The sequence below is a fragment of the Chlorocebus sabaeus genome, chromosome 19 (assembly GCF_047675955.1).
Source record: "Chlorocebus sabaeus isolate Y175 chromosome 19, mChlSab1.0.hap1, whole genome shotgun sequence".
NCBI classification, from domain to species: domain Eukaryota; kingdom Metazoa; phylum Chordata; class Mammalia; order Primates; family Cercopithecidae; genus Chlorocebus; species Chlorocebus sabaeus.
In genome coordinates, this window is record NC_132922.1 from 4,861,620 (window position 1) to 4,930,774 (window position 69,155).

The 69,155-nt window shown below is 59.7% G+C and overlaps 1 protein-coding gene across 2 annotated transcripts; it reads left to right on the top strand.

The window, feature by feature from the left end:
• Positions 1–3,781: 3,781 nt before the first annotated feature.
• WNT7B (Wnt family member 7B) lies at positions 3,782–59,632 on the top strand. 2 transcript variants are annotated; one of them, XM_073006608.1, is made up of 4 exons: positions 3,782–3,916; positions 30,379–30,605; positions 49,025–49,296; positions 56,760–59,632. In XM_073006608.1, exons 1-4 carry the CDS (start codon positions 3,846–3,848, stop codon positions 57,237–57,239), a joined length of 1,050 nt encoding a protein of 349 aa, XP_072862709.1. In that variant the 5' UTR covers positions 3,782–3,845; the 3' UTR covers positions 57,240–59,632. The 2 variants fall into 2 exon arrangements, with proteins under 2 accessions (XP_072862709.1, XP_072862708.1); XM_073006607.1 differs by lacking the exon at positions 3,782–3,916 and adding an exon at positions 8,034–8,442.
• The last annotated feature ends 9,523 nt before the right edge of the window (positions 59,633–69,155 follow it).

Genomic DNA, 69,155 nt, shown 5'->3' on the forward strand with positions numbered 1-69,155 from the left:
TGTTGTGTTTGGTGTTGTGTGTGTTGTGTGTGTGTGCTCTGTGTGTAGTGTGCGGTGTGTTGTGTGTTGTGTTTGTGTGATCTGTGTGGAGTGTGTTGTGTTTGTGTGGTTTCTGGTGTGTGCTATGTGTGTGGTATGTGTGGTGCTTCTGTGGTGTGTGTGTTGTGTGGTGTATGTTTCTGTGTTGTGTGTGTTATGTGTGTTGTGTGTGTTGCATGTGGTGTGTGTGGTGTGTGTTGTTTGTGTGTGGTGTGTGATCTGTGTGTTGTGTGTGCTGTGTTTCTGTGTTATGTGTGTTGTTGTGTGTTGTGTGGTGTATGCTTCTGTTATGTGTGTTGTGTGTTGTGTTTGTGTGTGTTGTATGTGTGTTGTGTATGTGTCGTGTGTGTTGTGTGTGGGGTATGTTTGTGTATTGTGTTTGTTGTGTGTGCGTGTGTGTGGTGTGTTGTGTGTGTTTGTGTTGTGTATGTGTGGTGTATCTGTATGGTGTGTGTTGTGTGTTGTTTTTTGTGTGTTGTGTGTAGTGTGTGATGTGTGTGGTGTGTGTGGTGTGGTGTGTGTTGTTTGTGTGTGGCGTGTGTGGTGTATGTTGTGTTTGTGTGTGGTGTATGTTTGTATTATGTGTGTGTTGTTTGTGGTTTGTGTTGTGTGTTTGTGTGGTGTGTGTGTGCTTGTGTGTGGTGTGTGGGGTGTGTGTTTGTGTGTGGTGTATGTGGTGTGTGGGGTGTGTGCATGTGTGTTAGGTGTGTGGTGTGTTTGTGTGTTGTGTGATGTGTGTGGTGTGTGTGCATGTGTGTGGTTGTGTGTGGTGTGTTTGTGTGTGGTGTGTGTTGTGTTTCTGTGTGCTGTATGCTTGTGTGTTGTGTGATGTGTTTGTGTATGGTGTGTGTGGTGTGTATGGGCATGTGTGTGGTGTGTGTGGTGTGTGTTTTTGTGTGTTGTGTGTTTTGTGTTGTGTGTGCGCGTGTATGTGTTATGTGTGTTGTGTGTTTTTGTGTGGTGTGGTGTGTGTTGTGTGTGCGTGTGTGTGTTGTGTGTGTTGTGTGTTGTGTGTTGTGTGCGTGCGTGTGTGTTGTGTGTGTTGTGTGTTGTGTGCGTGCGTGTGTGTGTTGTGTGTGCTATTGTGCGTGTGCGTGTGTTGTGTGTGGTGTATGTTGTGTTTGTGTGTGGTGTATGTTTGTGTGTTGTGTATGTGGTGTGGAGTATGTGTGCTGTGCGTGCGTGGGCTGTGAGCACCTCCCACCCCACATTTCCCCAACCTTGGAGTCATTCAAAGACCCTCGGAGACCACCCGGAGAAACCGGACCCGGTGGTGGGAGCGACTTGCCGGAGTCGCGAGCAGCCGGGACCCCGCTCAGTCTCCTCGCGGCCGGCAGGGGGCAGCACCACGCCGCGGTCCCTCTGCGCTCCGAGGCGCAGCTCCGCCTCCCGCTCTCCCTCCCGGGGAAACCGAGGCACTGAGACGCAGCCGAGGCGGCGAACGAACCCGGGCATCCTGCCCGCCCACCGTCACCCCCTCCTCTCCCGGATGAACCCCGCCCGGCCGGTCCCAGAGCCGTCCCCACCTCGGGCTGGAAGCAGATCCGGTGGGGGTCGGCGCGGCCCGGTCGGGGGTCGAGCGCCCAGACCCGCAGCAGGGAGGCCGCCGGTGCAGTTCTTGTGGTTCCAGCTCCGCCACAGCCCGACAGCTCCTGGCGATCCGCCCCATTAACGGACGCCGAGACCGAGGCTGGCGGCAGTGGGGACAGGAGTCCCGGGCTCCGGGAGGGGATGGGGTTCCTGCCCGCCTCGTGGCCGGGGGCCCGGCGTGGCTCCGCCGCCCGCCACCTCCAGCCCCTGCGCGCCTGCGTCCGAGAGCCCTCAGTGCCGCCGCCGGGTGGCAGCATCCGCCCGCGCCCGAGCTGCGCCCGCGCCGGTCACTGGCTGCGAGAGCCAGGCCAGACTCTCCTGCTCCCCGCGTCCAGCTTCCAGGCCGTGAAATGGGGGTGGCTGCCCTACAGTGGGGCTCCGGGGAGCAGGGGTCACCCAGCGGGTGGAGCTGCTATTGCCATTTCACTTATTCCTGTGCCTCGGTTCCCCTGTCTGTGCTGATCGCCAATGTACGCCCTTTATCTGGGAACCCTCCCCATCGGTGCACGGGGCTCCGCGGCACCGGGGGCCTCAGATCCGGGGGCCCAGGAATGACCTGCATCGGGGTCGTGGCAAAGGTTCAGGGATTTGGAGGGATTAAGAAGGGATCAGAGGCAGGGCGTCTGGCGGGACTGCGGGAGGGGCAGGGGAGGCAGGCTCTGAGCTGGAGGTCCCTACCCAGGCTTGGCCAGGTGGGAGAGGGCAGCCGGATGCACACACAGACTCTCCCCCTTGGTGGCCTCTGTCCCTGCTGGTCCTCGGGGACTGAGCTCTTCCCTGTCCCGTCTGCCTGCAGCACCGGGAGCCATCCAGGGCAAAGAAATCACAGAGCAGGCGGGGAGCCTGGCCTGGACAGCGATCTGGTCGTGGGTCTGGGTCCTGCCCCCTGAGGGAAGACCAGGCTTGGCGCAGCACGGTCTGCGGGACTCTGGCGCTCGTTCGCCCCGGGCTGAATCAGGCTAGATGGGCTCTGGGTGTGCGAGGCACCGAGTCAATGTGACTTCGGGCTCTCCTCAGGGAATCTGAACACAGCTGGGCGCTGCAGAGGAGGCCACGAAAACCGTGGCTCAGGGGCAGGGACTCTGGGGGCCAGTAGCCTCCCCCAGTGCCCGGGAAGCCCCTCAGCCTCCTTCCACAGGCCTCCATCACGGTGCTTGGCCAATGGGTTCTGCAGGAGGTCACGCATGCCATCTCCCGGCATGTGGCCAGGCTAGCCTGTCTGTCATCGTTCAGGTCCCAAAGCTGGACTAGCGCAGGTGGCAGCAGTGCTGGGACCTGAGGTTGTGGGAATCTCCCATTGAGGTTTGCTGGAGTGGCAGCGTTGCCTGGACTAAGAGTATGGCCCCAGAGTATCCCATTGATGTGGATAATTTTTGGGGGTCTGGAAAGTGCACTCGGAGAGGCAATGGGAGTGGGTGGTCTCTCCCTCCCTCACCGGAAACTGGAAGCCAAGTGGCCACTGCGACCTGTACCGGTCGTTTCCCGCCCCTACCTGTACCCCCGCCCCTACCCCCGCGTGCGCGGAGGAGCGCAGGTGTCTCTTCAGAGCCGCACCCTCCCCACACCCCCACCACCCGTCACCCAAGCCCGCTTTCCCCGCCCAGTCCCCGGAGGGCAATCGGAAGGGAGCTGGCCTGGGGAGGGGGGGCCCAGGGGGTAGATGCGTTTGTGTGTCACGGGGGAGGGAGGAGAAAAGGGAGGGGAGAGCCAGGGAGCGAGGGAGAGAGAGCGCTGCGAGCGAGGAGGGCGGGCGGGAGGCGGATCCTCCTACCTGGGGCGCGCTCGCTCGCTCGCGGCTCGCTTGCCGGGGCCGCGAGTCACCTGGGGAGGCCGACAAGTGCGGACACATTGGCCGCCGCTGCGCTCGGCGAGGCGCGCACGGCCTCAGGCGGCTGCACCCAGTGGAGACTGCACCCGCCCGCCAGCCGCGCCCGGGCCCCCGGCCCGCGCTTGCAGAGGCCCACGGTCGCTCAACCGGGCTTCGAGGTCGCGGCCCCCAGCCTGGGTCATTTCCCCGGGTGCACGCGGCGGCGGCGGCATCCCGGGCTCACCATGGTGGCAGCGCGCGCCGAGTGCCCGCGCGTCGCCGGCCGCCCGAGCCGCAGCGCCGGCTGAGCGCGCTCTGCCCGCAGCCCCTTGGCCCCTGCCCGGCCCTGCCGGGCCCGCGCGTCCCCTCCGGCCGCCGCTGTCTATGGCGCAGCCCCCCTCCCTGGATCATGCACAGAAACTTTCGCAAGTGGATTTTCTATGTGTTTCTCTGCTTTGGCGTCCTGTACGTGAAGCTCGGGTGAGTATCCCGTGGGCGGGGGCGGCAGCCGGGGGCCAAGACAGCACGCAGGGGCTGCCTCCAGGGCGTCCCCACGGGGACGTGGGGACGGGAGGGGGCCGCGGCAGTTCTCTGGGCTCCGGGGCTGGCCCGTGTGTCAGACTCTCGCCCCACGCCAGCAGAGACGCAGCCCAGCCCCCTGAGCTCCCGAGGGGCGCTGAGCCCAGAGCGGGAGGAGAGAGAGCGGGGCGCGCGGGCGGCCCGGCCGGGCTCGCGGGTAGCGGCGAGCGTGCCCGGCGCGTACTTTCACCTGTTTGGGCTCCAGGCCCCGGGGGTGGGACGCGCCTTCCCTCCCCCGGGCTGCGCTGGGCGCCGAGCCCGGGCCGAGCGCTCGCCGCCTGGAGGGTGCGCCGGGGCGGGGTCGGGGGGCATCCGGCGCCCGGGGAGGCCCGGGGGGGCGGGGGGGGCGCGCACCCGGCCGCGAGCGCGCAGGCCGGGGCACCCGCCGCGGCCCTTAGTCTCTATCCATCACCCAGACGTGTTGAAATTACCTTGACAACTCGTCCGGCTGGCTCGGGATGGGCCGTGGGGCCTGCCGGGCCGCCTCGGCCTCGGTCCGGGGCCCGCGCCCCGCCCGCCCGGGGCCCTGGGCCCTGGGCCCGGCCCCCTCTCGCCGCGCTCCCCCTGGCGCGGCCCGGCGGGCGGGCGCCCGGCGAGCCGCGATAGCTGCTCTCTGCGGTAGCTGCTCCGAGTCGTATTTCCACATTCCTGAACCCAGCCGAGTCCTTACCTGTTGAGCCGCGATCTCCTTTAGACAGAATCTGTCTCGGCCTCGCTCGAAGTGGGGGTGGAGAAACGGCATGACGGAGAGGGGGTGCGGTGCACCTCGCCAGGGGCGCCCACCGCCAGTTGCCTGCCCCGCGCTCCTCGCACCTGCGGGGACCCGCGCCCCGCCGCACCCTGCGCGCCTACTGTGCGCCGCCCGCTGCCCCGAGGCAAGCCCCGTCCAGGCCACCGGCAAGGCGGTGAACAGACCCGCGGGAAGGGCAGGTCCCGGTACCACTGCGGGGAGACGCGGGCTACCAGGCGGAGAGGTGGAAGAAGGCGCTGGAAATCGTCTCTCCATCACCCTCCATCCCATCTCTACTCCGCCATTTCACAGGTGGAGAAACTGAGGCCCAAGGCCTGCAGAGACTAAAGCCAGTGGCCTCAGAGGCAGGAATGGAAGCCCCCGTCCTAGCCTGAGCCCTGCAGGTCTGGGCGGGCGTGCCTGCGGCTGCCGGTAGCCGGTAGCCCCAGTTATCATAGGTCTGTGGGTAGGCTGTGTCCCAGGGTGTTTGTTTATGGAGGTGAGGGGTGCGGGGCATTGAGCCTGCTGGGCTGGGGGTGGAGTGGGCAGGCTGCTCTTTTCCTGCATCTCCAGCAGTCCTGCAATGACTCCCGCTGGGCCCCTCAAAGTGATGGCAACCCTTAATGAGGCTTTGTCCCTGCAGCCTGATTCTCAGCGCTGGGGCCTTTCCCCTCCTGGCACCCCTAGGGTTAGGCGCTTTTACTCTCTCGGCTTCAAGGATTAGGAAACTGGGCACAGGACCTAAGTCACTGTCCTCAGGATTCAGTGACAGAGCTGGAACTGCAGTTGGTTGTGGCCCCCGCCCCTCCCCCCCCCCCCTGCAGGCCGCTTTTCCTACTGTCCATTCTTCTGAATCAGTCATCAGAAAGCAGCCCTTCCTCCCACGAGTGAGCCGGTGGGAAGAGCTCTAGGAACCCCCTTAGGCAGCAGCAGGAGCCGAGGGTCCACCCCAGCCCCGCTCCCGGGGCTGCTTCCAGGGCTTGAGGTTTGTGTGCCCTTCCCAAGCCTCCTGGTCCCTTCTGTAAACAGGGATTGCAGCTCTGGCCATCCTGAACAGGATGGTGGCCAGTGTCTGAGAGAGGTCTGAGTGAGCAAGAGCCCGCCGGGCCTCCCTGTAGCCCAGCCTGAGCCCCAGGCACCTGTGTCAGCCTCCCTCTGGGGGTGGGGTAAGAGCCAGGCAGTGGCTGAGCTTCCTTCTGTGTGGCCCTGGCTCTGCCCTCAGGTCCCACCCAGGACCCCTGGAGGGGAAACTCCTCCCCCTGGTGTGCCAATCTAAAACACACACTCCTCACCTCCAGGATTTCCACAATGTGACCTCCCAACACCCTGTGGAATGGTAAGCAGGAAAGCCAGAGGTCTACCCTGGGATCTGCTAAGGGAAGGAGAGCCAATCCCTCCCTTGAGTCTCAGCCCCTGCTCCCAGGATTGGAGAGAAGGGCCCGTTTTCTTGGCGAGCCATCTTGGCTACACGCAGTGGTCGAAGGGGGAAGCTGGGCCCAGGTGTATCCTGAGGGGTTAAATGACCTGGAAGCCCATTACATTAAGGAGGAGGTTTGGGAGTCTGGGACCAATGGGCTGTCTGTTCTGTCCTCTTGTCACTCCTAGCCTGTGGCCTTGAGTGAGCCCTTTAACCTCAGCCTCCCTTTCTTCATCCAAGATATAGGGTCACAACACCCCCTTCACTTCATGCTGCCTGTGTTAGTCCTGGGGGCCTTTGCCCTGCGGGTGGTGGAGATATGTGTCCCAATGAACACCTGTAGACACCAGGAGAATCTTTCTTATTGTTAATGACTATGATGTCACCTGGACTGACACCCTGGGGACTTCTCCAGATGGTGTATTCCAGGGCGTCTGCATCTCAGGAGTTGGGATTTTCAGGGTCATAAAGTTCTGACCAAAGATCAGAGGTTGTATATACATGGGGGGGATATTCCAGGATCACTTCCCTGCATGCTGCCTGTGTTTCATTACACAGGGGGCCACCTGGGCACGTGCAGCCATCACACACATGTGCCCCTAAGCCTGGTGCAACTCACAGGTACAACCTCTGGAGGAATCCAGTACCAGCAGGAACCAGAACTCAGCCCTCACAATCCCCTTAGGGGTCACGGCCCTAAGAACAGATGCACCTGGGATTTGGAGCAATTTGAAAACCTGATGGCTTCAGGGAGTCACGGTTCCTCACCCAGGGCCCTTTTTGGACTGAGCGGCCTTCAGCTCCAGCCCTGGAGGAGGCCAAAGCAGAACTCAGAGGAGCCCATCTGAAGTCTGGACACCCTCTGCTCACTGGAACTGGAGTCACTGCAGTTCTAGGACAAGCCCTGTTGCAAGCCTATCCCTGATTTTGGGGCCAGAAGCAGAGGGGCCTGAGAGCCCTGTACTGGGAGGGATGAAGGTGGAGGAAGTGGCTGCTTTCTCCTGGGTGATGAGCCTCCACACCAGGTCTAGAAGTTAGAAAATCCTCTTCCTCAGGACAACGGGCCAGACCACCCAACCCTCCCTTGTCTTGCCATCTTCCTGCTTTGCACTGTGATTCAGATGTAGAGGGATGGTCAAGTGGAACCAGGATTGGCTAACAACAGGAGGTGGGACACTAGACCTGTGTTTCCGGGCTTAAAAATAAATAAATAAATAAAACGAACTCTAAGAGGGAGAACATCCTTGTCGGTCTACTTCTCCCCAAACCCATCCCTGCCAACCGGGATGGGGAAGCCAGAGTGGGGACGCCTCTGTGTGAGGAGAGCAGCACCTGCCGGCGATGCCTTCCCACTGGCGGCCTCTCCAAAGAGGTGCCCAGGCAGGGTCCTGCAGTCTCAGCATCAGCTCAAGGCTGGGCTTGGTTAACCATGGCAGTGTCTGTGTGCGACCCACAGCCAGCCTCACTAGACCCAGGGCACACGGGGGCAGAGGCTCAGGACACTCAGTGCATCTGTGCACACACACCTGTCCTCACAGACTGCCCATGCTCCTGCAGGCACACACAGGCACATGCAGGTACATGCATGCACACACGCGCATACGTTGCTGAGCACAGCCCCCAAGCACAGGCCTCCGCGCAGTTCCCCCGCGGAGCCGCCCCCAGGTGCACCTTCCGGAGCCAGGCCAGAGCTGTGTGGCTTCCTAAAGATGGGGGTGCGGGTGTCCCAGCCAAGGCAACTTGGGCAAGCCCTGGAGGCGGCTCCCACCGCACGCTCCGGTCAGCCTCCCCTTTAAAAAAACCCGCCGGGGGAGGAGGCGGATGTAGGGACGGCCCGTCCAATGGCAGCTGCGCGCCTCGGGAGACTTGGAGACGTGAGCCAGTGCGAGCGACAGAGCCGGTTCGCACCGACAGACGGACGGAGGTCCAGACCGCAGCCAAGGCGCGCCCGCTGCCCCCGGCGGGGTCCCCGCCCCGCACTCCAGCCCCAGCTCCCACCGCTGCCCCAGATCCAGCGCCATGCGCGGCCCTGGCGGCGGGGCACGGGCGACAACTGCGCCCGGGTCCACGAGACCCAGCCCCTAGCGCCTGGCGCCGCCGCCCTGCATCGGGGAGCTCCGCAGGGACCCCGGCCTCAGCTGGCCCAGGCGCCCTGCCTGTGGAGCCTGCCCAGCCCCGCCAGGCGCGCCGGCCCACCATGCTCCTACTGTCGCCGCGCAGCGCGCTCGTCTCCGTCTATTGCCCGCAGATCTTTCTCCTCCTGTCCAGCGGCAGCTACCTGTGAGTGCCGCGGGCGGCGTGCGGGGTGGGCGGGTGGGCTCCCCTCGGGCCTCCAGCGCCGGAACAGGGCGGGCAGGGAACGCGGCAGCGAGGCCCCTGGGCGGGGCACGGGTGACCATCGCGCGCGGGAGCCGGGGGACTTTAGGTCGCCTCGCTAGTGTAAGCTGCCGAGGTGGAGCACTTGGCGGCCAGCGACGTCAGTGAGAAGTCCTGGCTCTGGGGTCAAAGAAAGGATGGCCTGAGAGCGGCTCGACTGCCGGAGTAGGGCAGGCTGTGCACGCCCAGCGCGAGGGCTCGCGGGCACGCAGGCGGCGCCGAGATTCCCTGCGAGTCCCAGCAGAGTCCTGGACCAGTGGAGGACCCCTCCCCATATTAGCCCACGCGGCGCGCAAGACCATGCCACACTTGGGATAGCCGCACGCACACACCCGCTCCCTCGTGCAAACACCGGCACGCACGTGCACGCCGCTCTCCACCGGACAGCGCCCGGACTGCACCCCGAAGTCGCTGCGGCTTCTCGCGCCTTCCTGCCGCACTGGGTGACCTGATCCCTGCCCCTGCCGAGTCCTCACCTAGGGGCGAGGTGGACGCGCATTGCGCGCTGGCGGCCGCGTTCGCCCAGGTGTCTCGGTCGAGGGAGAGCACGGAGCGTGGGTCCTCCTGTGTGCGTCCAGCAGGGCAGAGCCCACTGGGCTCTGAGAAGCTCCGGGCAGGGCCGAGTCCAGCCCAGTGAGCCCGGGGGGGCGCAGTGGTGGCTTCGCTCGATTCCTAATGGGACTCATATGCTCTGGCCTCTGACTCAAAAAGAAGTTTGATTTATGGAACCGCCGTTTGGGGGAATTTAAGCTGGATGCTACTGATTAAACCTCAGCGCCTGCTCTCCCTCCCCTTCTCTTCCCTTCCCCCTCCCCCTCCTTTACACGCGGGCCACGTCCGGGGTCGCCTGACGCGGCCAGAGGGGGCAGCCGCTGCCTTCCCGCTCCCTGCGCCACCCCCTCCCCCCATGCGGTCGCAGTCCTAATACAGCGCCGCGCCCCCACCCCCATTTAATAAACACGCAGCCAATTTCTCCTCTTGCTCCTAGGAAATTACTATCCTACCAGTTTTCCTTCTATAAATAGTCGCGCATCTTGAAACAAAAGTTCGCAACCGCAGCCAGATGCTGCGAGGCCCGCGGTTTCCCGGGCTGTGGGACATAATTACAAGGTCCGGGCACAGAGAGCGCTCCAGGCCCGGCGGGCAGCCCCGGCTGCGGAGGCATCGCCTGAGGGGGGCGGGGTAGCAGGGCGCATGCGGGTGGGGACCGCCTGAGCAGTGGGGACCCAGGCTATCAAAGTGCCAGGGTCCCTGGGTCCTGCTTCTGGTGTCCTTCCCAGGAACTGCATCAACCAGGGGGCCTTGGAATTTCAGCCTCTGGCGGTTGGAGGCCAGGAAGCCTCCCCCTCCTCAGAATCCTGGCATTTCAGCCTTAAGCCTTGCTAGAGAATTGGCAGCTCTGGTGCTTGGGAAATCATTTTTGGAGCCGGCTGGCTGAGGTTCGGTGTTCATGGAGAGGTGTCCGGGGTGGGAAACCAGGAGTCCTGTGGAGGCGGGGCGAGGGAAGGGGGGGATTGGAGGGTTGGGGTAAGGGTCGGAGAGAGGGAGGTGCACAGGGGCTCCAGAAGCCTGGTGGGAGTTGATGCCAAGGCAGCAGTGAGGGGACTCTGGGGCAAGGTGGTGCCCAGTGTACCTCTGCAGACCCCAGGTTTATCTCAGGGCTGTCCTCCTCATCTGGGCCTGCAATGACTACAGCCGCCAGGCTTGTTCCTGGAGTGTGCACTGCCAGCTGTGTTGGCAGAAATTCTCCTAAGGAAACAGCTTTTCCAGACATCCCTGGGCCAGTGCTGGGGTCTGGCCTGGGTCGTGGGGGACAGGAAGGCAGGCTGCATCCCTGACTTGCCCTCAGCAGCTCCTGCGCCACAGGGAGGAAAATGCTGACGCCAGCCTTCCCCAAGCAGAGAGGAACCCAGACATGTTCCAGGAGCGAGGGGGGCGGGTCTCAGGTTTCCCCTGCCCCGTTTGTTTGGTGGGCACAAGGCTGACCATAGGTGGGAGTAGGGCCTGCGCAGTTCAGTTTGAATGAAAGCATGCAAAGGGAGAAGACCTTGGTTTCGGTGTTTCCGACCCAATGGCTGTACTTGGGGGAGGCAGCCAGCACGCAAGTCCTTGGAGAGCTGTGAGAGGTGGGGGTCAGTGTCAGCCCACCCTCAGCACTGCAGGCACACTTGGTGGCGTTGACCTTTGGATCTGAGGATGCCTGGGCTAGGAGGGTTGCTGGGTGGAGGCTTCATTCTGCTCCAGAGAACTTTCAGGAACTTTCCAGATCCCATTGCTGGGATCCCAGACACTGGCCGACAGCTGATCCTCCTCCTTTCATCTGGGCTGCTCCCCTAGCTCCCTGTCCTGGGCTGTGGTCTGTGCACACCAAATCCCAGACGCATGCCTGGGCCCCTGCCACTGATCAGGTTGGACGGGTGTGTTGGCCTGGAAGCGCCCTGCGCCCCTGCTACAATGCTGACTTGCAGCGGTGCTAGGCGGCTCTGGCCAGCCCTCGCCTTCTCTGTGCAGACCTCTGTTGTCAGTGCAGGAGCTCCCAGGGCCAGCGGGGATCAGTCAGGGCCCAAGGGAGGGCAGGTGGGGGACCGCAGGCCAAGAGGAAGGCTTGTGGTGCTGGGTCAGCTGGAACGGGGGCCTGGCTGAGGCCTTGACCAGGACCAGGCTCAGCTTCTGTCCCTGGCAGGTCTCTTCCGGTCTCAGCCTTCCTCTCCCAGATGTGGGGGTTGGCTCTGATGACCCCCCCAGGTCTTCCGGTAGGAGCCTCTCATGGTGACCGCCCGCTCTGGGGAGCCAAGTGAGTCATGGGTGACGGGGCGGTTACTCACCGACCACCTGGCTGTGGTAGAGTGGGGGGGCGCTTACCGCTGCCCTGCCAGGCCAGGCCTCTTCCTGGCTTTGTCAGCGGTGCCAGCCACAGTCCCAGAAGTGCTGTGGCCATGACCCTCGGGGGGGAGGAGATGAACCAGGCCCACTCCCATGGTACCATGGCCTGTGTGGGGACAGGACGCGCCCCTTGGCTCAGGCGTGTTAAGGTTGCCCTTGGGGGAAGGGCAACTCCCAGCCTGGAGGGTCTGCGTCTATCCAGGTCTGGGAGGGGCTCTGCTGTGTGCCCTGAGCGGGTCCATGGACCTCTCTGGGCCTCAGTCTCCTCACGGGTCACTTGGGATGGTGATCCCTCCCCCAAGGCTCAGACCAGGCCATGTGTAGTTGGAACTTGAAAGTGTAGAACGTTCCATAGAGGGAGTACATGTGGAATTCGAGCTGGGAAATCTGATGAGATCTCAACTGGGGACCCTCCACTGGAGTGGACAAGTGGAGCCCCCCTAATCACAGGAAACTCCCCAGAACTCATCATCATGTGGACGAGACCCACCAACCATTGGCTAAAGGGGAGAATGTGCATTGTGGACCGTCTGTCTGCGGAGGGAGGACAGGAGTTCCTGGGATGGCACTGGGTGCCACAGTTGTGTGCAGAGGCCTGTAGGATAATGTGCCATTTTCTAACATGGTTTCCCTTGAGTCTTTGTGAAGCCAAGGGGCATGATAGTGACTCAGATCTGGGTCCTCATCCTGACTCCACAAGGCCCTCACTGCCTGGCTGTGTCCCGAGGCCCAGCTCTTCCCTCTCCAGTGCAGATGATGGGAGCACAAACCTCACTGGATGGCTGTGGGAAGCTCTAGCTTGATGTCTGGTGCGGTCAGTGCATGGGAGACTGGCCATTCTCAGATATCAGGAATAGAGAGGTTGGCCACAGGCAGCACAGAGGGAGGCCCAGTGGCTGTGTTCATTCAGGAAGGAGTGATGGACCCCCTAGGACATCTCAGAGGGCTTCCCAGAGGAGATGACTCTCAGACAGGGTTTTGAAGGTTGGATAGGAGTTGGCCAGACGAAACAGGCACATGAAAGAGACCCCTAGACGAGGGAACAATACTGTCAAACACATTCACCAGGGGTTCCACTCCAGGGAGCCTCAGAGCATCTTGCTGAGGTGGATCAATGGGATGCCAGGATCCAGAGAAGAGGCTGTTTCCCAAGGTCACCTTGGAGCCCAGGGGTTCAGCCTTCCTAGTTCCAGCTCCTCATGTGGTGCCAGCACTGCTTCTGAAGGGAAGTTCTGCCTATGCAGTCCCACAGGGAGAGGAATCAGGGTCTCCCAGGGCCTCAGGCTCCAGCCAGTGGTTGGAGGTGCTGATGGGAGGTGAGGTGATGATCATGAAGTTGGTGATTTTTGAGGCACCAACAGCACATTATTGTTCCCTCATTTACACACTTCCATGAGCTCCTCTGGGGACAATGGCCAAGCAAGTCACACTCCCGCCCCTTCCCCTCCCACCCACCTGGAGCCTTGAGTCACCCTGGCAGGGCAGGTGGATGCCTGTGGGGAACCCAGGGACCCTGCTTGGGTGTGGACCAAGGCTCTGTTCTCAGAGCACCCTGACAGACTGGGGTGTGGCGGTGTTGGATGAGGTAGAGGGCTCAGTTGTGGGCGTCCAGGCCATCAGCCCAGGGCCAGGGTACGGAGCCCCTGGAACTGAGAGCCACATGCAGCAGAAGCTCGAGCCCTCACTGCTCACACGGCTCCCTGTCATCCCGGGCAGATGGAGTGGCTGTAGCAGGCTCCTAAGGCTGCTGCCCTACACGGCCCTGGGTCCAGCTCAGATGGGGCTCAGCTCCCCTCCCAAAGGGACAGGAGGCCGGGCGCCCTCCCTTGTCAGATGAAACCCCGGCCCAGGGCTCCTTCAGCCTGATGAAAGGGTCATTGTGTGGTGCGGGCCGCCCGCTGGCCAAGGACAAAACCACCATTTGTCCTCCGTCCCTGGCGCGGGGCTGGGGGCCTCACCTCAGGCTGGCCGGCAGGGTGGGGGTGGGTACAGGTGCGTTCCCTCCTCCCTTCCTTGTCTTCCCACTCAGGCCGCCTGGGGCCCCTCCCCCATCCCTGCCCCTCCCCCAGGGCGTTCTCATCCTCTGAAGGTCCTCTGAGGCTTGGGTCAGTTCCGCTGTTGGCAGAGAGGCAGTGAGTTCTCCAGCCCCAGAGGCATACAAGCGGATACAGTAGGAGTGAGGGCCGGGGATGCTGGGGAGGGTCCCTGCCTGGCAGAGAAGCCGCACTCACAGTTTCTCTGTGCAAGCAGCCAGTGGAGTGGTTGGCCTTTCCACTGAGGCCATCCCACAGTCTCAGTGGTAGAGTGGCAGGTGAGGCTTGGCACAGGGCCATCAACACTTCCTCCATCCCCAGGCTGGAGCAGGTGGCAGCTGAGGTGCTGGGGCTGCCACGAGGCTGGGTCTGAGGCTGTGTGCAGACGACACTAATGTCCTGCTCCCCCAAGCGGCCTTTGCAGATTTAGTATGTGAAGCCTGCAGGTGCCCGGAGCTGGGCCTGGGAGGAAGTCACCCACCTGCAGAGGAGCTCACTGGGTGTCAGCAGTAACGGAGAAGAGCCTGAGTGAGCATGCCCTGGAGTCCCACCCCATGACCCCTATGGGCCTCCATCACTTTCTGGAACCCTCCTGCACTGTGATCCCTGCTCCAAGCCTTCCGCACCCAGTTGGAGCTTTGAATGGACCAGGCCCCCTGGAGGGAGGGAGCCCGGCCACAAGGACTGGTGGTGTCTCAGCTGGCCTCCACGCAGTGGGTATTGCTGTGGCCAGGGTGAGGAGGTGTCCAGAGCTGAGACTTAGGCCTGTGCAGTCCCAAGCGGTGAGACAGATGGCAAAGCCCCTTCCAATGGGAAGTCCTCCAGAATGCACTGCCTGCCCTGCAGACCCCCACTTACGGAACACAGGATGAAGCATTCCCACTTCTGGAGGACTTGGGTTCCCCGAGAAGGCCTTCCCTGGTGGGACTGACGTGTGCACAGTGCCCAGGGTCTGCTTGGGGATCCGTGTCCCCCTCGGGCTCCCAGAGAAGGGGAGCTAGGAGAGGCCTGTCTGCCGTGCTAGGTGGTGGAGTGAGGAAGACAAGGTCAGGGTGCAGAGTCACTTGCCCAGGTCAAGCAGCTGAGCCCAGATTTGAGCCTGGGGCCTCCTGACTGTTGGGTCCATGCCACTTGTCACGGTGTCTTACCAAGGCGAGTTTTCAGCCTTGGGTGAGCCCTGTTGCCTGTCCCATTTCCTGCCTGTCCTCTCCAGGCAGAAACCAATGGCTCCAGTTGCTTAGAACTGTGTATTGACCAGGAGTCCCCGGGGCCCCAAGCGAGGGTCTCAAGGTTGCAGGGGCTGCCTCCAAGGTTAGCTTTGGGACCAGAGGTGCAGCTCTCCTGTGGGTACGGGAAGCCCAGAGACCTTCTGTTCTGGGCCTTGTCCTGCTTCGGTCCCTGAGCCGGGAGCTCTGAGACCAGCCTGGCCAGCGTTGTTGGGTCAGCGTGAGTGTGGTCCCAGATGCCCAGGCCCTGTAGCTGGCTCAGCTATGGGCTTGCGGCAACCTTGAGGCATCTCTCCACTTCTCTGGGTCTCAGTTTCCCCATCTGGGTAGTAGGTCTGGATGCTTCCCCAGATCCTCCTTCTACCTCCTCCCCTTCCTGCTGGCCCCACCACCACCCTGAACTTTCCCTTCATGCCCATAGAGTGATGGCAGCCCCCGTGGGTGGGTGATCAGGGCTGGCCGGGTGTGCAGGTGTGACTGGAAAGGAAAGCCCCTGCCTCCCTCCCTTCCAGCATCGTTTACGCAAAGCCCTGTGGGACCCACAGCAGGAGCTCTAAGCTACTGGTCGAGGGCGGTCCGGGGAAGACATCTCAAGGAAGGCAGCCTCTGACCTTGGCCCTGAAGGACCTGCTGGAGGGAAGGAAGGTGGGTTCCTGGGAAAGGGACAGACATGGGCAAAGGCCTGGAGTTGTGAAGAGGATGTGGCGACTGGGCATCAGAAGTGGGGAGCAGCAGGTTAGAGTGGGCTGGGGCAGGGGAAGATGAGGTGGGGGCGGTGCCAGAGGCGGTGATCTCAGGTCTGGGGACCCCAGGGCAGGGAGGAGTGGCTTTGGCAGAGCTTTAGAAAGACCCTTCTGGGCAATGAGGTGGAAGATGGGGAAGCAGGGAGGAGGCTGGTCCTGCCCACCAGCCGCAGGTGCAGGACTCGGGCCACTCCGGGGCTGAGGAGAGGGGATGACTGAGTCTGCAGGACTGTCTGGTGGCAGGGGTGCCAGGGCAGTGTGCTTGGCCAGGTCTGGGGTTGCAGGGTTGCCTGCCTCCTCCCCAGCACTCAGGGCAGTACCAGGCACTCACTCAGTTGGTACCCAGCGTATCTGTCAGAGGGTCTGATGGCTGCTTCTGGGTCTGGGGCCCCACGAACTCCCAGGTCAGGGCCCATCGCCCAGCGGTGGCAGAGCCTGTGGTGGCCCCAGGTGTGCTTGGCCCCCAGCGGCACAGGTGGGAAGGGGGAGTGGGTGACCGGGGGCTGGATGGCTTCCTGGCTCCCCTGACTCAGGTCTTCCCAGGATGACTTCACTGCTGGCGGGGAAGTGCTGGGAATTTCCAGGTATGGCCGACACCGCCCCCCTAAGGAAGGCAGATCCATCCCGGGACTCCTCCTGTGTGCCCCATGGCTCCCCTCAGCCTGGGGAGGGCTGGCCTTCAGAGGCCACACTCCCGTGGGCTGAAGCGCTTGCTCAGCCCCATCACTGCCCCAGCAGGGTTGTCACCCACCTTGGTGGCACTGCCCTGGGGATAGAGTCGCACATCAGGCACACCTTCCCGAGCCTCAGGATGTTCAGGGAGTGTTCCTGGGGGTGACAGGCCCAGGATCCCTGGATGCCAGGCAGGCTGGTGTTGTGGACAGAGCACTGGATAGGGAGTCAGTGACTCTGGACTCATCACTCCATGTCTGCAGTAGTCCAGAGTGCACAGGGACGCAGGGCCTGAGGACCTGCGGGACATAGCCCCCGAAGTGGCCAGCCTGGGATGCTGTGGACCTGCACCCGGGGAGGGGCACTGGGCTGAGGGCTGCCGACTGCACATCCCCAGCTGCTCTCTCTCAGAACCTGCCTTCCCAGCATGTGGCCTGGGGGCTCCCCTCCAGGCTGCAGCTCCTGGAGGTATGGGGGATCACCTGGTACCCCATCGTGCTTTTGTATTTCCTTCTGGCATCTTTAGGAGTCAGGCAGTGTGTGCGGTGTGATGCTTCCCTCTCCTGCAGGAGTCCTCCTGTGGTCTATCGCTGCTTTGGAGCAGCCTCGGAGAGGTGGCTGGGGCTGGTCCCCTACCTTCAGAGGCTGGGAAGAGCCCGGCTTTGCAGTCAGCTCTGACTGTGAGCCCAGAGCCCAGCCCGGCTTCCCCTTACTGCCTTCCTCGGTGGAGATTCCTGTGGCACACAGGACGGGAGGGTGGGAAGAGGCAGAGCCCAAAGGTGGGGGAAAAGCCACAGGGTCTGGTCTTGCTCTTGTCTCTGATATCAGATCACTGCCACATTGCTGTGTGGCCTGGCCCGAGATGCTGCTCCTCTCTAAGCCGCCTCTGTAAAATGGGAATGATGAACTCCAACTGCGGGCTCACCGTGGAGAAGGTAGGGATGGTGCTCAGGACCTCGGGCCACTTCAGTCAAGGCCCCTGGAGTTCTGAAGGCTCCATAAACACTCACTCAGCCAGGCTGATGAGAGGCGGAGGAGGCCGCCCCTGGGGAAATGGGCACTCTGGGCCACAAGACATCCAAGCTGAGCAGTTGGCTAGGAGGCCGTGGCAGCCTAGGAATTCTTGGAGGGAGCATTCCAGAAAAGTGGGCTGCTTGAAAGGTGAGGTGGATGTGGAATTATGCACAGGGAGCTTGTGGCCCAGAATGGGTCCCCTGCTTTGGAGAATGCAGATGGCCTATGTGGGGCTGGCCTGGCTCCGGCTCACCCTCTGTCTGAGACGCTGTGTGGCCCAGGCATGGACTGGATGTGGCTCCCATCTGTTCCTAGAAGGAGGACCCTTCAGGACTATGGCCTGAGGCTCAGTCTCAGGGCCAGGAGCTCAGTCCTATCTTGCAGTCTGCAGAGAAGTGATGGCTCGGCCCCCAGACTTGCCATTCAGCCAAGTTCAGAGCGGCCAGGAAGGCCAAGGTGCTGGCCCAGCCACAAAGTGTCCAGACTCCTATCCTGGCCATGGGCCAATGGGGCCTGCCAGCTCCCTCCAACTTGTTCCACTTGTCTGTCCACCCACCCATCTGTCCTGAGGTTTCAGGTTGGCATCCTAGTCACCCAGGCCTGCAAGGCGCCCCTGTGTCCAACAGATCTGTGGCATCAGGGCCAGGACTGGGGCTGGGAGTCCCATCCTTGCTAGGGTCTCAGCTAGCTGTGTGGTCTCAGGTGCTGTGGCATCTCTGGGTGTTTCTGTCCCCATCTGTACTGTGGAAAGCAAATAGAAAGGCCAGGGTAAGACCTAGGGAAGGGTATGGCTGAATTTCAGTCCCAACAGCTCCCTCAGGAGCCCAGTACAGATGTGATCCTGTAGAGAGTGGAGAGGGGAGAATGGAGAGAGATCCTAGTGGACTTCTTGGAGGAGGAGGCACTAAGCTGGGTCTGGAATCTTGCCTGGCTGCTGGAGGGGGCAAGCTGCCTGCCCCTGGATGGGGAGGAGCTAGTCCAGTGTGGCCAGCACCTGGTGCATCGTGATGGGCCCTGGGTGCCGGTACAGATCTGGAAGGTTCTGAAGTCAGAGGTCAGTGTCCTGTGGTTTGGGGATCACAGTGAGTGGGTGAGGCTCTCATTTCACAGATTTAGCAGATATGGTGGCTGGGAGTGTCTGCCCTTGACCTCATTAGCTGTGGGCTCCTTGTGTTGGCCAGGGGTGCAATGGATCCCCTGGCTGTGGCTCATCCACCTGCAGCAGCCTCAGCCCTGCCTGGGGCCCCCAGCTCTTCGCCAGCTTTTTCCCAGGCGGTCTGGTTCTTCTCCAGGGTGGGGTCCCAGGCTGCCAGGCCAGGAATGCCAGCTATGTGGGGAGGGTGGGGGGGCAGCCGCCCGCCGGGGGCGTGAGGGAGCAAGTGGACGCTCTGATCCCTTCCCTGGGAACGCTGTGAGCTGAGAGCTGAGCAGAGCAGTGGCGTGGAAAGAGTGGCAGGTGGGACCGCAGTGGAAGGCAGCCTGCAGGATGCCCCACCCACCAGCAGGGCGTTTCTCCCCATTGGACAGACAGGCAAACTGAGGCTCAGGAGGCCAGCAAGAGCCAGCAGCTGAGCAGAACTTGAACACAGGACCCCAAACCCAAGCAAACGAGCAAACCTCTTTAGGACACAGCTGCAGGTACGCAGATTGTCACCTCAGCCCCTCACTACACAGATGGGAAACTGAGGCCAGGAAGGGCAGGGAGGGGCAGAGGGATGGCCTCATTCCTGAGCTGGGCCCTGGGGGTGTCAACCCTCTGCTCTCCCCAGCCCCTTCCTTGCCCACCCCCCACCCACCCAGCTCCCTTTGCCTCTTCTAAGGATGCACTGTCCCAGCTCCCACCCACACTGCTCTCTTCTGGCTATTCTCTCTCAGCCTCAGTTTCCTCATCTGTAAGGTCAGGCTGGCAAGGACCAGCCAGGGGAACCAGAGTGGGGAGAGGGTGGAAAAGGGTGGGAAACAGTTCCAGAGCCCCACACACCATGAACCCTGCTTGGAAAGGGGAGCGCTTTGGGCCTGTCCCTTCCCCACAGGTGTAAGGCCCCTTCCAGGCCTCACCTGCCACTTGCCAAAGGAGGGCTGATTGTCCCTTCCTCTCAGATGAGAAAACTGAGACTCAGAACAGCCTTGGGGTAGCTGGGCAAAACCCCTGACCCAAGCCCCCCCACCCCCATCCCACGGAGCTGGGCCCTCCTCCAGGGAGGACGGGGCACCAGCTGTTGAGCCCAGACCTGTCCTATTCATTCTCTCTGGCTCCTTCCCACCGGCACGCCCAGCTCTGGGCTGCAATGCATCCCCTCCAGCTTTCTCTGAGGGCAGCGCTGGAGCTGCTGTGGGGTCCAGGCATTACGGGGCAGGTGCAGGTGGAGCTCTGTTCTGGGTGAGTGGGGGTGTCTGACCAGTCTGCAGCCTGTGGCTCATGGGATCTGCTGAATGACCCCAGACCTGGCTCACATTCTTATCCCCATTTGACAGGTGGGAACACTGAGGCCACCACCAGCCCCTGCCCCATACTCAGTCCCAAGGAACCCTGCTGGGCTCCAAAGCCATAGATGAGCCCCTATATGGATGGAAAGTTCCGGGCCAACCCTCTGCCCACCTGAGGAAGAGGCTGGCGGGGACTCGGCCCTGGGTGGGCACGGGGGCCAGGCGCTGTCCTCCCGGGTATGTGCTGAGTTACTTCCTGGATGGGTGGATCCAGGCCCACCTCCCTGGCCGATCACAGATCATTGGAGCATTCTTCAAATATTTTTGCCAGAAGATGCCTGAGAAGGAAGAATTACAAAGCGCCCCGGGCCAGGAGCGTGGGCTGCAGGAGCCCAGGGCAGCCCAGCAGCCAGGGCCAGGGGCTGGGAGGGAGGCCGGAGATCAGGCCCAGGCTCAGCTAGCCTGTCCCTGACACCCAGAGAGCTGGGGAGGGGGCTGCCCATGCTCCCTCAGCTGGGGGGGTGGGGTGGCTCATGCCCATGTTGAGCTTAGGGCCTGGCCAGGTGCTGGGCAATGCTGGGGACCCCTGCCCTGGGGAGTCTGCTGCTGACACAGTGGCTTTAGGACAGCCTGAGAGGTCAAGCACAGAGTCTGGGCGCTCCCAGAGGGGGCTGGTGGGTGGGAATGCCTTCCCAAGGAGGGGTCTCTGCAGTGGAGAGCTCAGCAGGTCAGGGGCCAGCATGCTAGGAAGGAGTGTGGGCAAGAGTGAGGACTGATGGGGCAGGCCTGGGGCCACCTGGCCAAAGTGGCCAAGGAGGAGCAGCCTGGGCTGGGGCCGGGAGGTGGCTCAGGCAGGCCCCAAGGCCACAATCCTGCTGGTGTCAGGGTGGGGTGTGGACCCATGCCAGGGGTAGGATGGTGGGTGCCCTGGGGGCAGAGCAGGGCATGCTGGGGAAAACCTTTCTGACCTCCATGAGCTGTTTGAAAGAGGCGCATGTTATCTGCGGGGGAGGGCAGGTGGCTCTGGGGTTCTGCTTCTGGCTCCTGTGGCTCTGGGGGTCTGGGATGCTGAGTCCCGGGCAGGCTCCAGCTGGGTTCCAGGAAGAAGTCAGATCTCGTGTCTCCCCGACGGAGCGCTGCCCCGTCCTTCCCGGGGATGCTTTCAGCGGCGGGGTGGGGGCTGCTTCCACCCTGAAACTGGATGGGATGGGCAGCACTAGCACTGCTTGGGTGCCGTGTGGGGAGCTGGTGTCCGGTCCAGAGCGAGGTGGGAGAGCGGGGGTCCAGCCAGGCTGCTGTGGGGCCATTTGCGCCCCCCCACCTCCACTGGCAAAACGGAGCTGGGCTGTGGTTTGTGGGGTCGGTTTTTGGGAATTTGGAGGAGAAATGGGATACTGAGGTGGAGGTGCCTGGCTCCCAGGCCTCCTCAGGACACGAGCCCACATCTGTGTCATAGCGTAGCCGGTTTCTCCCAGCCTCATCACCAGAAAGACACAGCTTGTTCTGTTGCTGGCGGGGAGCTGTGTCCTCTTGAGGGGTACTTTGGGTGGTTTCACCCCCATACTCCTCACCACCCCATCCCCCAGTTTTAAACGCTGGGCCCCGACATGGACCGTGGGCATTTTCTCAACCCTATGTGAAGTGGGGGTACAAGGTGGTTTCAACTGACCTGTCACACAGTCTGAGTGACAAGGGGGCGACCCACGGCAGCCTTGCTGCCCACCCAGCCTGCAGCCCTAGCCCCTGCCTACACAGGCAGGGCCCGCTGTCAGGGAAGAGTGTCTCCTGCATGTGTCTGTCAGCCACTCGTCACCCACCATTCATTCACTCATTCTGCGGTGACAGCTGAGGCTCTGCCACGCCTGGCCTTGCACCAGGCCCAGCATATCGTGGGGAGTAAGACAGGGTTCTGCCATCCTGGACCCAGCTACGGGGGCTCAGACCTGTTTGGGGAGGGCCCATGACTCAGTCTGGAGTCTGAGAGACTCCTGGCAGCTTGGTGCATGTTGGGGGGACTTCCTTCTCCAAGAGCTCCTCAGGGAAGGCCCAGTCCCACACGGCCTGGCCCCAGATGCAGCCTCCTGCCCCTAGAGACTTACATGGGAGGGTGGCTCTCCAGGAGGACAAGTGACCACACTCTGCCCATCCTGCCCCCGGTGTATTGAGGGTCAGGGATGGGGTACGTCCCAGGGGAAGGGTTGATGACAGGGCACTGGGACGGGAGGGATGGGTTCCAGCCCTGCTCGCTCCCAGCCTTCCTGAGCTACCAGGAAGGCTGCCGAACCTTTCTGGACCTCCAATTCCTGTTCTGAGGGAAGAGTAATCATGATTATTGTCACCATTCTAGCCCTTGGCCCCCCGAACTTTGAAATAGCAGCCCTGAGGGGACTCTGAGGCCAGTCAGGCACGCAGTGGGTGTTCACTTTGCCTCAACCACTGAAAACCCTGACAGCATGCGGGATTTAGGTTAGACGCCTACCTGCTGGGGGAGGCGTTGAAGCAGGGGTTACTCCTGAACACAGCAGGGGTGTCAGGGAGAGGATAGCGTGGCTCTAATCCTGGGCACAGGTGAGATGCTGCCCACCCCGTGCCACCTGGGCTCAGGGTACCCAAGAGTGAGATGATAGGTTACCCCAAAGCTCCTGAGAATGTTGGAGGAGGGAGCCCCCAGGCTGGGCCTTGGCAGAGGTGGTGCCACCCAGATGAGGGTCTTAGCCAGAGGGGCCACGTCCCACAACCCTGTTCCTCCCCATCACTGCTGTTGGCCCTGCTCCTTTGGGAGGAAGGATGGTCGCTATGTGGCAGCTCTGTCCACTGCCTGAGTGCCAGGCTGGGCATAGGCAGAGCAGGAGGGCACTCCACCAAGGGCTATGAGCCCCCACAACTCCCTGGGGTCTCCTGCACTTAACCCTCTCACTGCCTGGGAGCTGCTGCGGTGGGCTGTTGCCCGCATTCAGGGTCCACAGAGGCTGAGGGCCTGGTGGGGACAGGCTGGTTGATGGGCACAGGCTGAGGCAGAGGAGCCCTGGCAGGGCATTCTGGCTCAGCCCAGCTCTGCCTTAGGTCGGTGGCTGGCCCAGCCCAGCGGCCCCATGGAGCACGTGTGCAGGAAAGGCTAGCACCCCCAGGGCGGGCCAGGCACACACAAAGCACACGGGCATGATTTTTAATGTTGGCATTTGAATTTTGAAGTGTGTTTTCTGGGTTTTTTTTGGTTTGTTTTTTTGAGACGGAGTCTCGCTCCCTCACGCAGGCTGGAGTGCAGTGGCGTGATCTTGGCTCATTGCAACTTCCGCCTCCTGGTTCAAGCAATTCTCCTTCTTCAGCCTCCCAAGTAGCTGGGATCACAGGCGTGTGCCACCATGCCCGGCTAATTCTTGTATTTTTAGTAGAGATAGGGTTTCACCATGTTGGCCAAGCCAGTCTCAAACTCCTGACCTTAGGTGATCCACTCGCCTCGGCCTCCCAAAGTGCTGGGATTACAGGTGTGAACCACCGTGCCTGGCCTGTTTTCTGTATTTTAATTATTGTAAGAAGCCTGGAGTTTCCATTCCTGCTTTGTTATTGCCCCATTTCAATAAAGTCACATACTGTAATACTTTACTTTTATGCTGAGATATAATTTACGTAAAATGCGGAAATCTCTAATGCACACCGTGACACATTTTTACATACGCGTGCACTCATGCAACCACCACCCAGCTGGGGACAAAGAACATTCTGGCATACCGGCAGGCTCCCTCTGCTCACTCCCAGTTGGTGCCACCCACCCAAGGGTAACTATTCTGATTTCTCTCTCCAAGATGAGGTGTGTTTGTTCTGGGTATTTTTTTTGAGATGGAGTCTTACTGTGTCACCAGGCTGGAGTGCAGTGGTGCGAACTTGGCTCACTGCAACCTCCAACTCCCTGGTTCAAGCGATTCTCCTGCCTCAGCTTCCTGAGTAGCTGGGATGACAGCCTCACGCCACCACACCCAGCTAATTTTTGTATTTTTAGTAGAGATGGGATTTCACCATGTTGGCCAGGATGGTCTTGATCTCCTGCCTTCGTGATCCACCCACCTCAGCCTCCCAAAGTGCTGGGATTACAGGCGTGAGCCATGGCGCCTCGCCGGAGATTCTTAGAAGTGGTGGAATCCACACATCCTCTTTCCTGGCTTCTTTCACGCACCATGATGTCTGTGAGGCCCATCCATGTTGATGCGGGTCAGCAGTTTCTTCGCCGTGTAGTCACGCGGCATGAATGCACCACACTTAATTTATCCATCCTCCTGTTGACAGACGCCTGGGTTGTTCCCCATTTGTGCGATAGACCCATGTGCGTATCCTTGGGTGATCACAAGCACGGGTTTGTCCTGGGTACAGGCGAGAGATTGCTGGGTCACAGGGAAGGGCTGATCTGGGCATGGACCCACTGGTGATGGGTGCAGTGGCTGATGTGGATACCCAGTGGCTTCCCAGTTGCTGGTCTCGGGCTTGGGGCCCCATAGACGAAGCTGGTCCCTGATCTCCAGGGGGAGGCTGGATCCTGGGGGTCAGGCATTGTGTGTTCAATGAATGAGTCAGTAATGAACTTTGCAGTCTCAAGCTTCAAGGGTTAATGATGAAGGCTGTCACTGCAGACCAGCAGCCTGTGCTGTGGACGTCACAGGATGGGCCCTCCCAGCAGTTCTGAGATGGATATGGGCTGTTATCACTCCCATTTTACAGAGGAGAAAACTGAGGCACAGTTAAGAAACTTGCCTGAGTCTCGCAGCTAGGAATTTGCAGGCTCAGGCGCCCCAGGGTTGTGGGGCTGGCTTGGCACCTGGCTAACACTGCCACCAAGGACTCGCCTTCTGTCCAATTCTGCTCTCATCTGTCACCTGGTAGTGGATGAAGGGGCTGGAGTGTCCTTACCTTCCCCTCACCCCCACTGCAGCCACCTCCTCCTGGAGGCAGCCTCACTCCCTTGGGGAGACTGTGCCAAAGAGCAAGGTTGTCCCGCTACCTGGCGGCAGCCCCTCCTTGTACACGGGGCTGGCTCAAAACCTTCGCCGGGATGCATCTCAGGAAGCTCCTGAGCCTCTGCTGGCCCCGGCCTGAGACTGCAGGGCCTTGTCCACAGTCCCCAGGGAATGAGGAGGAGGCTTCTTGTCTGCAGGGCTAAACTCTTCTCCCATAAGCGCCCTCCCTGCAGTGGACTGGCCCAGGCTGGGGTAAGGAGACTTTCCCAACTTGCAACCTGCCCATCCCACCTGGCATCTCGCCTGTGTCCCGAGGCCCCATTCAGTGCAGGGGGATGAGCCGGGGGCAGAATTTTTCCATGGAAAAGGTCAGCGACTGAAATATGAACGCCCCTGCTCCCAGCATCTCTGCACTCACAGCCACTCAGAGCCTCCCTGGCCAATCTTCCCTGGGCACCCAGGCGAGCAGCCGAGGACGAGGGAGCCACCCCTGAGAGTTTTCACACTTGGAGCGAAGCTGGGTCTGCTCCACAGGGTTTGCTGAGGGTGCCCATGGCCAGCCCACGCTTTCCAGTGGCCCCATGCCCCTCAGTGACCCCACACTCCCCAGTGCCCCCACGCTCCCCAGTGATCCTGCATTTCCCAGTGGCCCCATGCCCCTCAGTGATCCCACACTCCCCAGTGCCTCACGCTCCTCAGTGCCTCCACGCTCCCCAGTGGCCCTGGGGAGAGCACGCTACCTGCGTGGCTCTCTGGCCTCCTCTAAATCGCTGGCTATTTAGTTGGTAGATATTTTTCCCCCACTTCCCACGCCAACGATTCTCTAAGGAAAGCCAGTCCCAGTCACCCCTCTCCCCAACCCCTCCCCTCCAGGTGGAAGGAATGGCATGGGCCAGGTCTGGGGTGTGGCAGGGCCAGGCCAGCTCCGGGAGGGCAGGGGTCAGACTGGACAGTGCCCGGGGCAGCAGCGGGAGGGCAGGGATGGCAGTTGCATGGGAGCCGCCTGCGCACTGGAGTGAATTGCCGTACGGCCTGAAGGATTTTAAGCAAAGGAAGAACTCAAGCTGTTTTGAGAGTGAAAAGCTCCAGGCCACATTCCAGCGTATGTCCCACACTTACTACGTGGCACTCCTTCTTCTACCTGAGTTCTGGACTCAGGGACTGGGCTCAAAGCCTGGCTGTGCAGCCCCAGGCAGGTCCCCTAGCCTCTCTGAGCTCCAGTCTGCACGCCTGCAAAATGAGGATGGCACCACTCACCTAGCAAGGTGAGGATTAAGTGATACACCGGTGAGGTCTGAGGTCCCAACGGCCCAGAGTCGACCCTCAGAATGGGAGCACCTGGTATTGTTAGTGGAAACACAGACACCCCCACTTAGTAAGGGAGACAATTTTGAAATTATTTCTGAATTATCAACCACATCTAATTATTTATACTCCTGGCACAAAATACAGTACAGGAGCCTGTATTCTATTCCCCGATGCCTTTACTTCCCCTTTTACCTGTGCACGGGCACACAGGGGGCTACTGGGGGCTTTAGTCCCCCTGCTCCATCAGCCCCACACACCCCGCGTAAGTGTGCAAGACAGCAAGCAGCACGTCGGCTGGGTGGGCCTCTCACTTCCCCTTCAATTGGGACCTAATCTTCACTGGGGTGCAGAAGTCCTGTGTAAAGATAGAGTTTTTAAAATCGTGGTTAAAATACATAAAATAAAATTTACCACTTTAACCATTTTTAAGTGAACAATTCAGTGGCATTTAGTCCATTCACAATGTGGTGCAATCACTACCCCCAGTTCCAGAACTTTCCATCACCCCAGATGGAAATTCCATACCCCTTAGGCAGCCACTCCCCATTCCCCGTTTCTCCACCCAGCCCTGGCAATCACCTTTCTACTTTCTGTCTCGATGGATTTGCCTATTCTGGACATTTCATATCCCTGGAACCACACAGTATGTGGTTTTGGGGTCTAGCTTCCTTTATGTAGCATTGTATTGTTGAGGTTCCTCCACACTGTGGCACAACCCAGTGCTTCGCTTGTTTTTATGGCCACATAATGTTCCACTGTATAGATAGATCACATTTGGTTTATCCACTCAGCTGTTGACAGGCATTTGAATTTGTTTCCACTGTTTGGCTATTGTGAGTAGTGCTACTGTGATAATTTGTGTACAAGCTTTAGTCTAAACACCTGTCTTCAGTTCATTTGAATATATACTGAGGGGTGGAATCGCTGGGTAACTCCAGGTTGAACTTATTGAGGAACTGCCAAACCATTCTCTACAGTGGTGACACCATTGCATGCTCCTATTGCCAATGTATGAGGGTTTCAATTTCTCCACATCCTTGGCAACACTTGTTTCCTTCCTTCCTTCCTTCCTTCCTTCCTTCCTTCCTTCCTTCCTTCCTTCCTTCCTTCCTTCCTTCCTTTCTTTCTTTCTTTCTTTCTTTCTTTCCTTCTTTCTTTCCTTCCTTCCTTCCTTCCTTCCTTCCTTCCTTCCTTCCTTCCTTCCTTCCTTCCTTCCTTCCTTCCTTCCTTCCTTCCTTTTCCTTCTTTCCTTCTTTCTTATCATAGCCATCCTAGTGGGTGTGAGGTGGCATCTCATTTTGGTTTTGGTTTGCACTTCCCCAGTGATTACCGAGGCTGAGCATCTTCTCCAGCTTGTTGGCCATGTGTATATCTTCTTTGGAGAAATGTCTACAGGCGCTTTGCTCACTGTCACACTGGGTTATTTGTCTTTTTGTTGTTGAGTTGTAGGAGTTCTTTCAGATGTGGTTCTTAAGTACTGACTTGTTCATGTATTCATTTATCTATATCACAAACACTCGAGATGGCTACACCTGGCAGCCCTGAGACCTGACTGAGCAGACTTGACACTGTCCTGGAGGGGCCCACCATCTGGTGGGGAAGCCGGGCACGGACACGGTGACTGTGAGACTGGAGAATGGGCTCTACACCTGCAAAACCAGCACCCACTGTGCTCCCCCTCAGTGCCAGGGAACAAGGAGCTTGAGCACCGTGGGGCTTTCACTTGGGCCCTGAAAGGGAAATGGAATATGTCAGACAGAAAAACGGAGAAGGAACAGCACCCAGGGGAGGGACCAGCAGACACTGCTGGGAGGTGGGGTCACCCGAGGCCACACTCCAAGAGGCCTCTAGTTCCAGGCACAGGGGCTTGGATAGTCCCCTGGGCAATGGGGACCTAGGGACGGGCTTTGAGCAGAGGATTGACATGGTCAGATCTGGGTGCTGGCAGGGCCGGTGGTGGACAGCTGCCTGGAGGTGGGAGGCCAGGGCTTTGGCCATCACAATGATCCATTGCTGCCCCAGGGTCCACACTAAGTCCTATCAGGGTCCCCCCAGCAAGGGCATCTACTGTAGATAATGGGGGTTTCTCAGCCCTGAGGCTGCGGGGAGAATTTGGGACTGGAGAGTGTCCCTCAGGCCAGGACTGAGGCGGGCTCTGCCCCCCGGCAAGCAGGGTGCCCGGCAGGGTTCCCATCCATCTCATTTCCCCAGCTCGGTTTTCCGAGGATCTACAATTACTTTGGGCTGAATTCCCCGGATTCCAGCCCGCTCCCAGCCCCACCCATCCAGATGCTCTTCCTCCATGCCAGCCTGGGGCTTTTCTGCCCATTGTGCCCGTGGGAGACCCAGGAAGGTCTTGGCCAGATTAGTGGGCGGGCCAGGCGGGCCTCAGGGATTGAGTGTCGCCCTGGCGGCCCGGCTGCAGCACGTGCTATGGGCTCAGGCCACACGGGGACTTTCCAGCTGGCTGTGGGTGCTCGGCCGCCCTGGAAAATCACTGACTTGTTTCCCTCAAGAAAAGGGCGGGCGGGCAGTAGGTAGAAGGGTCCCCAGCACACTAGGGGCCCAGGGCCATGGGCATCAGCTTCAGGGAGCCCCTGGCAGTCCCCCCACCTCCCACATCTTTCCCCCTCACTAAACAGGCCCGATCTGTTGTTTTGAAGCCAAGCACTGTGCTGAAACCCGCTGTTGCCTGCAGGTCTGCCTGAATCCAGCCACCCCCCTCCTTCCAGCTCACTGCCCCTTCCATGGGTGCTTAAAGCCAGATGACTGGGGCAGCCGCTGTGGAAGGCGGTCTGGCAAGTCCTCAGAAAGCGAAGGGACCACCTGACCCAGCAACTCCTAGGTCCATGCCCCAGAGACTGAAAACAGAGGCTCAAACACAAACCTTACCCGCACGTTCATGGCGGCATTACTCACAGTAGTCCAAAGATGGAAACAGCCCAAATGTCCACCAGCCATGAATAGATACACAAAATGTGGTCTATCCATACAATGGAACGTCATCAGCCTAAAGGTATGAAGCACTGACCGGTGACCACGCAGATGACCCTTGAAAACATGACACTAAGTGAAAGAAGTCAGACACCAAAGGTCACATGATGAATGATTCCCTCCATAGGAAACATTCAGAATGGGCAGATCCATGGGAACAGAAAGCAGACTGGTGGTTGCCGGGGTCAGGGAGGGGAGGACGGGGAGTGCCTGATGGGTGTGGTTTCCTTTTGGGGTGGTAGAAATATGTGAGAACCTGATGGTGCTGGAGGTTGCACAACACTGAATGTATTAGATGCCGCAGAACTGTACACTTCAAAGTGGTTCATTTTATATTTTATATTATGGGAATTTCACCTCATTAAAAAAACACACAAGGCCAGGTGTGGTGGCTCACACCTGTAATCCCAGCACTTTGGGAGCCTGAGGCAGGTGGATCACCTGAGGTCAGGAGTTCGAGGCCAGCCTGGCCAACACGATGACATCCCGTCTCTACGAAAAATACAAAAATTAGCCTGGTGTGGTGGTGGGCACCTGTAGTACAGCTACTCGGGAGGCTAAGGCAAAAGGATGGCTTGAACCCAGAATGTGGAGGTTGCAGTGAGCTGAGATCATACCACTGCATTCCAGCCTGGGCAACAGAGTAAGACTCTGAAACTCTGTCTCAAAACAAACAAACAAACAAACAACGACAATCCCTCTTATAACACTTGAAGTAGAGTGAGCGGGGCCTGCGGGTTCCTGTCTAGGGCTTCAGGTCCTAAGAGTTGCTAGGAGATTAGTGACAAAGGACCCCTGGGGGACCACTGCGAAGCTGCAGTCTTGCAATAAGGCCCCTGCCGAGCCCAGCACACAGTAAGTGCTCAATTTGCTGCAGGCCTAATTTCTTCCTCTGCATGCACCCAGTCACCCCGACAGGAGAGAAAACAGCCACAGCCACCATTCCCGATGCAACCTTTCTCCCTGTGGTCGTCTGAGCCTGGGGATGGGTGGTTTATACCCCCGTTTCATGGGTGTGGAAACTGAGGCTCAGACAGGGAGCGCCTTCTCAAAGGTACACACAGGTCAGAGCTGGAGTCAGTACTGGGTGGGCTTGGCTGCTGGTCTGCTCAGCAGCCCACCTGGCTCAGGTGCCACGGAGGGGCCATCAGGGAATTTATAAATGAGGGGGAAGCCCCGTTGGTCGGGGAGTTGGGGTCTGCCGCTTGGAGACAGCTGCAGACAGTCCTGAGTTGGCGGCTGCCACATCCCAAGCATGATCCTGTCTAATCTGAAGGGGCTGTGTATCTGATTCAGTGGCCTGGAGAGCTGTAGGACTTGCGGTTACGTGATTCTTGTATTCTGAGGCTCAGAGGCCTGGGTGTGTGTGGCTGGGGTCGCGCGTGTGAGTTGGGGTGACACGTGTGGTCACCTGGGGTCATGCGTGTGAGTTGATGGGAAACGGCCCCTCTGATGGCAGGGATCTGCTTGTGCCCTAGTGGGCGGAGCTAGTGCAGGGCTTGCGACTGAGAGGCTGAGTGGGGGAAAGGTGGTGGGGGTGAGGAGGGGCACTGGCCGCCGCTGTCTCACAGCCTCTGTCTCCTCCCCTCCGCAGAGCACTGTCATCAGTGGTGGCCCTGGGAGCCAACATCATCTGCAACAAGATTCCTGGCCTAGCCCCGCGGCAGCGTGCCATCTGCCAGAGCCGGCCCGATGCCATCATTGTGATCGGGGAGGGGGCGCAGATGGGCATCAACGAGTGCCAGTACCAGTTCCGCTTTGGACGCTGGAACTGCTCTGCCCTCGGCGAGAAGACTGTCTTTGGGCAAGAGCTCCGAGTAGGTAAGGGCGCCTCTGGGCTCAAGGGGCCCAGCCATCGCGGCCGGGGCAGTGGGCCAGGCCACCCACTGAAGGCCAGCCCAGGCCACTGTTCCCAGGGGTCGATTTCTTTGCCTTCCTGTGAGCCCTTCCGCGTGCCTGGCCTGGCCCCAGGGGGCACTGCCACGTCTGAAGCCTCGATGGGAGCCAGGCTGTGTGCAGATGAGGGTCCTTGCTCAGGGCTGGAGGACATTGTCGTGACGTGGCCGTGGGCCCGTAGGCTGGCAGCGTGGCGGTGCTGGCGGTGCCGTGCAGTGGTTGGAACGCACTGTGATGCTGCCTAGCAGCTGTGCAGAGGGAGGCACGTTGCCTCTTCTGGCAGCACCTCCATTCCTGTTATCTGGAGAGTAGCGAATAGTAATGCTTACTGCAGGGGGTAGCTGGGGCACAGGAAGTGCTTCGTGAATGCTGTGGATTCTGAGAGTGGAGGGGCTTCCAGGTAGACGGAGCCGAGTGAACTGTGCAGGATGGTGCTCCAGCATGACACATGGAGCACGGAGAGTCCGATGGCCGGAGGGCAGGGCGGGTGGGCGGATGTGCGGAGTGGGTGGGCCTCTGGTTTGATGGACACCAAGAGATCACCGAAACCTGCCAGGTGGGCTGGCAAGATCCTTGCCGACCGTGCACAGCCCCTGAGGCCACAACCCCTCCCTGTCCTCACAGCCTTGGGGATAAGGCTTCATCATACCCATTTTACAGATAAGGAGACTGAGGCCCAGAGAGAGGCTTTAAAAAGTGACTTTTGGACTGGACCTGGTGGCTCATGCCTGTAATCCCAGCACTTTGGGAAGCCGAAGTGGGTGGATTACCTGAAGTCAAGAGATCGAGACCATCCTGGCCAACGTGGTGAAACCCCATCTCTACTAAAAATACAAAAATTAGCCAGACATGGTGGCATATGCCTGTAATCTCAGCTACTTGAGAGGCTGAGGCAGGAGAATTGCTTGAACCCAGGAGGCGGAGGGAGGTTGCAGTGAGCCAAGATTGCACCATTGCACTCCAGTCTGGGTGAAAGAGCAAGACTCTGTCTCAGAAAAAAAAAGGAAAAGGGATCTTTGGAGCCTGACCTGGGTTTGAATCCAGCTGTGTGACCTTGAGCACGTCACTCGGGGCTGCTCAGGGCCTCAACTTCCCCATGGGTGACGTGAGCTCCAAGCCAGTAGGCCCTTGTGTGGGTCCCCGTGGCTCTCCCAGGTGCTCAATAAATTGCTATTCTGTGCATGAGAGTGGGGCTAGTGATGTGCCCTGCCCTCCAGGCTGTGGCAAGAGGCAGAGGAGGGGGGATAACTTGGGCACAGTGCCAGGCTTGCAGGGATGCCCAGCCCATGGGCATAACGTGTCCTTCTGATCCTGGAGCTGAGCAGAGCCGCAGCTGCCGGGACACAGGCCAGAGCTAGGCTCTGCAGGGCTTGGAACGCTGGTGTGGGGCTGGGGGTGGCGCAGGGGAAAAGCCCCTGGGGGCCCCTTTGTGGTGAGCAGCCTGTGGGTGGCGCCTGGCACAGCGAGGAGGGTGGCACCGCCCGCTCCCTGGGGCCCCACCACCCAAGTGCAGTTCCCTCCTTCCAGGTGCCAGCTGTGGCAGGCAGCGCTGCCCATCCACCCCGGTGGGGAGGGTGTCGGCACGAGTACTCACTCATGCTAGGGCCCATCTGCCTGCCTGGCCCCTCAGCGCTGAGCTGGCGCGCTCGGAGGCAGCTGTGGGTGCCCCTGCCTCCCGGGCGCACCCCCGGGGAGTTGTGGTGGAGCTGAGCGTGGATCAGGTGTCCCTCGCCGCTCCTGCTAATCCTCGCTGCCTCTCCGCGCCAAGAGAGGGGCAGACGTGGAAATCGTCCTGCTGCTCGACAGAGGGCTGGGAGCTTGAACTTTATTTGGGACCATGAGACATGGGGTGAGGGACATGGGGCCGCCCTGGGCATCTCTGTGGGGTCCCTGAGCTCGCCTGGGAATCAGGCTGTGTGGCCATGCGGCTGTGTGTCCTGTCCTGTTCCTCGATCCTGGAAGTGCTGCATCCCGTCTCAGTCTCTTCTGCTGGGGAACTCACCTAAGACACCCCCTTGCTTTCCCAAGCGTTTCAGAAGCAAACTTTTTGGCAGAGCTGTCCACACCCACCATCCTCATTTCACACCCTTGATCAGGGGCCCCCACTGCTCTCGGTCTGGACCTCTCGTGGCCTTCCTGGTATCAACTGTCCCCCTTCTTCCCTGGCTTCTTGGCCCCAGCTTGTAGCCTGGACTTCTCCGCCCAGTCCCAGCTGGGAAGTGCCAGCTCTTCCAGGTGCCCCTTGGCCCCCTTGCCCTGCTCTGCCCTGTCAACTGCAGGCTCACTTCTGCCCATGGCTTCTGTTCCCCGCGATCCATGCGAACCTCTGGCCTGACACACTCAGCACCCTATTACTTAAATCTCCTGTGCCCAGCTTCCCCCAGGCCATTTGTCTCAGCAGAAAGCTGGTATCATTTCATCTCAGGGCTCTGCCCCATGGCCACAGCACGGTCTGCTTTTCTGGCCCTCCTCTGGCAGCTGTCACTGCCTCCTGCCCACACCAGCCCTAGTTGTTGAGTTAAACAGAAGCCCTTCCTCCAAAACCTGCAGTAGCTCCCTATGGCCTCAGGATAAAGTGAACTTAGCCTGGAATCTGAGTAGCTGCCTCCCATATTCACCCTGGTTCCCCACATCCCTTCTGAAAACCAGAGCTTCAGGCATATCTGGCTCCTCTCTCCTCCCCAAGCACGCCAGGCCGCGTTCCCCTTCCAGGGCTTAGCTGTGGGGGGTCATGAGCAGGAAGAGAGGCCGACCAGGGAGGCTAGCCATGTCCGAGGCCAGCTGGGTGCCCTGGCATGGGCTGGGAGCTGGGCCATCGGTTGGCAGGCTGCCGGGACACTCGTGGGAACAGCCACTCAAGCAGTGCCAATTAATGATTGGCCCTGAGAAGGGGCTTGGCCTGTGTGGGTGGGACAGCCCCTTTCAGGCCTTGACCTCAGGCTGTGCCTAAGTCTTGAGGGCTGAAAGGGTACCCCTTAAAAGGGCAAATCAACCCCCTGTGCAAAGTTCCAATCCCTTTTCCATCACCTGGTGTGGGTGCTTGTATGCCTCTGGGGATGGAGCACTCCCTTCTCCCCATTAGACAGGTGTTTCTTCTAATGACCCTGTGCCGGCTTTGCCCTGGGCCCCTGGGTTCCAGTTGCTCTGCTCCCCTCAGAGGGTCAAGGCTCACACTAGGCCCCCCTCCACTGCTGTGGTCCCCCTCATGCCTGGAGGCCTCCTGAGCCCATCCCAGGCCTGTTCCTCATGCGTCGAGAGAGGCTTGTCTCTTGTCTCTTCTGTTGACTAGAAATGAGCTTAGAGGTGACTGTCCCCAGCTAAGCAGTCTTCTGCCACGGTCGGGGGAGGAGAATAAAGGGGCGGCGTGAGCATCAGGAGAACCTCGTATCCCAGGAAAGTCTGTTGGAAACCTGGGGCCCCCCAGCAAGGCAGGGAGTTTCAAACAGGCACTATCATCAAATCAGGGTTGTCAGCAAGGGCTTCCCGGAGGAGGTGACGCAGGCCAGCCTGGAGGTGAGCGCAGGGAAGGGGGCGCCAGGTGGATGGAACAGCATCTGCTGAGGCTCCAGGGCCAGAAAGGCGAAAGCACTTTTCCAGGAATGACAGGAGCTTCCAGGGCTAACAGGCGAGGCTGGAGGGTGAGGGCAGGGCTGGAGCACCAGTGAAGCTCTGGAGGGCCCAGAAGGCATAGGAGATTCTGAGCAGGGGAGGGCTTTCCCTCTGCAGGCCGCTTCCTTCCAACCACGGCGCTGCCCCCACGCCCCCGGAGCCCAGAGTCCCCCAGGACCACAGGCCTGGGCCTGGGGCAGTGGCTGAGTGCTCTCGGGCCCCCTAGCCCCACCCTTGAGCTGCCAGGGAATGCTGAGTCCTGCCCATCATGTGCTGGCCTCAGACATGACCAGGCATAGGGTCTGCCCCTAATCCACGCTCACGTGAGCGGCCGGGGACACCACCACAGCTGTCGCCCGCTCCTGTTTGCTTTGGGGGCGAGCTCTGCATGGGGAGTGTCTTCCTGGGCTGCACATAGTGGGGGCTCAGCAAGGGCTGTCGGCTGCTGGACAGTCTGAGGGGCCAAGAGACCCATCTCGGGGCATCTGAGAGGCCAGGGGTCGTGGGGTGAGAGGGTGACTCCCAGGCCAGGTGCATCTACTGCCCTGCAGGGCTTTGCAGGCCAGGCCCAGTGACCCCCAGCAGGGACGAGGTCTCGAGGGCTGGACTCTTCACCTGTTCACTCTGATGGCCTCAGGCCACCTCTGGCAGGGAAGCGTTTATAATATGGTATGGGCCAACCGAAATGTGCTGTAAGTGTAAGATACACATGGATTTTTGAAGACTCAAACCCCAAAAGCAAATACAGTATCTCTTGAATAACTCTTCTACTGATTACATATTGAGATGGTAAGATTTTGGATATATTGGCTAAATAAAATATACTATCAAAATTAAGTTCACCAGCCAGTCACGGTGACTCACACCTGTAATTCCAGCACTTTGGGAGGCTGAGGTGGGTGGATCACTTGAGGTCAGGAGTTTGAGACCAGCCTGAGCAACATGGTGAAACCCCATCTCTACTAAAAACACAAAATTAGCTGAGTGTGGTGGCACATGCCTGTAATCCCAGGTACTCGGGAGGCTGAGGCAGGAGAATCACTTGAACCTCGGAGGAGATTTCAGTGAGCCAAGATCATGCCACTGCACTCCAGCCTGGGCAACAAGAGTGAAACTCCATCTCAAAAAAAAAAAAAAAAAAAGTTCACCAAAATTATTTTCACTTTTCTTAATGTGGCTACTAGAAAATTTCAGCTGACACCTGCAGCTTGCCTGAGACTTCCATTGAGTGGTGCTGCACCCATAGGGGACAGGAGGGAGTGGCCCCAAGTCATCTTGTCAGAGATAGACGGGACATTTGAACCTGGATCTGACTGTCACTCCTGGGACATTGTCCTCCAGCATGGGGTGGGGCAGTCTGAGGGCAGAGGGTCACTGAGCAGCTGTTTTTAGAGGAGAGTCAGCTTGAGGGCAGGAGGGCAGCCCCCTTTATCAGGCCTGGTTGTTCTTCAGCCTGCATTCATTGAGTGCCTGCTGTATGCCAGGCCAGGGCTTGCACCCAGGACACAATGGGTGAGCACAGGCCAATGGGGCCAGGCCGGGAGGCAGTGCTTGCTGGGCCCAGTCTCATGCTGGCTGCACCTTGGTGGTCTGCAGGCCTCAGGCTGACAACCCCGGTCACTCCCACCTCCGCCCTCATCCGGGGGGCCCAGCCCAAGGCAGCTCAGTGGACATTTCTGAGGCTCAGGGGCCGGGCAGCCAGGACTGTAGGGACAACTGGGGCCTTGAAAGTCAGGGTCAGAAAGACTTTCCCGGAGGCGAGGCTGCCCAAGCCCAGTCCTGGCTCGGGGTGGGATGAGGCCGGGGCTGCCCCACCCCAGGAAGGCAGCTCACAGGCACCTGGGAGGATAGAGCCCGAGGGGCTGTGGCAGTGGTGGGGCTGTGGCCTTTCCTGGGGGTGACATGGAGGCCCTGTGAGCTGGGTGGTGGCTGGTCCTCGGTCCCAATGCTTCCACATGGCCCCTCCAAGGCCACCTGGAACTCATCCAAGTTGGGAATTTTCCATCCTCCCGGGCAGGGCCCTGACAGACAGGACAAGAGTGGAGTGGGGATGGGGTCTGGCTGTGGAGAGGCCACTGCCAAGGACACAGGCCCTACCTGCCCGGGTCCCTCTGTGTGACCCTGGGTGCAGCCCGGTGACCTGGGGGCCTTGGTGCCCCACCTGCCTCAGGAGGGGCTGAGGCGGGGGCTGGGACTCTGCCAGGATTTGGGGTCTCTCCTCAGAATAAGGACATGGAGGTCCCCACAGAGCTTCCCACATGAGTTCCATGGGCAAAGCCTCCAGAGCCCTGGGCCACTGAAGCAGGACGCAGACCCCAGGGTGGGTAGGGCCCCTCCCTCAGCTTCATAGGGGCACAGCAGCCTGGCCCTCAGCCATCACTCAGCCCAACTCCTGCCACCTTTTTAGGAGAGTCATTTCTTTCACGACTGTAGCCCCTGCCTGGGCTGGGCCCTGTCACATGACCACCTCAGGTCCTGTCGTCCACACGTCACAGATGGGGAGACTGAGGCTCACAAGGAGACCGTGTGACTCACCCAAGGCCACGTGGCCCCCAAGGGCCAGAGAAGCCCGCAGGCTCTCAGGGAACCACTCGCCAGGATCCAGGTGCTGAGAGGCCCTGGGGCAGCCCCAGGGAGGAAGGGGTCTCAGTGCCACCTCACACAGGCGGTTGCTGGCTTTGCCAGAGCGCTCCCGAGGGCAGGCCACCTGGGCTGGATGCAGGAGGGGCCTCCTGGGCGTCCCCAGCACCTCAGGGCTGGGGAAAAGCTCCCGGAAGGCCAGGTCCTTCCCACTCGGAGCCTGCTGTCCCACCTAGGGGGCTGCCGCTTGGCGTGTGAGGGCCTCCGCTGGGTCGGAACAAAGGCCTGAGGCGCATGGGCGCCAGCGTGTTTGGTCCTGGCATGATTTTTCCAATGATCTGTTTATGACAACGGCAGGGAAGAGCTTAGTGTGGAGACGCTGACTCAGCCCGAGCCCGGGCGGGGGCCGGGCGGGGCTGGAGAGAGACAGAGGGACAGAGAGGGACAGAGAGGGACAGAGGGACCCAGAGGGAGAGGGAGAAACGGAGAGGGAAGGACAGAGACATGTGGAGAGACATACAGCAGTACACCTGGCACACACACACGTACACACATAAACACATGCACACACATGCACACACACGCACATTGCACACATGCACACGCACACACACGCACACATACATGCACACATACATGCACATACATGCAGCACCCACTCAGGCTGCACCCAGGCCAGGACCACCGGGCCTAGGGTCCAGGCCTGCTCAGAGATGGGTAATATTAATAAAAGCGACCCACACGCATCCGGCACTTTTATGTTCCTACCCGTCCTGAGCCCTCCACTGCCTCACCTCTCCCACGTGGGACTCCACAAGGTGTGTGCTGCTATCACCTTCGTTTAAGGTGCAGAATTAGGAGCAGGTGTGAGGCAGCCTGCCCAGCCCTCCCTGGCCAGAGCGCGCCTCGGCCCCGGGTGGTCCAGGCCAGGATTGCAGCAGGGCCAGGCAGGCCAGGGCTCTGGGCTTCTGATCCTTCAACTGCACAAGCAGGGATTGGGGCCAAGCTGTGGCCTGGAGGCCTCTCTGCCCATGCCTTGGTCCCTGCCTCCACCCCGATGTCCCCAGCCTGAGCTCTGTGTGTGTCAGGGATGCAGATCCCAGACTAGCTCAAGCGGTGACTTGTCCCCCTGTGACTGAGCCCCGGCTGGGGTCAAAGGGCAGGCTGGGGCGTGGACAGCCACAGGGGGTCATTGTGGGGCCCCACCTGGGGCCTGAGCTGCTCTTTCAGCTTCTGTGCCCAACAGCCACTTCAAGCCCTGTCTAGACCAAGACCCCCAGCCTGGACACGGGCACCACACCAGCTGGGCCGAGTAACACCAGGAGCTGTGGGTGTGGCCCAGGGGTGTCTCCTCACCTCCCTCGGTCTCAATCTCTACACCAGTAAACTGGGGAGGAGGGACAGTACTCCACCGTGCAGCTCAGGGCTGTGAAGAGCCTGGGAATCAGGTGGGGTAGGGGGCAGACGGGGGCTCAGATGACCAAAGAGCTCGCCAGCCAGCCATGTCCCAGGGACCCCTCCCCAGCCTGGCCTCAGGGACCCCACCCCACCCTGCATCCCTAGTCTACCTCAGCCCCAGCAGCCCTCCCCTGACCCATTCTTCAGGAAAGTCTATCTCACAAAAGCTCCCCTGCTAAAGGGATTTTAAAGAACCCACAACACCAGGCCTCATCCCATGGTAATGGGGAAGCTGAGGCTCGAGGAGTGAGGGCCTTGGCCAGGGTCACGGAGCCCAAGCCCCAGTTCCATGAGGGATCGGCCCCAGGAAGTAGAGGCTGGGCAATGCTGGGACATCTTCTCAGTGCCAGGCTTGAGTTCCCACCTGCCCCTCACCTCCCTCCTGCCATCCCTGGACACCTTAAACCACCCGTGGCCGAGGCAACTCCTTCCGCCTGATCCTGTCCTGCTTCCTGGTAAGCAGCCCCCACCAGCTGCCCTCACTTGCATTGGGGCCCCTTTGGCACCCTTTTTTTTTTTGAGACAAAGGCTGGAGTGTCACCCAGGCTGGACTGCAGTGGCGCGATCTTAGCTCACTGCAAACTTTACCTCCCAGGTTCGAGTGATTCTCCTGGCTCAGTTTCCCAAGTGGCTGAGATTACAGGCCCCCGCCACCACACCAGACTAATTTTTGCATTTTTAGTACAGACAGGGTTTCGCCATGTTGGCCAGACTGGTCTCAAACCCCTGATCTCAGGTGATCCGCCTGCCTTGGCCTCCCAAGGTGCTGGGATTACAGGCGTGAGCCACCGTGCCTGACCCTTCTGCACTCTTTTCTCTCTAAACCGCCTCACCCGGTCCACTTGCTAATCCCGTTAGCTCTACCCTGAGACTCTGTCCCATTAGCTGGACCCTGAGACTCTGAGCTCTGGCCACTTTTCACCTCCTCTGCCTGGCTGGTCATCAGCACTTCTTACCCAAACCCTTGCACAGGCCTCCCAGTGGGTGGGGTGGACAGTGCCTTTCAATGTAAGTCAAAGTGACACCTTCCAGGGCCTTCCATCTTTTCAGAACAAAGTCCAAAGTCTTCTCCGAGGGCCACATGGTACAGCCCCCAAGGGCCGTTCCCCGCTTCATCCTCACTGATCTCTGTTGGGACAAACCGCTCGTGCTCAGCTCATCTCACCTCAGGGTCTTAGCATTGCTGTTCCCTCTGCTTGGAACACTGTTCCCTGCACCTCTGTGTTCCTCACCTCTCCCATCCTTTGGGACCCACCTTCAGCATCCCTTCCTGAGAGGAGCCCTCACTGGCCACCCTGCACCCCAGTCCCTCCAGCCACTCTGCCCTGCCGGCTCCTCTGTGGCTCTGATCCCTGGTCTCTGCCTGCACTGTCTGTGAGCAGCTCCCAGCCTGTCTGCCCCCCAGGTTCGGTGTGTTGGTCCTGCCCTGCTGTGTGCTAGGCCTTGCACTTGACCTTGGGCAAGTACTTGATGGATGGGAGGCTGAGTGCCTCACCCCTGGGATTCTGGGAGGTCCAGCCAGGAGGGAGGCTGTCCTTGGTGCCAGGGACACACAGGTGGCAACAACGTGAGTGTTACAGGCAGTGTCGCACGTGTGTAGAGTGTCAGAGGCTGGCGCAGGCGAGCGTGGCGTCCAGGTCAGTGAGGTGCAAGGCAGACTTTGCAGGTTTCCCTGTCCTGGTGGGTGGGGAGTGGGCTGAGCACGATCTCTGGGGTCCCCATCAGATCCCAGCTCAGTGTCTTGCTTGCTGTGTCACCTTGGGCCAGTCGCCTGCCTCTCCTGAGCCCAGTGTCCTAATCGTGAGGTGGGGGGATCTTAGTTCATACCCATGGGGCCTCAGGGAGGGTTTAAATTGAATAGGACATGGGTCTGAAGCCCTCAGAAAGCCACCCAGTGTCCTCTGTGTCCATCACAGCTTCACTGAGATCTAATTCACATGCTTTACAATTCATCCATTTAATGTGTACAAGCCCATGGTTTTTAGTATACCCGGAGCTGTGTAGCTGTCCCTGCAGTTGATTTTAGAACATTTTCATCACCCCAGAAAGAAACCCTGTGGCTTAATCAGTCCCAGTCCTCTTGCCACTGGCAGTACTGAGCCCAGTCCTCTTGCCCCTGGCAATACTAAGGTGCTGTCTGTCTCTCCAACTCCACCTCCTCTGGGCATTTAATAGAAATGGAATCACACTATATGCGGCCTTTGGTGTCTGGCTTCTTTCGCTCAGCATGATGTTTTGGGGTTTTTGAGGTGGGGGTTGAGATAGGGTCTCACTTTGTTGCCCAGGCTGGAGTGCAGTGGTGTGAACATGGCTCACTGCAGCCTTGACCTCCTGGGCACAAGTGGCCCTCCTACCTCAGCCTCTTGAGGAGCTGGGACCACAGGCACATGCACCACCACACCTGGCTATTTGTGTGTGTGTGTGTGTGTGTGTATTTTCTTTTTTCTTTTTGTAGAGACAGGGTTTTGCCATGTTGCCCAGACTAGTCTCAAATTCCTGGGCTTAAGGGATCCGCCCGTCTCGGCTTCCCAAAGCTTTGGGACTACAGGCGTGAGCCACCGTGCCCAGCCGATATGTTCGAGTGTTACCCACACTGGAGCATGTAGCAATACTTCATTCCTTTTTAAGGCTGAGTGATATTCTGTCACATGGATAGAACACATTTTCCTTATCCTTTCGTCTATGGATGGACACCTGGGCTGTTTCTACCTTGGGCTGTTACAAAGAAGGCTACTATGAGTACTTCTGCACAAGTTTGTAAGTGGGCGCCTGTTTCATTTCTCTGAAGTGCATGCATAGGAGTGGCGATGCTGGGTCTCATGGTGACCCTACATTTAAGTTTTTGAGGAGCTGCCCAACTTTGCCACAGTGGCTACAGCGTCTCACACTGCCACCCCCACACTGGGGTTCCCATTTCTCCGCATCCTCGCCAGCACTTGTTATTGTCAGTCTTTTTTACCTTTTATTCCTAGTGCGTGTGAAGTGGCATCTCATTGTGGGATGGATCTGCGTTTCCTTGACAGCCAATAATGCTGAGAAGCTTTTTGTCTGCTTATTGGATGTTTTTATACCTTCTTTGGACAAATGTCTGTTCAGGTCCTTGGCCTATTATTTTTTAGCTTTTATTTTTTGATTGGAAATTAATACATAATATTACACATATTTATGGGGTCCATATGATATGTGGATCTATGTACACAATGTGTAACAATCAAGTCAGGGTATTTAAGATTTCCTTCCCTTAGAATATTTATCATTTCTATGTGTTGGGAACATTTCCAGTTCTCTCTTGTAGCTGTTCTGAAATACACAATATGTTATTGTTAACTCTAGTCACCCCACTGTGCTGTCAGGCACTACACCTCACTCCTTCCACCTGTGCGTATTTGTGCTTCTGTTTTTTTTTTTCAAGATGGATTCTTGCTTTGTCACCCAGGCTGGAGTACAGTGGTTTGACCTTGGCTCACTGCAACCTCCACCTCCCAGGTTCAAGCAATTCTCCTGCCTCAGCCTCCCAAGTAGCTGGTATTACAGGCTCCCACCACGACGCCTGGCTAATTTTTGTATTTTTAGTAGAGACGGGGTTTCACCATGTTGGTCAGGCTGGTCTTGAACTCCTGACCTCAGGTGATCCACCCGCCTCAGCCTCCCAACATGCGGGGATTACAGGTGTGAGCCACTGCGCCCGGCCATCTTTGTACCTCTTAACCCACCTCTCTTCATGCTCCGATACCCTCCCCAGCCATTGGCATCTGTCATTCCATTCCCTACCTCAGTAACATCAACTTTTTTAGCTCCTCCATGTGAGTGAGAACACGCGATATTTGTCTCTCTGTGCCTGGCTTCTTTCACTTAACACGATGACCCGCATGCCACTGCAGCAATGACAGGGTTTCATTCTTTTTTATGGCTGAGTAATATTCCATTGTGTATCTATACCACCTTTTCTTTACCCATTCATCCGTTGGTCTTTGTCCTTTTTAATCGACTTGTTAACCATTTTATTATTGAGTTGTAGAAAATGTCATTTTTTTTTTAGACGGATTCTTGCTCTATTGTCCAGACTGGAGTGCAATGGTGTGGTCTCGGCTCACTGCAACCTCTACCTCCCAGGTTCAAGTGATTCTCCTGCCTCAACCTCTCAAGTAGCTGGGATTACAGGTGCCTGCCATCATGCCTGACTAATTTTGTATTTTTAGTAGAGATGGGGTTTCACCATGTTGGCCAGGCTGAACTCAAACTCCTGACCTCAGGTGATCCGCCTGCTTCAGCCTCCCAAAGTGCTGCTGGGATTACAGGTGTGAGCCACCATGCCCGGCCCAAAACGTCATTTTTTAAAAAGAGGGACAAGTACAGGTTGTCAGGGAGGAGGAGAATTGAACCGTGTGGGCTGGAAGCACAGATCCATGAGCACAGGTTCACACGGCCGCTCCTGGGCACTGCCTCCAAGGGTCAGCCCAGGTGTGCATCCAGGGACACGTGCAGAGGCGCACACCTGCTGCCCAGGGATGCCCAAATGTGTGTCCGCCCACAAAGATCCCAAATGTGTCGTATGTCACACCTGTAGGCATGAAGCTTAGGTCAGCCTTCCCCCAGGACTGTATGTGCCCTTCTGACCGGATTGGAGCAGTTCTCTCATTTTGCAGGTAGGGAGGCGGGGACACAGAAAGGCCCCTTCACCGGTCTGAAGTCACTCAGCTGGCAAATTTCAGAGTCTAGACTTGAAGGCAGGGTGTCAGACTCTGAGCCTCCCCCTTGCTTCCAGAAGGCTCCGGGACCATGTGTGGCCCCCAGACCTTTGCTTTCATCTCATTCACTTGAGAACCTCAGATGCCGGATCCCCCATTTCCTGAGCTGCTGTGTGACCTTGGGGAGCATGCTGCCCGTCTCTGGGCCTCAGGCTCCTTGCTGGGGATGGAGGAGCCGCACTGGACGGTCCCCGAGGGCCTTCTCAGCACTGAGGCTGCAGACTCCTGGCTCTCGTCCTAAGAGGGCACCAAGCACCTCTCCCACCTCCGCCTCCATGCAGTTAATCAGGTCACTAGGAGCTCAGCCACGGCTTGCTAGTAAAAGCGCGCTGGCCCCTGTGGACGCTAGGAAGTGGCAGGGAGCGTGAGTGGATGGTGAGGAGTGGCAGCTGTGGCTGGGAGGGTGGACTCAGCTCCCAGCTCTGCCCTGAGGAGGGGAGTGGGAAGCCCCGTTCTGCCCAAGCCCCAGCTTTATTCAGGAGACACGTTTGTTCTTTCTAGAAGCTACTCACAAAGATCTGCCAGGGTCCCCAGCGTCCTCCTCATGGTCAGAGTGAGATGACTGTGGATGAGGGCCCAGCTGTGCCCTAGCACACATGTCCTTTCCCTGGACATCAGGGTCTGGCTGGCACCGCAGGGGCAGGGCAGGGGGCTGTGTCTCCTCCCTCTGAGCCTGTCCTGGGCCCAGCCAGGGGGTCCAGTGAGGGCTTGAGTTCAAATAACTTATGGAAAAGAGAGCAGAGCTGGATGGCCCTTGCGTAGCCAGACCATTCCTGCCCCAGCAGCCTCTGTTTACCCACATGCCTCGGAGGACTCTGCTGCTCTGATACTCTGGATTTGAGGGGACAGCTGGGCAGGGCTGAGGGGGCTGGCCCTGGGGAGGAGGCTGTTTCCAGCCCAGTCTGCATGGAGCACACAGAGACACCTGGGCCTGTCCTGGAGTCCTTTGCTGCATCTGGTTCACCCCCAGCCGGCCCTGGATTGCCCACCATCTTGGTGATGTGGGTACCGTGCCCTCTTGTCCTGTTTGCTCTCAGAGCTGGCAGCTAGGGCTGTGCGGCAAGGTGAGGATTTTGAGTTCCATGTGGCAAATGGGAACACAGGCTCAGAGAGGGTTGGTGACTTGCCGAGGCACCAGAGATAGATTGCACTGGAAACAGTGAATCCTGCAGCGGGGCTGGAACCTTCGGGACCATTACTCAGAAACCCGCCCAGTGCTCTTGAGGGCTGTGGGATGAGGGGTGGCCAGAACATAGCCTGCTCTGGCATTTTCTAGGGATACTGCTGGCTGCTGCTGCTGGCTCTAGAGTTTGAGGGTACAGACCTGTGCTTGGGTAAGCTCTGGGTTTTCAGAGAGGCCCCTAGGCCTCCCAAGACCCAAGTGTATCAGCAGGACAGCTGCCGGCCCCAAACAGAGCATCCATGCTGCCCTCATCCAGCTTCCCCATCACCACACACATCTAGGGCAGCTGCTGAGCTCAGATGGCTGTGGTCACTGCCATGGGTCTATGGCAAATCACTTCCTGCTTTGAAGGCTCAGTTTTCCCATCTGTGAAATGGGTCTGATCAGAACAGGGCTGTCTTGGAGACAAGGTGGTGTCGGGGAGCTGACCAGCCCAGACCTGCTCATGCATGGGATTTGGGAAACAGCAGTGGGTGGGGGGGTACACAAAAGAATCTGATGTGGATCCTGCCCACCACCCCTGCAGCCTGAGGGGTACCTAGTGAGAGCCCAGAGGAGGGCGTGCCCACCACAGTGGGGACTCGGGGAGCAGGGAGCAGCCCTCCCTGCGTCCAGAGCCTGAGTAGTGCATGGATATGTGGGAGAGTGGTCAGGTATTCCAGGAAGAGACGGGGCTGCTGTCCCTAGGGCAGGCGGCAGGAAGCCAGCAGGTCCTTTATTCAGGAGTAGTTACTGTGCGCGGGAGGTGGCTGCCCAACCTGCAGGCGGGCCACACTGGACTGCAGACAGCGGTGGGTGAGGACCGGTGGGATCAGGCCTCTGGGGCCTTGGGGGCCAGGCCAAGTCACTGGAAGTCATCTCAGAGGCCTTGGGGGCTACTAACAGCTGCTGAGCAAGGTGCATGGGTCCAGTCTGTCTGCGCCCGCTGCAGAGGACCGGCTTCTAAGTCTAAGCGCTAGCTCGCTGTCAGCCTGGAGGCAGCATGGTGTGTGCACGGACTGGGAAGGTGCCCCAGTCACGGCCCCAGGAGTGACTTGGGGAGGGACACGGGGGAAGCCTGCAGCCCTTATGCCCTTCTCACTACACACCCAGGCACGCCATGACAAAGCCTTTGGAGTGGGCGTCTAGGTCAGTAACATTGGGTCACGGGCCCTCCCCCGTGGGCTGTTTCGAGAATTTAGCTGGGCAACACAGGCAACGTGCCAGGCGCACGGGAGCCCGCAGTCCACGGCAGCGACTCTTGCTGGACCTAACGTCATTCTTATTGATTCTCCCAAAACGACGACTCTCTGCAGCTCGCCTCCTGCTTGTCTCCATGGGAGACCAGAGAGTTTGGCTCATTAAGAGCAAATAAAAAAGGAATTAGCGGGAGCGGCAGGCGATGAGTAACTGGTGAGTAACTGAGTCTGAGCCTGGGGCGGGCATAGCCAGGTGAGAGCAGGCGCTTGCGGGAGGCTGGAAGGGAGGCTTGTAGGAAGCGTCCTCCAAGTGTGCAAACTCCACTGTGGACCTGCCAGCCTGCTCAGGGACTTCAGGACAATGGCATCCTCTGACCCGCTCTGCAGCCTTGCCATGAGGGAGGAAGAGAAGGATCACAGGCTGTTGTTCCAGGACCTCTGAGGGGACATCCACATCTGTCCTCAAGCTCCACCGGCTGGGCCCACACAATCGTTTGGGGTTCTTAGGGTTTCCTAGACCCCCTCCATCGGGTAACACGTGCCCACTCCGAAGCCAGCTCAGGCTCCCTAGAGCTTCCCACCCAGAGCCTGCCTGCAGCTGCCCCTGCCCCCCAGGTCCACAGACTGTTCACAGTCAGCATCTTCCCTGGGGGCTGCACAGCCCACATTCGCCCCCAGGTCACCTTAGACTCAGACAGGCCAAGGTGGGGGCAGAAGAGCTTCCAGCGCCCCCGACCCTAGGCGCTTTGCTCCTCCGTCAGCCTTCCTGGTCTTTGAATTCATTCCCTGGGTTTGAATCTTGCTCCAGCCACTCTCTGTGCCTCTGCTTCCTCCTCTGTAAACTGGGAATCATGGCTGGACGCACCTCATCCTAATGTCCAGGTAAAATGGGAGCGCGTGTGAGGGCTGGGTGTGCACCCGGTGCACGGGGAGAGCCCTGAGGATGGGCTACACTGATGCTGGTGTCAACCGGCCTCTGAATGTTCCAGAATCCACACCTGTGTGGCCAGGCAAGCGCCCTGACATCTGGCCCTCCCTAGCAGCTGTCCCTGGCACCTGGACAGAAAGTGCCACCTGCTTGTAAGACATTCTCCCCCTCCTCTATGGCCACTCATGACCTCACCAAACCCTTCCACAGCTCAGCATCTTTGCCTCTGTGTGACCATGCTGGGAGTACATGCCTACCACAGCCACACATACACACACCACACACACACACACACACACACACACACACACACACACACACGTGAATCCATGCTCCTTGTTAAGACTGTACCTACTTAAAATGTCACTTCCTCCAGGAAGCCTTCCTTGACTCCACTCCACAGAGGCAGGTCAGTGAATCCTTTGAGGTGCCGTGACCCTTCTGTGGCCCTTCTCGACCCTTTACTGGGATCCCCCTCTTGGTTTATTGCCCCCTACCCCTACCCCCATGAGATTTCCAAGGCTTTCTTGCCAGCAGGCCCTGCTGTGCTTGGGTAATGCAGACAGGATGGGGCGTTTAATACCCCACTTCACACATCATGCAAGGGCTTCCCTTCGGGTCATCTCGACCTAATTTAGACTCGGGGAGGTGAATTCCTATATCTTCCTGGCCCTGGCCCAGGCAGAGAGTGGGCAGTGTGGGTGGACAGCGGCCAGAGGAGGAGAGGCTGGCAGGATGAGGCGCTTCGAAGGCGGGGGCCGTGCTGCCTGCAGCTCAGAGGAGGCCGATCATTGTAGTCTCGAACCTTGCTGGGGAGGGAGGGATGCTGGACACTACCCTCCCCTTAGTTCTTCTCAGGAAGGAAGTTCCTAGGAAGCCGTGGCTCCCTCCATGACAACAGACAGACAGCCCACCAAGGTCTTCTCCTAAGGCTGGTGGGCCCCACCCCAGTTCTCACCCTGATGGAAGATACCCTAGGGAAGAGAGACCCCACCTGGCTGAGCCCCCAGCTGGCTGCGGGCAACGAAGTGGCCCCAGAGCACACACACAGCCCCTAGCACAAGGCTGGGCATGCCGTTGGTGCTCAATGGTTGTTCATAGAACAGACCTGACTTGACTCTATCTCAATCTGTGGGTGTCACCTCAGCCCCAATAACAGGCACAGCAGTGGGCAACTGAGGGCTGTGCGGGTGCTCGCAGGTGCTGGGCAGGGGACTGTGCCATGCCAGCAGTGTGAGTCTCCAGCTGCCCTCTCCTGGGCTGAGCACCGGCCCTGTTCTGCCTGTTGCTGAGATGGGCAGGGAGGTTCCTGCTCACCGGAGTTTGGCTCTTGGTCCTCCAGCTGGCATGGTTGAGCCTGCTCGGTGTCCACATGGGCCAGGTGCTGGGGACATAGGAATGACACAGACCCAGGCAGGGGCAGGTTGAGAGGGACCCAAGAGTCCAGGGTTGGGATGGAAGGATGCACAGGGCCTGGCCTGGGGCTGGGGAAAACAAAGAGAAAATGAGAGATGAACCTGCCCATATCAGGGGCCTTCAGGCCCATATGGAAGTCCCCACCTGTAAGACTCACCAGGGAGAGGGTGTCCGGATCTGGGTCATATTTGGAACTGAGGGATCAGGCACCAAGTGCTCCCTTCTGTCTGGGGCTCTGGGAAGGCTGCCTGGATGGGGAGGCCTCAGACCTGGGCCTTGGAAGGTCCTTGGGATTTGGGTATGAAGCAGGAGGGAATTCCACCAAAAAGACCACATAATCCCCAGGGGATGTGGGCAGCGCCTGGAAGGACTGAGTCATTGTTCTGGGCAGAGGATGGGGAGAGAGGGCTGGGGCAGCCAGCGGGCATTGACCTGGGACCCTCCCTTCCCAGCTCAGCCGTGGGCTTGGCTCTACCAGCAGAGGGAATCAGCGAAGGTGCCAGCGAGGGCCCTGGCCAGACAGCCCTTAGAGTGAACCAGCTGGTGGCTGGGGGGATGAGGGAGGCAGGGAGGACTGTTGCCCAAGTCCAGGCAGTTCTGGGGCCCCTGGGTCAGGCAGGGGTATTAGGAGGAGGTGAGGAAAAGGGGCCCAGGATCTGGAGATGGACTGAAGGTGGGTGGACCAAGAGGGGAGATGGCAACAAAGGGCTTCTGAGCTGTGTGACTTCTACCTGGGTTCCTGGCTTGGGGTGGGGGTGAGGCCCCTCATGCTCCCCGTGGCCCCAGCTTCCATTGGCCATGCATAGCTGGTCCCCACGGGGTCAGTGCAAATGCCCGTTCATGAGGAGGGGCTCCTGGGAGGCTTGCAGAGGGGAGGGGCAGAGGCAGGGATACCCATCCCCTCCACGGGTCTCCACTGCTCACTCTCAGGGCTGGAGAAACTGGGCCTCTCCTGCCCAGTCTTGGGAACAGGGAGAGAAGCTGTGGGCAGTGCTGCATGCTGGAGGGCGGGTCTCAGGGTGCCCTGGGGCCTGCTGTATTCCAGGCACTGCCCTCACCATAGCCCTGAGAGGTGGCTCCCATCAGCCCCGCTTTGGTGAGCCAGAGGCTCAGAGGGGCAAGCAATGAGCCCAGGGTCACACAACTGGCCAACAGCAGGTGGATCGAGGCCCGGCACTTCATCCCCTGAGCCCACTTGGCCCAGGGCCTGGGGCCTCACCTTGTGCACCTGTCTGTCCCCGCAGGGAGCCGTGAGGCTGCCTTCACGTATGCCATCACTGCGGCTGGCGTAGCGCACGCCGTCACTGCTGCCTGCAGCCAAGGCAACCTGAGCAACTGCGGCTGTGACCGCGAGAAGCAGGGCTACTACAACCAGGCCGAGGGCTGGAAGTGGGGTGGCTGCTCGGCCGACGTGCGTTATGGCATCGACTTTTCCCGGCGCTTCGTGGACGCTCGGGAGATCAAGAAGAACGCGCGGCGCCTCATGAACCTGCACAACAATGAGGCCGGCAGGAAGGTAGGGTGCGGCTGCGGCTGCGGCTGGTGGGGGCATTAGCTGGGACTGGTATGTCACCTGCTGACCTCTGGGAGCCTCAGGCTCCTCTTCTAGCAGAAGCAGTTGAGTCTCCGTAGGTGTGCAGCAGGTGGGGCCGTCTGGGTCCTCCACGTGCATGGCTCTGAGCCTCCTAATACCTGGAGGAGGGTGTCCCCATCCAGAGACGTGAGAGCCGAGGCTCTGGGTGCTGATGCGATGCTCACAGCCCCCAGCTAAGATGGGGACCCCATTTCCATGCAGGGTGTGACCTGGGCTTGGCTGGGGACCTGGTGGGGGAGGTCCCAGGCCACAGCCCCTGTCCCTGCCCTTGGCGTTCCTGGTCCCGCAGGTCACATCAGCACACCAGGAAAGACTTCCTGACAGGCAGCCTTTTTACTCAGCAAGGAAGGGATGCCCCCAGGAGGCAGGAGCAGCCTGAGGAAGGTGGACGCTGTGAGCCGGGGTCTGCTGGGGAGCAGGCTGCTCCTGCACGGGGCGGGACAGAGTGTGGTGGGTGGCAATGGAGGAAATTCAGGCAGGGACACACTGGGGAAGAAGTCAGAGCAAGCCGGGCTCCGCCCGCTGGAGATGAGGGCCCCAGATACTGGGCTGGGAGGAGCAGCCGCACGGCGGCAAGATGGCCTGAGATAGGGTGGCCAGCCAAGTGGAACACCCAGCCGGCTCTGGCTCTGAGGCCTGGGGGCTGCACCCAGGGCAGCAGAGCCTAGGGGGCTCCTCAGGTGTGGGACAGACTTGCCATTCCAGGCAAAGAGGAGTTGAAGAATCCCTCGGGCCCAGGGACTATAGCTGAGGCCACTGGTCACTCACTGCCCTTTTCTGTGCCAGGTGCTAGGCTGGGCACAGGGCAGAGAGGAATCAGACAAGGCCCTGGCTATGGGAACCGTGTCCACAAGAGGGGTGCAGGGGTCACACTCAGGATGGTGAGGGCCTGGTTGCGTAGGAGAGTGTCAGAGTGAAGGCTTGATGGCCACAGGACTTGGGAAGCAAGTAGGGCCTGGCACAAGAAGTAGGGCCTGTTCAAGAAGAGATCTTGAACACCAGGCCAAGGATTTGACTTTCTCTTGTAGATGTGGAGGTTATCATGCAGGTGGTTATTAAGTTATTGTTAGATGGATGGATGGGTGGATGGATGAATGGCAGGGTGGATGGGTGAATGGATAGGTGGGTGGATGGATGAGCGGATTGATGGGTGAATGGATGGATGAATGGATGGATGGGTAGATGGGTGGATTGATAGATGGATGGGTGGATAGATGGGTGGATGGATGGGGGAGTAGATGGATGACTGGATGCATGGGTGGATGAAAGGATGGATGGGTGGATGTATGAGGGGATGAATGGGTGGGTGGATGTATGAGTGGATGGATGGATGGAAGAATGGGTATATGGGTGAGTGGGTAGATGGATGGAAGGATGGATGGATGGATGGGTGGATGGATGAGTGGATGGAAATATGGATGAATGAGGGGATGGATGGATGGAAGGATGGGTGGGTGTGTGGAAGGATGGATGGAAGGATGAGTGGGTGGGTGGAAGGATGGATGGAAGTATTGGTGGGTGGGTGGATGGATAGATGAGTGGATGGGAGGATAGATGGATAGGTAGATAGATGGGTGGATGAGTGAGTAGATGGTTGAGTGGATGTGTGGATGGGATGCATGGGCGGATGGAAGGATGGATGGATAAGTAGATGGATGGATGAAAGGATGGATTGGTGGGTGGATGAGTGGATGGATGGATGGATGGATGGAAGGATGGGTAGATGGATGGATGGGGGTGGATGGATAGATGGATGGATGGATGGATGGAAAGATGGGTAGAAGGATGGGTGGATGGGTAGGTGGATGGATGGGTGGATGAATGGATGGATGGATGGGGATGGATGGATGGAAGGATGGGTGGGTGGATGGGTGGATGGATGGGAGGATGGAAAGATGGGTGGATAGATGGATGGATGAAGGAATCAGTGACACAGCCTTTGCCTCCAAGGAACTCACAGACAGCATGTGAACACTAGTCTCCAGGTACAGGCAGATCACAGTCCATGCCATAAATGGAGGTTCACGAACCTTGAGAGGCCAGAGGAAAGTGTGGGTCACTTACCTGGACTCCCTGGGGGAGTCCCTGGAGGAGGAGGAGAAGTAGGAGGAGAAGGCGAGGCTGAACCCTCATGGGAACCACCACCACCCTTGAGCCTCTGCAGCTGCTTAGGTTCTGAGCAGAGCCTTTCTCACACCCCCAGGGAAGAAGCTCTCACTGTCCCCATTTTAAAGATAAGGAGAATGAGGCCCAGAGTGAGCAGCAGACCTGGCTGAGTGGCTTGGGTCCCTGCTCGTGGGGAAGTGTACACAGCAGAGAAGCGGGGAAGGATGCTCCAGGCAGAGGGAATAGCACAGGTAAAGGCATGGAGGACCCAGGTCGTGGTATGCAGTGTGGCAAGACCAGGGCGGGGATGGCCGGGTAGGGTGTTGTTGGTCTCTGGGCTACAGGTGTCATTGCAGGGCCCTGGGGTAGTGACACTGACCAACTCAAGGGCCAGAGTTGTGTTTGATTTAGCTCTAGGGTGCCGTGTGAACCCCAGGGCTGACTTGGTATGGGACTTGGAGGTGTCTGGTGACTCACAAGTGATGGAAAGGCAGAAGGGAAATGGAGGCAGGTAGGACTGGCCCCAGGGGAGACAGGAGGTGGGAAAACAAGAAGGCTGGTGACGGTCCCCACAGGTGGGCAGGGGACAAAGAGGACAGCCACAGGAAAGGGCTCTGACAATGCCACCAGTGGCCAACTCTCCTACCAGCCTTGTCTCGGATGGTCGATGAGGCCCTGGTTGACCCATGCTTCTGTGGAGCCTTGGCCTTCTTATCTGCACAGCAGGTGCAATGCATTTTGTCCCCCCGACTCCTCACTGCCCCTCCAACAGCCCCCACCCTGTGCACCTGTGGGGCACAAGTGTGGCCTGAGCCCTTGGAAAAGGCCAAGGGTGGTGGTGTCACGGTGACCCTCAGGACAGGGTCCTTTTTAAAGAGCACGGTGCTCATCATGGCGGCAGGGGGTGAGTATAGGGTGGGGCTTCTGGAAATTTCCATAAGCACTGAGTCCAGCCCTTCCTGGGTTGATGCTGGGACCCTGGCCCCATCACAGAGTACCAGGCCCACCTCTGCCCCCCCACTTCCTCAGGACCCCACTGCGCAGTGAGGTGGGTGGAGGGCAGCTGACTTGCCGCCACAGACAAGTGGCGCAAGTGGGGCCTTATGGCAAAGGACATCTGTTCTCTCTCAGCGCTGGGGCCCCACGTCCAACATCGAGGTGCTGGTTGGCAGGGCTGCACTCCCTCTAGGCACCAGGGGAGGATGCTTCCTGGCTCTCCCAGCATTCCTCAGCTCCCAGTGTTCCTCCGTTGTGGCCACTTCCCTCCAGCCCCTGCCTCTGTCTTCACCAGGTCTCCTCTGAGCCTGAGTCTTCTTCTCTTCCATCTCTTTTTTGTTTGTTTGTTTGTTTTGAGACGGAGTCTTGCTTGGAGGCTGGAATGCAGTGGCCTGACCTCTGCTCACTGCAATCTCTGCCTTCCAGGTTCAAGCAATCCTCCTGCCTCAGCTTCCCGAGTAGCTGGGATTACAGGTGTGTGCCACTGTGCCCAGCTAATTTTTGTATTTTTGGTAGAGATGGGGCTTCACCATGTTGGCCAGGCTGGTCTTGGACCTCCTGACCTCAGGTGATCCGCCCCTCTTGGCCTCCCAAGGTGCCGGGATTACAGGCGTGAGCCACTGCGCCTGGCCCTCTCCATCTCTTGTATAGACCCTCTCATTGGATTTAGGGCCCACTTGGACAACCCAGGGTGACCTCCTCTCCATCCTTTCCTTAATCACATCTGTAAAGACCTTACTTCCAAATAAAGTCACTTGCCCAGGCTCTGAGCAGACGTGAATTTGGGGGGTTACTCTGCCATTCCCCAAGCTGGCATGTGGCCCAGGCTGGTGTCCCTGGTGGGCAAGAGTGAGATGGGCAGAGTCTGAAGGCCCGCCCCCGCCCTGCCCCCACTTCTACCAGACCAAGGCCCTGGCTGCCCTTCCCCAAGCTCCCTGGTGGGCTGGAGTGGCCTTTAATGGGCTGCCACAGGGTGCCTGTGCAGAAAGCTCTCAGAGCAGCCCCTGAGGTTTTGGAGACCTGAGTGCCCAGTGCCCGGTGCCGGCTCTGCCCCTGGTGCATGGTCCCCACTGCTGTGTGGGGCAGGTCAGCAGGGCAGACAGAGGCCATGCCCCCAAGACCAACCCAGTGAAGGCAGGAGATTGTCCATCTGCAGAGGCCCGGGAGCTGGTGTCAGGACAGCTGAGGGCACCTCTCTTGGTGACATGAGGTTAGGAGCCATCGCTGTGGAGTGCCACTAGCTCCTGGAACTAGGGGCTGGGAACCCCATTAGCTGGCCATGTCCCACGTCTTGGCACGGCTCTTCCCTGACTGAGGGTCCACAGCGTCCTGCTGGGTGGCCGTGTCATTCACACCATCCTAATGGGAGCGCCGGATCCTGGGAGGGGCACACCCTCCACACTCTCTCCTCGGCCAGTGGCTCATGACATAACTTCACTCGAGGCCACGCTCAATCCACTTCGTGGGCTCGTGGTCAGAGGGTGAAGCAGACATGGGCTATGGCCCTGAGGGGCTCACAGGTTAGGGCCACACTTAGGGGCAGGGACCAGCAGGCATGGGAGGTGCTGTAGAAGAGGGTGTGAGGCACCTCGTTCCACAGCCCCAGGCCATCGCCAGGATCCGGGGTGAGGTGCCTTTCGTCGGCCCCAGTGGCTGGAATATCGGACGCCAGGCTCCTGGGCTGGTCAGCCTCCCCCTAGAAGGACTTTAGTCCACCAACCCCATGACTCCCCTGCCTGGCTATACCTGAGCACTGTTTCTAGGCTACACCCTTATTCGGGAAAGAACATTGAATCGGCCCTTTCCTGGAGTCCATTCAGTCCACCACCCCACCGCCCAGCCAGGCCCCCAGGGTTGAGGAGGAACCAAGGCCTGGAGGAGCGGCCCCTGCTGCAGCCTGCAGCTCCTCTGAGCAAGATGAGCTCACTCTGCGCCCTGCCAGGTGGTCTCCTGGGGCAGGGGGCAGGTCTCAGCGCTGGTGCCACCGTTGTTGTGGCTCGAATGGCCAGGGCACTGGTGAAGGAAATGGCACATTCTTGAACCCCGTGATCACTTCGTGGGAGAGACTGTGACCCAAGGGATCCAGCCAAGCGAGGATGTGGTTCCTCGCTCTACAAACAGCGGCCCATTAGGCTTTATCTGCGGATGGTCACCGGCCTGGCCCTGCAGGGGCTGATTGTCCCCAGGCGGGCAGTAGCATGCGACTGGGCTCCCTGGCCTTGATGAAGACTGGGAGACAGGGGTAGGCGAGGGAGGAGGGGGAGGGATGCAGAGCACAGTATCAGGGGCAGCCATCCTGGGCCACAGCGGGAGCACTAGAGGGCAGCTTGAGCCTGGACCACGTGGCCTGCACACCCTCTAGTCTGGACAGGCCTGCCAGGTCTCCGGCCATCCAGGCCCATCTGAGGAGGGTGAACAGCCAGGGGTGGGGTGAACTTCTCCCGACTGGGAACTCCAAGAGGGGCCACCATCAGGGTGTCTCCTGCGGCGGCGCCCGGCCTGGGGAGCATCCGGGCAGGCCGTGTGGCCAGGGCCAGCAATGCTTCCAGGCTTGAGGGGCAGGTTAGTGGAGGGAGGGGCTTTTCCGGGAGGGGACAGATCCCAGCCGAGATGAGCAGGGAGCTGGGGTGATGGACAGGATGGGAGAGGGGCAGGAGGCAGGGAGGAGGTCCCAATATATTCTCTGGGGGTTGCCCAGACACCCAGTTCAGGCTCTGGCCCACGACCTTGGCCCAGACGCCCCTCATCCCAGCCTCTGAGCCGTGCTATTCCCCAAAGCTGCCCCACCCTCTTCTCAGGACTCCTGGACTCCTCCCACCCTCAGCCATCCTGGGAGGGGCACCAGCCTCCCTCTCCCACCTCTCCCCAGTCTCTCCAGTCTTTGCCCAAGGGCATCATTGATGCAGAGCAGAGGACACCCGAGCTCCAGGCTGCCAGCCTAGGGCCCACCCAGCACCCACCTACTGAGCTTTGGGCCCAGTCTTTTCCTTCATGCTCGGTGATCTCCAGACCTTTGCTCATGTTGAATCCCTCCTGGAATGCTGTCCCCTTTTCTAATGAGCTCCGACACATCCATCAATACCCGCATCTCCTCCAGGAAGCCCCTACCTCAAGCACCCTGACTCCAGCAGGATTTGACTCTCCTGGGTTCCTGCAGCACCTTCGCTGTGTCCCACGCTGAACTGTGAGCCCCAGAGGACCTCATGCAACCAGGCCAGGGAAGCCGCTCGGGGCAGTAGCCATCTCTGTGGAGCTGTTTCTCTCCCTCTTTTTCTTGTACTCATTCATTCATTCATTTCCTGGGGGACTTCTCCACTGGGCTAGAGCTGGGGGCCAACAGCAGGTGCCCCATGACCGTGAGTTCTGGCCCGAGGGACAGAGGGTGGCCAAGCCCCGGCAGGGCTGGGCTGCCGAGCGAGGCCAGCAGAGCTCTGACAGCTGACAAATGGCCCCTCTGCAGCTGCGGGGCGCCAGCTAATAATTCCCCATCTTCAATCAGGCCCGGCTGGCAGGGCCCTTTCGATCCGGGTAAATGAGTACCTGGGGTCAGGGCTGGCTCTGGGAATCAGCCTTCTGGGGCCATGGAGGGAGGCCCAAGGAAAACACTGCACCCGTGGAGGGCCCTTGTGGAGCTGAGGAGGAAGAACAACAGCGGGCGGGCTGGGGCTGTCGGCTTCTCAGCACGCCCGGGCCTCACTGACCCGTGTACTCGCCTCCCCTGCTCACCCCCCGGCCTTGGGCAAACGTGCACCGAGGGCCACCGGCACTTCGGGCTTCCATTAAACAGCCATTTGTTAAGCACCAACTGCATGCCAGACCCTACGCCAAGCCCGAGGGTGGGGAGCAGGAGAGATGGCAGGGTGGGGTAATGAGCATTTATTAAGTACCTACTGTTGCTGGGCCAACCCCACCTGTGACCTGCAGCAGGTCCCACAGCCCCAAGCCTCAGTTTCCTCACCAGTGCATGACCAGGACATAGCATCTCCTTGAAGGGCTATGAGAGTCTAACAAAATACCTTCGATAAATGTACAGCAGGCTTTGCCAAGTCCCAGATATTCTCACTGCACCCTTACACCCTCCTGTGCAGTGGAGACCTATTGTTAGCAGCTCCATGTAATGGGTGAGGAGGCTGAGGCTCAGAGAGGGAGAGACACTTACCCGTGGTCACACAGCTGCAAGTGAAGGAGCGGGCTCCAGGGCTGGGCTGGAGGCAGGGGTAGGGGAACTTGGAGGGGCCCAGCTTGGGCCGTGCCGTGCCAAGCAGCTTCCCTGTCACCCTCAGGTTCTGGAGGACCGGATGCAGCTGGAGTGCAAGTGTCACGGCGTGTCTGGCTCCTGCACCACCAAGACCTGCTGGACCACGCTGCCCAAGTTCCGAGAGGTGGGCCACCTGCTGAAGGAGAAGTACAACGCGGCCGTGCAGGTGGAGGTGGTGCGGGCCAGCCGCCTGCGGCAGCCCACCTTCCTACGCATCAAACAGCTGCGCAGCTATCAGAAGCCCATGGAGACGGACCTGGTGTACATCGAGAAGTCGCCCAACTACTGCGAGGAGGACGCGGCCACGGGCAGCGTGGGCACGCAGGGCCGCCTCTGCAACCGCACGTCGCCCGGTGCGGACGGCTGTGACACCATGTGCTGCGGCCGAGGCTACAACACCCACCAGTACACCAAGGTGTGGCAGTGCAACTGCAAATTCCACTGGTGCTGCTTCGTCAAGTGCAACACCTGCAGCGAGCGCACCGAGGTCTTCACCTGCAAGTGAGGCCGGGCCCGGAGGCAGCCGCGGGCACCCCAGACACCCAGCGGCATTTTGCACATCCATCCTCGCCTTCCCTGCCTTGGGGCTGCCAGCGGCAGGCAGAGGCAGGTGCAGAAGCGGGGAGCTCCACGTGCAGGAGGACACTGGCCGGGGCCCACACCCTCTACCCACCTCCCTGGGGCTCCTTCCTGCCACCTCCTCCCATCACCTCCTGCTCCCCGACGGGGCCCAGCAAGTTCCCTTTCTTCTCTCTGGGAAAATGAACCTCCAGGACACATGTGTATCCCAGAGAGCAAAGTGATGACGAGACTGAGCGTCCCCTGCCCCACCTGGCAACATGGACATAGAAAAGCTACGCTGGCTGGCCCCTCAAGACCGATTCCCAGGCCGAGTCTGCCGCTGGGCCCTGGGGCGGTGGGGACAGATGTTGACACAAATTATTTATGTTTTCTTAGTATCAGAAGAGGATTCTCAGCACTAATGCGTAGCCAGTCGTAACTCCGTACTTTGTGTCAGCCCATCCCCTCAACACCCTTTCTGTTTCCTTTCCCAGCCCCACCTGGCTGGCCCTCTGCCCCTGCAGAGCGGAGGCAGCCTGGGGTTGATGGGGACCACGCAGTGCCTGCGGGTTCTAGAAGTAAGCTGGGCAGGGGCTCGTCGGACCACACAGCCCTGACCAGGCCTTGGAGGAGAGCCATGGACAGGCTCCTCCAGGCCATCTTTCCTTCTTTTGAAAATCCTATCAATGGCTGGGCGTGGTGGCTCATGCCTGTAATCCCAGCACTTTGGGAGACCGAGGCGGGTGGATCACCTGATGTCAGGAGTTTGAGACCAGCCTGGCCAACATGGTGAAACCCTGTCTCTACTAAAAATACAAAAATTTGCTGGGCATGGTGGCGGACACCTGTAATCCCAGCTACTTGGGAGGCTGAGGCAGGACAATTGTTTGAACCCAGGAGGTGGAGGTTGCAGTGAGCTGAGATTGCGCCACTGCACTCAAGCCTGGGTGACAGAGCGAGACTCTGTCTCAAAAACAAACAAAAAAAAGAAAAGAATATCGAGCAAATCAAAATGTCACCCATGCCAGGTTCCAGGAGTGTGTTGTTCCCTCCCTCATGCTGTCGCCCTCCCGGCCTGGCACCTCCAGTTTACAGAGCCCCCTTCCCCCTGGAGCCAGCCTGACCCCTGGGACAGTGCCGCCGCGGGGTGGGCAGGCAGGTGGTGAGTGGTCAGGGATGTTTGTCCCATTTGACAGATGGGGACTCTGAGGCCCAGAGTGGCACAAGGACCTGCCAGAGACCCTGCAGCTGTGAGTGGAGGCTTACACCTTTCTCCTGTCCAGCCTGGGGCTCTGGACCCAGGAGAACACATCAGGATGCCCAGGGTGGCAAGAGGTGGCTCCCATGCCTTGAGGCACTCGGCTGCTCCCTCCTCGCCATGACAGCCTCACTGGGGCTTGCACTCCCCTCGGTGCCTTTGAGGGTTTGTCTGGCCCTGTCCTAGTCCTTTCACCTTGACTCCAATGTTGAGAAAATCTGTATCCAGAGTTGGACGTGTCCTTTCTGGACGTTCCCACCCCTGTCTCTGAGGAGCATGAGTGACAGAGGGAGGAACTCGTCCGAGGCCAGAGAGGATAGTCTGCAGCTGGCTCCTGGTGCACCCTCCACTGCCCACAGCCTGGCCCCCGTTTAGGGTGTGTTCTCTTGGAAGTCTGTGGGAATGTGTTCTTGAGCAGCCGACAAGCCAAGGGCCTGGGCCCAGCCTGGGGCAAGTGAGTCCCTCCTGGGCTCTGACCCTGTGGTCCAGCCCATGTGCCCCTAACCATGCCTGGATGCTGTGAGTCTCTGGGCCACCATGAATACCCCACCCTCAGCCTGGCGCCATCCCCTCACCCTCCCCAAGTCCCAGAACACCCCTGAGTCCATAGGCCCGGCAGCCTCTGCAAGGAACCTGGTTAACTTATGATGTTATATAGCGTCGAAATGTCTATAGTGTCTTTAAATTATTGTGACCTACACTGGGTACTGGAGTGGGGGATGGCTGCGGCCCCATCCCTCATCCCCCATCCCATCCCCCATCCCTATCCCCCATCCCTATCCCCCATCCCTATCCCGCATCCCCATCCCCCATCCCATCCCCCATCTCCCGAACCAGGCTCCTCCTTCTGCTTGAACAGACCCTCGGGGCCCCTGATGCCACCGAGCCACTCGCACTGTCCCTTGGCTGCTGGGCACCCCACTGAGCCCCTGCCCACCCCGAAGTCTGTCAGCAACAGGCCCTTTGCCTGGGTGAGACGGGGGTCAGGGTGGCCCAGATGGGGGTGATGGCGACCAAGGTGCTGCATCCCGCCCTTCTGACGGCAGCCTCCCCTGGAGGGGAGCGCTCAGCCCAATAAAAGCTGGAATCAGAAAAGTGAGTGTGTGTGTAGTCCCCATGCGATACACCTACAGCTGCGGCCCCACCAGTGGGGACACATGCTCTGCCCACCGAGGACGAGCCCCCGAGGCCCTCATGTGCCCCCAGCTATCTGGCTTCCCCGTGCCCCTCTGTGGGCCGTCCTTCCCATCCTCACACCAGAGAACCTTGCCCAGAGCCCACCCTGGAGCTCGAGTCATGCCTACCTGCCTCCAGGCACCTTTGGGCTGGCCCCACCCAGCCAGGAGCACTGGGGCACTGGACACAGACCCTGAGGCCTTGCTGGACAGCACCAGGCTCAGGCGCAGGGACAGGAGGGCCGTGGGCCTGGCACCTGGTTACCGGGGGCTGGGCTGGAGCTACTGTAAGAAGAAGGGACAGCAGGCCCCTAGGCCCCTGAGCCTCTGCTCCGCTCTGACCAGGGCGGCGTCTGGCTTTCAGGGTCCCTGTAGGTCCATCCAGCTGGGGTCTGGTGGATTTTGGCTCCACAGCCCTGGGGCCTGCCTTGATCTCACCAGGCCTGGGAAGGTGACATGAGGCCCCCAGAAACTCAACAGCCTGCGGCTGGCCACAGGCTCCGCTGCTCCTCCCCAGAGCCCAGCTGTGGCAGGGCCTCCCAGCCTGCAGCCTGCGAGAGCCACGCACACGGCAATGCACGGTGCTCCCCCGAGGGGCGGAGGCATGTGGCAAGGCCGGTCTGGCCACTGCCCGCTGTCCCAGCAGCCTGGCATCGGGCGAAACTGCTGATCAAACAGACCCCATCCTTGCTGTGCCCAGCCTGGGCACCCACGGAACTGGCCCCAGACCCAGATCCCAGTGGAGGGGCTTCTCAAGGGGAATGGATCCCTCCAGGGTGCGGAGAAGGGGCGACAGCCAGAAAAGCACTGGACTCACAGCCCCAGCCCTGTTCCTTCCTGATGCATGGGCAGCCTCTGGGGCGACCCTCCTGGATGTACAGCCTCAGTCTCCCCATCTAAGAGCAGGGGGTAGCCTGGGGCCAGGACTTGGTGGTCAGTAGGGCCCATGGGGCTGGCGTGCATGGGGCCTGGGCTGGGCAGTTTGGCAGGAGGCCCTGGTTCCCTGTGAGACAGTAAGTGAATCGGCGGCGGCAGCGGCACGCCGGGGTCCGGCTACTCCCACAGGGCCAGGAATGAGGAAGCCTCTGAGATGCCCGGCCCTGGTGCCCAGACTGTACTGATTTCTTGGCTCTGGTTCAATCCCCGCCCAGTCCCCTCGGGCTGCCCTGCACATCCTCCCAGGGGGCCCGCTGGAGGCCTCGCCCTTGCTGCTGGCCTGGCCTGGGGGCCCACCCGACCCCAGCCCCAGGCTCCCCCCTAAGGCTTATATTTTGGGAGCATTTCCCCCTGGCCAGCCCCTCGCACCCCCACTCAGTGGCTCACTGCTGCATGGGGTGGTGACCCCACGTGCTTAGCCCTGGCCTGCCCTGCCCTGCAGGTGTCGCCCACACCAGGGGCCTTCCCGCCCCTCTGATTGGCCCTGGCGGTTCCCACACCAGGCCTGCCACCCAGCTGCTCCCACACATAGGCCATTCCTGTGGACTTAGCTGGGTAAGGTGTGGGGACCGATGGCTAAAAGGGCCAGAGTTCTGGCAGCCCACCTCTACCCAGGCTCGCTGGCCAGTTCCTTTGCAACTTCAGTGCTGCCCTGGGCTGGCCCCAACTTCTGACCCCTCACCCTTCTCCCCACTTCCCCTGCGGTGCCTGTGCCCACAGCTGCCAGTGAGGCTGGCGGCCCATCTCGGGGGATGCAACAGCTGACAACTGAGGCAGCAGCCTCTGGGAGTGAGGAAAGGACTTTCTCTGCACTCACTCCTCCAGGCCTCTGAGCCTGGGCTTCCCGCTTTGTAGAATGGACGTAAGGGAACAGAGCCTCTGCCCTGCTGCCACCTGGTCCCCTCCGTCCCCTCTGTCCCCTCCTCCTCTCTTGGAGGATCCACGTCCCTCCCTGGCTCACAGCTGAGCTGCAGCCCCGGCTCCCACCCTGCCCTGTCCCACAGGGCTGCCTGCGCCGTTCACTTCGCACTGTCTGGTGGTCAGAGCACGCAGGGGCCCTTTGGCCCTGGAGGGCAGAGGATGTCTCACTGGCGTACCCTTAGAGTCCTTCCTGACCCACTGTGTGCCCACAGCACATTCCCTCCCTGCCCCCCTGCAGAGTGAGCCCCAGTCCTGCCTTTGCTCCCACTGGCTCTTCCCAGGATGCACCTCACACCCTTCCTTCCCTGATGCCGGCTTGCACCAAGCTGGCTGTACTCTTGCTCTCTCCTCCCCTGCCTCAGCTCCCACCCTTAGGGGCAGGAGTCCTGTTTCTGTGATGGCCCCTGTCTCCCAAGCTGGCTGAGGACCAGCACACCCCTGTGCCAGACTTTGGGCCTGTTCCACACGTGTCCACAACCTTCACAACACCCCTTCCCCAAATAGGTCAGTGCTAGTTCCATTTTACAGACGGTGAAACTGAGGCACAGAGAGTAAGGGGACCTGTCCAAGCTCAACAGCCAGCGAAAGGTAGAACCAAGATTTGAACACAGGCCCTCTGGTGTCTTCCGTCTACCCAACTCATACGCCTCCGCCCACGTGGGGACACAGAGGCCCAGGGACCTTGTCCAAGTTCACAGAGAGATGAAGGAGAAAAGAACGGCTACGGCTGGTCTCAGAGAGATGACAAGTAACACTGTATCTTCACCAACAGAACAAGAAAGACCCAGTTAAAAAAGCAGCAGGCAAGATCTGAGTTAGATATCTGGGTGAACTTCACAACTCCCGGAACCGGGAGGTAAAGGAGGGGGATCAGGAAGGAGGGGCCGTGGGCCACCTTCTCCCCGAGCTAGGCTAGTCCTGCTGGCCCCTTGGGAGGGGCCACGGTCTGGCGGGTAGAGGGGCAGAGCGGTGCACAGGGAGGGGTGGCTGATTCACCGTGTGCGGGACACACAGGAAAGCCTGAGCTCCCCCAGCAGAGCCGCCAGCTTGCTCCCGGGAGAGTCCGAAGCTGGAGCAGGTGCTGCAGACTCCTTCTGCCATGGGAACTGGGGAATCCAACTGGCGGTCCCCCGGGCCTCGTCCTTGCCTGTTTCCCTCTGAGTCTGAGCTTGCACTTGCCTTCCTTCCCTGGGGTTCTCCCTGTCTGTTCATCAGGTCTTTGCACTTGATGGACCTGGGGACTCAGAGCCACTTGGCCTGGGTGCCCTAGGACCCTTGGGAATCAGAACCTGTGAGTTTTGGGGATCCAGGGAGTTGCATGTTGATGCCCACAGCAGTGCCCCATAGACAGACAGTGCTCAGTGGGCAGGCGGCCAGCAAAATGCAAAGGAGAGGGGATCCCAGGACCCAGAGCTCACCTACAGCCTGCCCTGGGCAGGTGCTCCTGCCGGGACCCTGGGGTGAGCAGAGTCTCCAGTCAGAACTGGAGACCCAGCTCTTTTTTGAGTCCTCTGCTGACCCCACCTTGGGACACATGGAGGTTGGGCCAGGGGAGGCAGCCTGGGCCTCCAGGCCACTGTCCTGTCCTCTTGTGGTCTGGGCCACGCACCTCTCACAGTTGGAGTCCTGTAGCCACAGAAGGAAAAACCCTCCCAGCCTCGCTCGGAAGCAGCGGGGAGGAGATGCGGGCAGAGGCTCATGAGTCCTCTCACTCCACCTGCAGACAAGGTCCTGGGGCCATCAGGGCAAGGCCTAGAAACCTTCTGGGTCCAGACCCAGGTGTCCTACCTGAGGCCACACTGGTCTCCCTGGGTGGGAGCCCACCCAGCCTGAGGCCTAAGGGTGGCCTCACAAGCACGGTGTCAGGACAAGCCCAGTGTAAGGTCTTGGACAGGACCCCTGGAGAGGTCCCTGCGGTGTCTGCAGCTCTAGAAGCCCCCGTCCCAGCTGCTGGGGCCAAGCCACAGCTGGGACCACTTGCCAGCTGGGTCTGTGCACACCATTCCACTTTTCCAGATGGGTGGGGGCCCTGCCCATGGTTCCTCCCCGGCCCCTGGCTCCAGCCCTCCCTCTGGCTCCCACCAAGCACGGCCCATGGCATCTACCCAGTCACACACTCGTTTCTTCACTCATGTCTTCACGTGCCCATCACTGCTGGGCACTTGAGTACCTGGAGTGTGGTCGGGTGTTGTGGGGTCTCAGAGCTGAGTCTCAAGTGGGGTCCTCTCCCAGTTAGCCCCAGGACGAGGGACAGAATAACAAATGAACAGTTCCCCTCAGCCTCCATGACCAAGTCTACCACGGAGGGAAGTAGGGGCCAGCAGCACAGCCCAGCCTGGGCATTCAGGGACGGCTTCCTAGAGGAGCCGTGTGGAGGGTGAGACCAGAAGCAAAAGTAGGAAAGGAAACGGGGGAGACAGTGGGAGGCAGAGGGAAAGGAAGTGGCGAGCCTGGGGTAACTGAAGGGACAGTGGAGATGGAGTTAGTGGGAGCTGGGGCAGGGGCCGGTGGAGCTTGGAGACAAGGTTTCAGAAGATTCTGGAGGGACAGAGGGGACTCTTGCTCTCGAGCCCCATGGTTTCTAGCATTCAGCAGGAACTCTCACGCCCCATCCCGCCCACCTGTGACCCTGCAGCCTCGTGCCCTCTGGACAGGGCCTGGGTGCCAGCTGCTGCCTGGCCACCCCCAGCTGCCTGCCAAGCTCCCAGGTCCCAGGAAGAAAGTGTCCCATGCTGTCATGGGGCTGTAGGGGAGTGGGGAGTGAGGGCTGGGCACTGGGGCCCCTCTTGGTGCTATTCCTAGCCCCTTCCCATGCCCCCTGCCAGGCCCGGTGGGCTAGGGCAGTTGGCCTCAGGTTGCCCTGGGGAGGAGGCTGTTTCTCCAGGTCCGTCTAGACTGGCAAAAGCCCTCCAGGAGAGGCCTCCACATTTCTCCTCTGGACCTCAGTTGCCCTATTTGGACAGGCTGATCCCTGGGGTTCATATTGGACCCCAGGAAAGGCTGAGCTTGAGTAGGCATAGAGCAGGCTGCCCCCCCAGGCTCGTCATACCTGCCTGCATTGCACCAACAAGGCCATTGCCAAGGGCTTTGAGTTCCTTGTCAAGCAGCCCTGTAAGAGGGGCACCTTGCCTGCTAAGAGGGGGGACAGGCTGGCCTGTCACAGACAGGGTGACTAACATCCACTTCCCCTCCTGGTTCCCAGGGAAGAGGGATCGATTAAATCTCAACCACAGACACTCTGGGAGCGGGAGGGCAGGCAGTGACAGATCTGAGTCACCAGGACTATCTCAGGGAGACAGGGAGTGTACTCTGCAGGGAGGGGCGCTCCTCTATCTCAAAGGGCTCCGCTCTGTGGCAAGGGTTACTGCTATGTGGATCCACCAGCACCTCTGATTCTAGACACTGCAGGGGGCAACCCTAGGAGGCCTAGCAGGGGCAGGCCTCAGGCTGCATTAGAAAGGCTTTTTCAGGCTAGCCAAGCCACTAGGAGGAGGGAATTCACCACCACTGGAGGAATTCAAGCATGGTTTGATCTCCATGATGGAGAGGGAGGTGTGCAGCCCCTGATGTTCTGATTCCACAACTCTGAGATGCTAAGAGGCTGTATGTTTAGTTGTAGGTACCAGGAGACTTTGTTCTGTGGTTGGAAGGGGTTGCAGTTCTGGGCCAAGGGTCTGGGGGAGGCCTCTCCTCCTGTGCCTGACACTGGGAGTTCCCTTCAGAGATGAGAAGCTCTGTCTCACCCTTGTTCATTGGTTCCACAGACGTTATTGCCACTGCTGTGTGTCTGGCAAAAGTCCTGCCCACAGGGAGGTGACAGTCTGGAGGGGGATGTGAGACCATCAGCACCTACTGTGAAGGCAGCAGGCATGATAAATCATCAAGCACTTAGCAGGGAAGGAGGCCATCATGGTTCAGGAAGAGCCAGGGGCAGAGCAGACCACACAGAGACAGCAGCGCAGGAAAGGAGGGAGTGGGGTGTGGAGGGTGTGGACGGAGTTCCAGGCCCAAGGCTGGGAGGCGTGAGAATGACTGATGGCCAAGAGCTGTAAGGAGGTCGGTGACTGGGAAAGAGCTGGGGCAGCAGGGGGTGGGGTGGGGGAAGAGAATGCAGAGGTGTGGCTGGGTAGAGAGCAGGGTCCTTTTGACCCACCAAGAGGATGTGGCCTTTCCTTTCAGTGACTCAATGGGCACTGCAGGGCTGGTGGCAGACAAGGACACGGTCTGCCTTCATTTCTAAGACTGTCCCCAAGCTGCAGTGCAGGGAAAAGCCCACAGGGGCAGGGGAGGAGGCAGGGAGATGGCAAGGAGGCCACTTTCAGGTCAGGGCAAGAGGTGCACGGGAGAAGCATGGGGTTCTGGAGGCATTTTGCAGGGAGACCAGGGGCGTCCCTGCACAGAGGTCAGGCAGGCCCTGGACAGGGACCCCAGGATGGGGAAGGCCAGAGGAGGCAAGGGTGTGCCTGGCCCAGGCTGAGCACCCCAGCTATCCTTCAGGTGTGGGGGGACTTGCTCCAGGGCCCCCTAGGGATGGGGAAAGGAACCAGGACACAAGCTCAGTGGGAACTTGGGGTGGGAGGCACCTACCCCTCATTGACCCGGTGTGGTCTGTGGTGGAAGGACTGGCCAGCCCGGCCCAGGAGCAGGCTGAGAGCAGGGGTTCTGGTCTGGACAGCCGCTCTCAGGTTCTGGTGGGGTCTACCTGTGTGACCTTGGCCTCGTGCTACCTCAGTTTCCCCTGTAAGCTGGGTTGAGAGTGCCTGGGTAGCAGCGGGGAGGCGCACTCTGCAGAAGCCCCTACCCCCGCCCACCTTGGGGGCCGAGAGACCAGCAGAGAGCAGCTGTATCCCTCAAGCTGGCAGCCAAGCCAGGAGCCCTGGGAGGTCTCTTAGCCACCCGCCCTGCTCAGGGCCCAGCAAAGGTCCCTTCCCTCCCCTGGGCAGACCCACGGGTGGAGGGGACATGGAGGTGTGGGTGTGGTAGGGGTAGGCAGGGTTGTGTCCCCGGGAGCTCTGCAGACCTGGGGGGCAGCACAGGGCTGGCTTCTGGGAAGTCGGGGCTCTGGAAAGGGATTTTCATGGCAGCTGGATCGCTTCCTGGTGAAGATTCAAAGAGACCCTTGCCCTTGTGCCGACAGCACTGTATAGTTTATGAATTGCCCCTGTGACCATTATCTGGCTCAGCCTTGAGGCCCAGAAGCCCCGTGCCCCAGCCTCTCTGCTGGTTTTCAAGGGCCCCTCAGCTGGTGTCTCTCACCTCTCTTCAGTTCCTCCCCAGGGCCCTCTCTCCCTTCACTGGCCCCTGGGTCCCCTCCTGTCCCCAGCCAGCCAGAGGGCTCCTCCCTGATCCCTCCATCCCCTTTGTAGTTATCATGATCGCATAAGAGCTGCGCCTTCCCTGAACTGCCCCTCCCTTCTGGGGATTGCCTGGGGCCACTTGCCCTGGTCTCCCCCTGCACTCTACAGGCCCCTTTCCTGGGGGTGCCTATGTTCATGCCAAGTTGCACCCCCACGCTGTTCTGCCCGTCGCAGGCACTCAGGGCTGTGGTGTCCCCATCCTTCCCAAACCCTGTGAAGTGGCTGACCATCATTTCCCCATGTCTACCCTGCACCCCACACCCCACATCCACCACAGGCCCTGCAGACTTCCCATCCTCCGGTGGTCCCTGGCTCCCTCACTAGCCCCCTCGGTCTTCTCACCAGCCCAGCCGGGGCCAGTAAGTCCAGGACTGTCCCAGCCTGACCTTGGCAGTTCCCTCAGGCAGAGACACAGCTCCTTCACCCGGTCACCCTTCAGGCCTCAGTGGGCACGATGCCTCTTCCAGGACAGGGTCGATGCCTCCCGCCTGCGAGTGGCCTGCCTAACCTTCATCTCATAATCATTTTCTGCCACCTTTCCTACACCCATCGCTGGCGGTGAAGTCAAAACTTGGCACAAGACCCGGAGCGCCAGACCTGGACTTGCACAACTCTGGGTGGGGCGGGAGGAATCCCTGCGGGGACACGGAGATGCACCTATTTTTAGCCTTAAGAAGAAAACTCAACCCCAACACACACACTATGCAACACAAATATTTGTTTTTACTCTTAAAAGGGCTCGAATGGAGGGTTTGGGGCCTGAAGCACACGCTTGGTTGAGTCACCCCACAGGCCCCACCCCGCACAGCCTCCCGCTCCAGAGAGCCTCCCAGGGTCCCCACCCTCCCTGAGCTCCCCAGCCCTTCCTGAACTCGCCTGGCAACTTCCCCCTCTCGCCCTTGTTCCGGTGCACCTCCTCTCGGTGTGCTGTGCAGTGATGCCCTGCATCATGAGATTGGCTGGAGCCCTCCCTGCTTCCCGGGGGATGCCCTTCCCTGCCCAGGACTCCCTGCAGCCATTTGCGGGGCCTCCGTGAGCCACGTGGGGGCCGGCATCCTCCTACTGGTGGTGCTGCTGTCATGGCCCCATCTTGGCCCCTGAGCTGTGCCCCAAGAAAGCAAGATGCCCCCCTGGAGCTCCCAGCCTTGGAGAGGCCTGGGAAGGCCGGCTGAGCCGCCAGTGGGGACAGCAAAGAGGCGTCCACGCTGGGGAACTTGGGGTGGGAGGGCATGGTTTCCTGGGGCTGCTGGAATGAATGACACAAACGGGGCTTGAAATGACATTTATTCTCTCACAGTTCTGTAGGCCAGGAGTCTGAAATCGGCATTCCTGGGTCCAAATCCAGGGGTGGGTGGGGCCCCACTACCTCCAGGCTCCAAGGGAGGGCCCAGCCTCTGATGGCTGCCGGCGCCCTCGGCTTGCCGCGGCATCACCCGGTCTTGTAGGGCAGCATCTTCAAATCTCCCTGCTCTCCTTTTCCCACGGCCTCGGGGCCAAAGCTCCCTCTGTCTCCCTTTTGAAAGGATGCCTGTGATCGCATTAGGGCCCACCCGGATCATCCGGGATAATCCCCCCATTTCAAAATCCTCGACTCAACCCCATCTGCCCTGCAGGGCAACCTCTCCAGAATCCAGGGACCAGGGGCTGGACATCTTTGCAGGCCATCATTCAGCCTCCCGCAGGTGGCCCAGGTAGAGAGGCTCAGAGAAGACCCCAGGGACAGCTCCTCTGGAGCAGGGGACAGAAGAGGGTCCATCGGGGCTGGCTGCAGCTGGGCTTCCAGAACTGGGGTTTGGGGAGAAAAGCAAGGGTCCCGGTTCATCACAGCCCACAGGCATGATGGCTGGTCGGGTGGGTGATGGTGTGCATCAGGCCTGGGTGAGCGTCGACTCTGACACTTGGAGCTCTGAGTGCAGCAAATCACCTGGCCCTGAGCCTGGCCCAGGTCATCCTGGCCCCTGCTCGAGGGCTCTCGTGGGCATCAGGAATGAGGTGTTGTGCAGAGTGGATGTCCAGTGACCAGTGGCTCTTACCTTTCCCATGCCCCGCCCCAGGCCTTTCTGCCAGGGATCATCTGACCTTCAAGGTGGTCAAAGTCTCCCTGTGGAACCTCCCCAGACTCCCCTCGTCTGCCTGTGGGTCAGGTAGAATGTGGAACCTCAATTTTGTCCCCTGGACACTATCCCCAACACCCATCTTGCACCCGCCACCCC

Coding starts and splice junctions, on each gene's coding strand:
- WNT7B (XM_073006607.1), top strand. CDS start 8,360: ATGCTCCTACTGTCGCCGCGCAGCGCGCTCGTCTCCGTCTATTGCCCG. Junction 8,443..30,378: donor CTGTCCAGCGGCAGCTACCT/GTGAGTGCCGCG, acceptor TCCCCTCCGCAG/AGCACTGTCATCAGTGGTGG. Junction 49,297..56,759: donor ACAATGAGGCCGGCAGGAAG/GTAGGGTGCGGC, acceptor TGTCACCCTCAG/GTTCTGGAGGACCGGATGCA.